The following is a 72089-nucleotide window of genomic DNA, read 5'->3' as shown; positions in this document are numbered from 1 at the left end:
AATCCTTTCTGTCTTTTCCCCTCAAAAAAAAAAAAAACCCACACAAACAAACAAAAAACAACTGATTGGCCAGCCACCAATGTGTCTCTAAGAAATGGAAACGGGTTGGAGGACGAAAATCTTGATGTCTCAAGGGGCTAGCTTTTTAGATGAAAGGTATGCCAGAAGAGTCCTCTCAGCCCCAGGGCATTCAGCAAGGTGCTCCCCAGAGGCTCCAGCTCCATACCTCAGGCTGTCCTCTCAAAAGAGATGACCCAGAGCTAGCATTCACTAGACACTCCAGGAGGCATGGCCGCTGTGGGCATCCTGGGTCATCCTCAGATAGCTGTGAAACCCATGACCGCGAAAAGATAGGAGAGTGGCTGAGGACACATCACCCTGTAAAGTCTCCAAAGAAGAAACTCAACCTAAACACATTCTGGTAAGATGTCTGTGCCTAGGAAAGATAAAAGGAGGAGAGGCACAAAGATATTTTAAAGTGTGGCGTCAAGTGAATATTTGGATTTCCTCTCAAGAAATTTTCAGCAAAACAATATTTTCAAAGAAAACCACTGTTCTGTTTTAGAATAATAAACAATTAAAATACTCTGTCTCTTTGAACAATACAATAAAGAATACCCGATAATTCTGTGAATTGGTAAGGGGAAGCTGGCATTGGGGAATGTGTAGAAGAACTAGAAATTTAGGATTTTACTGCAAGCCCTAGAAGAGTTACGGTGGGAGCACAGTATTGGATCTGAGACCCTGCCTGCCATACACTTGGAAACTGTACGGGAAAAGCAGCCTCTCTGTGAAATGTTAAAATAACCAAATAGCAGGCAACTAGATTGAGGTGACTCTAGTGCCTTGGGTTCCTACCTAAGAATACAGAAATATAACCCAAATACATTTTGTGTAAATTATTAACTTAGAAGCAAAACTTAGGCCTAAAAAACAACAAAGCACCAATTAACCTCTGATCACATAACCAGAAAATAGCAACGTGACAGTCCAAAAAAAAGTGAACACTAAATTTTAGCCAATCATTATTGAATTAGGTACGCTTTGTGAACTAAAATAAGATTTTAAGGCTCACCCCCCTGCCACCACCGGCTGACTAAATGGACCCCCTCTTGGCCAAAGGAATATCCTAAAACTAAATTGCCTGCCAGGAGGAAGGAGGTCAGACATGCCTTATCATGCCCTCCTCCCTTCTTGAGGACATCCTTTGTAACCCATTAACAGGCCTAAGGGTATGCAAGACAAATCTGCAGGTCCTCAGTTTACACAACAAATATATGTCCAGATGGCTTATCTCTGATAAACAGTTCCTAATGTTGAAACATTCTGAGCCTTTAGACAAAGCTTCATGTCTTCAACCAATTATAAGCCAATGAACCTTCAAACCCACCTTTAACCTGTAAGCCCCCGCTTTGAGATGGCCCACCTTTTCAGCCAAACCAATGTGTGCCTCACACATGTTGATTTATGTCTTTGTCTGTAACCCCTGTGTCCCTGAAATGTATAAAACCAAACTGTAACCCAGCCACAGCGAGTCCACTCGCTCAAGGCTTCTTGGGCATGGCTCCGGGTCATGGTCCTCAAATTTGGCTCAGAATAAATCTCTTTAAAATTATTTTACAGAGTTTGACTTTTTTCCATTGACAGCTTCTTTATACACCTTTTAAAGTCTTTCTTTCAAGCCCGTCCGCTGGACTCCAAACGACAAACCATGGCTGGGTGCTTCCAGATCCATAAATTACTGTTTGTGCTAATAAACTCTTTAATGTTTTAACAGGAGAGAGGACTGGGGACCCCTCGGACCACCGCGCTCCTCCCACGCAGAGTCCCACACACACAGCGAGATTCCTCCCCCGATGACCTACCTGTCCTCACAGCACCGTCTGGGGAAGACGCGGGGCTGCGGGCTCAGAGCTGCCCGGACAGGGCTCTGGCTGTGCCAAACATGCCTCTGAGGATACGCCAGGACGCCCGCGCTCCTGGCTGCCAGAACAGCCCAGCCCTACACTGCGGCTGAAGGGGACTGAAGGCCAAGCTGTACCACTGGGGACTCGGATCCACAGACAACGCGGCCGAGCGCCGGGGAGGCGCGGATCCACCACAGCCAGTATCTGCGGGTTCCCACGACGCTCCACCCCCCTCAAAACACGCGGCCCACGCACTCACCAGTTCCTGGCCTCGGGCCTGCCCTGCCATCCCACACGCAGATCTCCCAGGACCTGCAGGTCGCAGCAGGACAAAGCCTGTGGCAGAGCCACCCAGACCCCCCAGACTCAGCAATGGCGACTGACAAGTGAACACAAAGGGAGCTTTGAGGTTGGCGCCAAAGGCCCCGGAGATAGTCGGAGACCCCGCCTCTTCCGCTGGCACCTGATTGGACTGTTGCCACAGTGGTGCCCCCGATTGGATAGGGCCTCAAGCCCCACCCCTTTGGGCCCCGAGGGGTAGGTGACGGGATCCCACACATTCATGGCTGCCACCAGCGCTTCCTCTTTGCTCTGGGACCTGGCACTTCCTGGAAGACATTCGCATTTAAGGTTTTATAGAAGGTTAGATCCACATATGGCTAATATATATAATATTTGAAATTGAAAACAATAGAAAATTACTTTTAAATTTCAGGTTTTCTAACCTCATGGCCTCTGGACTTTTGAAGAGGCGGTCTGAGTTTTAAAAAGGGAGGTGATCCCTCAGGCGGCAATGCCTATTATAAAGTATGAGCCACGTGTGTCATTTTAAAGTTTCCATAGCAACATAAAAGAAAAAACAAATACATGGAATTGATTGTAATAATTTATTTAACCTAATATATCCAAAATATTATTGTTTGTATAGGTGATCAAAATAGTATTAATGGGCCGGGCGCGGTGGCTCACGCCTGTAATCCTAGCACTCTGGGAGGCCGACGCGGGTGGATCGCTGGAGGTCAGGAGTTTGAGACCAGCCTGAGCAAGGGCGAGACCCCGCCTCTACTAAAAATAGAAAGAAATGATATGGACGACTAAAAATATATATAGAAAAAATTAGCTGGGCATGGTGGCACATGTCTGTAGTCCCAGCTACTTGGGAGGCTGAGGCAGTAGGATCGCTTAAGCCTAGGAGTCTGAGGTTGCTGTGAGCTAGGCTGACGCCATGGCACTCACTCTAGCCTGGGCAACAGAGCTGGACTCTGTCTCAAAAAAAAATAATAATAATAATATTAACGAAGTATTTTTTTATTTTGGTACTAAGTCTTTCAAACTTACCCTTTATTTTAGGCTTCCAGCATATCTGGATTCAGAAAGCACATCTGGATGCATACCTACTTTTTGACTTTTATTTTTATTAAGGTTGATCAATGGGTCCAAGAAATGTCTGCCTGTCTGTTTCATATAATTGTTTAGCATTTATTGATTAGTATTTTTCTAATGTCACTTATTTTGCCAAGGGTTGCCAAAAAGCAGCTTTCTAATTCTATTATATCCTCTGCATGTATGAGTTCTTATCGTTCTATTAAGAACTGCATTTTCTCATGAGATCTTCATTACATTAAAAACTAGATTGTCAGGGCCAGGCACAGTGGCTCGCATCTGTAATGCTAACCCTTCTGGAAGCTGAGGCAGGAGGATCACTTGAGGCCAAGGAGTTCAAGACCAACCTGAGCAACATTGCAAGATTCTGTCTCTACAAAGTTTTTTTTGAAAATAGCCAGGCATGGCCGTGTGTGCCTATAGTCCCTGCTGTATGAGAGGCTGAGGAAGTAGGATCTGCCACTGCACCCTAGCCTGGCAACAGAGCAAGACACTGTCTCAAAAAAAGAGAAAAAAAAAAAACTAGCCTATCAGGAAAGTAAGGGTAAAAGCTTGATACTTTTATCAATTGTCATAATAATGATGGTGTGGCCCCAGCAAAGAAAACGTATGAGTTACATTTTTCTAACTTTTTTGTTTTTCCTGGAATTTCATATACTACCATATAAATCTGTTTTTGAGCTCAAATTCTCTCATCTTAGGTCAGTGAGGAGCACTTCACATTGCCTCCTTTGCCCTTATGCCATGAAACCGTATGTTTGGAGACCTTTCTTATTTTCTAGAATGAACAGAGATGTGGGCTTCTCTTTGTTATATATATATTTTTTGAGACACAGTCTTACTCTGCCACCCTGGCTAGAGTGCCCTGGGGTCAGTCTATCTCATAGCAACCTCAGACTCCTGGGCTCAAGCAATCATCCTGCCTCAGCCTCCCAAGTAACTGGGACTACATGCATGGGTCACCATGCCCGGCTAATTTTTCGTATATATTTTTAGTTGTCCAGCTAATTTCTTTCAATTTTTTTTAGTAGAGTCTCACTCTTGCTGAGGCTGGTATCGAACTCCTGAGCTCAAACAATCTGCCAGCCTCGGCCTCCCAGAGTGCTAGACAGGCATGAGCCCCCGCGCCCAGCCCTCTTTGTTATATTAATATTATATAAGTCGCAAATAGCAGTCCCATTTGGCATTTTCCTTTTTACTTATGGGGTTTCCTAACATTCACCATATTCTGGTTTTATATTGTGTACTTTATCAACCTTTTCTTTTATTAACATCTCTTGGTTTGAGTAATACGCCAGATTTTTAATCACAGCTTGTAAAAATATTTACCAATGTTTTCTTCTACTATTTTTATGCTTTCAATTTTTTTACCATTTACCTTTCTCCTTTGTCATTTATCTTACTATGGTCTGTAAACAATGAATCCATTTTCATCATTTTAGGAATATGCACTTACCAAACACCAAATATTAATTACGTTTCCTCGTCTGAAGTTTTTATTGTATATCTTATCTTCTGTTATGCACTTTGACAGATTTCTGAAATTTCTACTATCCTGATCTGTCTGCCTATTTTTTCATCAACACCACACTACTTTAATTGTAGAATATATTACTGTGTTTTAATTTATCATAGCATCAGACATCCTCATCGTGCTTATTTCTCAGGGATTTTGGTAATTCTTATACGTTTGTTCTTCCATGTACACTTTGCAAAATCATTGCTAGCTTTAAAAATACCTGACAGAATCTATTACGAGCTCAAATACAATGTTGAAGTTAGCTTATGGATAAATGACTTGTTTATATTATTGAGTTTTTCTTTCCAAGAAAAACATGTAGTTTTCCATTTGTTTAAGTCTTTATTCATATATTTCAGGAATTCTTTATTTGTAGCTCATATAGACTCTGCATATTTTTAATTAGATTTGTTCCTAGGCAATCTTGTTTTGCTTTTTAAAAATCATACTATATTTTTTATTGTATTCTTTTCATACTGTATGCATGAATGATTGTGAATTCTACTTAGAAATCCTACTGTTTTGTGCATCAATCTTATATTGTAATAGTTTGTTGAACTATTTTTTGTAATTGGTTTTTTGTACCAATTTCTTTGGGCTTCTAGATATATAATCATATCATGTGCAAATAGGGTAGTACATATTTATTTCCATTTCTTCTTCAGCCTTCAATTGCCTTGGATAAGGCTCACTGCAAATTGAAGGAATGCTATAGGCAATGTTGTGCTTTTTAGTATTGTTTCTGAAGAGTAGAAAACTCTCTCATGTTTTCCATAAGTGAGGATTTACAGTAGTTAACATAGATAGTACATATTATATTACAACATTATAGTATTATAGTACATTATTATACTCTTAATTGTTGGTGGTATAACACCTTTTCAGTTCCCTGCCACTCCAGATAATTTTTCAGACAAACCAATAGCATTCTTCTGTGGGAATCGAGGAGCATCTCACCTTCTTGATACTACACAGCCTTCCCACAACACCTCCTGTTTGTTCTCTCTAGTCCCAAGTTCACTGTGCGTGGGCTTGCAAAAATTACAGCATTTTGCTCCTTTAGAATGTGTGTATATGTAATTACTGCTGTCAATATTATTTGTTGTCACTTCTTTTCACACTAAAACACTCTCATCCCGTACACATGAATAGTCAATTGACTATGCCGTAGCATGGTATGTTATCAAATTTGGGCTGTGTTTGGCGTGCAGTTTGAAAAGCACCGACTTATCAAGGCAGTGAAAACAGCATGTTCACCAGTTAGCACTTCAGTCCTGATTATTAAGAGTCAAGCATAGGGCCTTGTGGTCACTGCATATATTCTGGTCACCATCAACTGAATGCTTGGGGTAGCCATGTGAAAGTTTAGTATTATTTACCCTTGTTAATGAGAAAAAAAGGCAAACTTTGCAAAAATAATTTTGAAGAGATTTACTTTGAGCCAAATTTGAGGATCATGACCTGGAGCCACACCCAAGACGCCTTGAGCAAGTGGACTTGGTGTGGCTAGCTTACAGTTTGCTTTCATACATTACAGGGAGACAGGGGTTAGAGGTAAAGTCATAAATCAATACGTGGGAGGCATACATTGGTTTGGCCCAAATGGGGGGGCAGGGGGTTACAGATTATAGGTTGGTTTAAAAATTATTTGACTTGTAATTGGTTAAAGACATGAAGCTTTGTCTAGAGGCTTGAATGTATAAGAAGCTCTTAATCAGAGATAAACCAGAGGGACACACATTTGTTGTGTAAATTGAGGACCTGCAGGTTTGTTTTGCATACCCTTAGGCCTGTTAATGGGTTACAAAGGATGTCCCCAAGAAGGGAGGGGGGCATGATAAGGCATGTCTGACCTCCTTCCTCCTGGCAGGCAATTTAGTTTTAGGATATTCCTTTGGCCATGAAGGGGTCCATTTAGTCAGCCAGTGGGTGAGGGGTGAGCCTTAAAATTTTATGTTGGTTAACACCCTCCTGGAACAAACCTAAAAATGGTCCTTTGCGAAACTGCAGAAGGGAAGGGGACTCTCAACTTGGGAAAAATTAAGCAAGCTTGAGTGGCACTCACTGGAGTCTTACTTAGGTAGTACTCTCCGTTGTGGCTTTCTGGGCTCTTGAATTTTTCCCAGTAACAGCCCAAATGGTCCACACTGCCAGTCCATCAAATGGAGACAGTACCTGAAAGTTGCAACTTTACATAAGTAAAAATCCAAAATATGCTAAGGTAATTTTTACAGAGAGAAAGGAGAAAAGCAGTCATGTTATATGCTTAGGTCCAGAAACCTAATAGCAGAGAACTCATCCTTAAGTATCTCTACTGCCACTGCCCATGCCTCTATCTCAACAAATATTCTGATCCCTTAGTGTTAACAGTTCAGGACAGTTTTCTTGGTGTTCTTCCCATTTCCTCACTTGTAATCCTCTAGAATAACGTGTAATCCTAGCACTCTGGGAGGCTGAGGTGGGAGGATTGCTTGAGCTCAGGGGTTCAAGACCAGCCTGAGTAAGAGGGAGACCCTGTCTCTACTAAAAATAGAAAAATTAGTCGGGTGTTACAGTGCGCTCCTCTAGTCCCAGCTATGCAGGAGACTGAGGCAGGAGGATTGCTTGAGCCCAGGAGTTTGAGGTTGCTGTGAGCTAGACTGATGCCAGGGCACACTAGCCCAGGCAATAGAGTGAGACTGTCTCAAAAAAAAAAAAAAAAAAACACAAAGGAAAAAAATACAGAAGCAAAATAATTATTTGATTGGTTGAAGTTACAAAATTCTTTCTTTTTTGGTTGTCATTGTTGGAAAATCTCTAGTTACATAATTATAGGTTTGATGGATATTACTGATACTTGCGCTTAAGTTCTATTTTTCTTTAATATAGGTTTTTGTAAAAAATTGAGATATCTCAAGTTAAGTTTTGCTTACACTTGCAAAGCAAGAAACATTGAGGTCACTCATAAGACCTAACTGTTTTAGTCTGCTTAGGGAGTCAGTGGTTATGTATCTCCATTTTAATTTACTTTAATAATTCTTTTGCAGTTTCATCTCCCACCCCAACTGCAACTTGTAAACTATTGCTGTATATATTTAGGCACTTGTTATGTATGCTTTGAAGGTGTGTCCTGGTTTTAAACTTATATTTACTATATTATCACTGAACTGGGCCCACTTGGTGAAATGATAGTCTGCTGTCTCCCAACTACAGTAAGAGCTGTGGGGTCTGTGGGGGTCAGGGTGGAGATGAAGCAAAAGTGAAGAGGAAACAGCTCTCTAACACACACATGTGGTAAAAACAAATTCCATATAGATAAAATGCATAATTATCTGAAATTTAAAATACTCAAAATACATTAACATTTATCTCATTACTATGTAATATGTAAATTATGAGTCAAGAGACAAAACAAACACCCAAATACTTTTATTTCCCCTATATAAAAATTAAGTACATTTTATGATAAAATATTGTATGATCCCAGAGCAAAATAACCAATAAAAATATATAAAGTAAAACAACAATATGTTAAAAAATAATACCTGTATTAGATTTCATATTCTACCACAAAATAGAATCAATTTAAACCTATAGAATGGAATAAAGATTAAAATTAGGTAAATAACATGTCAGGTGAAAAGTAAATGTGATCAATCAGCACTTAATAGACCTTGTCTTAGATTTTATATAAAAATAGTTTAAAAAATAATGGCTTGGTGATTTCAGCATGATTTTATCAAATTGAAAAATGAACATTGCTCCATAGAAAATACTATTAAAGGTTGGTGGATATCAGTCCTCCATCAATTTGAGCTGGAAAAATGAAAATCTATATTCCTTTTTGAATGAATAGAGGTTATCAATATATATTTATTTTGCTACACTTTACACTATAAAACCACATATGAATGATTACATACCATTTTTTCTTATTATAATGAATTGCATGACTATCAGAAGACATCCAAAAGACATCATGTATCTCACATGAAATATAAAATTTACCAGTAACCTTAACCCTCAAGGAAACCCAGCATTCACCATTCTGAGTATATTGTTCAAGTTCCTTTCCTAGGATCACCCCAGGTTCTGTCATTTATTAACACAATGTATCTACAATTGTCATTCCTGGTCATCTGGAAGCATCTGAGATGTAGAAGTTCCTTGTTATTGATCCCAGAGCCACATCCTCTGCTGAATAGGGTCAGAGAGCTCCCAACTCAACATCCTCTGATCCACTGACAGGTTGTTATCTCCTGCCCAGGGAAGGGGTGGGCATGTCTCCCTCCTAGGAAGAGATCGGAGCTTCTCCATCCAGGGCTGAATCCCTGGAACTAGACAGTATGACTGAGATGAGCCAGCCCTCAGCAGGTAAAACATAGGCCTTCCGGGTCACCATAGTGTAGAAAGTCTGCTCCATGGTACACAGAAGCCCCAGAGCTGGGCAAGCTCAGAGAGCTGTTCTCGCGTCATCTGAGAATGCACCTGCTATGCCTGCACCTGGGCTAAGTCTTGACAAATGACCTCAGACATAACACACATGGAGGTCCCCAGGCTCTTCCAAAATGGTCGTGGGTGGTCTCCTGGAAACCACAATCTGGGCCACTTCCTGCATCCATTCCCTAGGGTCCCCTAGAGTGGGAATCACAGGTCTCTTTAATTTCATTGTTGTGTACAACATTGGATGCCTTTGTTTCTTGTCAAAAGTCAAGCTCTGCACATCTCCTAGACCAGTGGTCCCCAAACTTTTTGGCTCCAGGGACCAGTTTCATGGAAGATAATTTTTCCATGAATGTGGGGGGGTGGGCAGTGGAGCTCTACCACCCAGTCCCTAACAGGCTGTGGACCAGGGGTTGGGTACCACAGTCCTGGATGGTTCCCTATGGAGGAAGCATGCGAGTGAGAGACTTGCCAGAACAGTCTCCGTGAATACTCATTTCTGAAACCTCCCCAAGCACCTTCAGGTGAAACCCACTTGTCTCTCCTCCTACTTGTGTACCTTGTCAGCCTCCCTAATTAAGTGAGGCTGAACTTCTCCTGAATGCTCTCCGGATGCCAGGATCTCTAACATCCTTTTAGCCAGTGAGAAACCCCCATCCTGCCTAAGTCCTGTATAAGTTAACTGCTTGTCTGCCCTTTAGGGCAAAAAAGAAAATCCTACCTGCTCTATGTAGGCAGCTGTCCTTGGAACTGATTTTCCTCTCCCTGAAGTTTCCCTCTTCTGAGCTGGACTCTGATTCTGTGGATAAAATGAGAGTTTGAGTTGCCAAATAGCTTCCAGGTGCCTTTCTGGGGGAAACTGTGATGATTCCTTCTCTGTCCCTTCTAACCTTGGAAAACTCAAATCTTACCTCATCTAGCAGTGCTGTTTCTGGCTTTGAGCTTAGTTTCCTTAGAATTCTCCTAATTTAGATTGGGCTTTGACACTGAGCAAAAGGCAGTTTGGGTGAATTACCTCTCTCTAGGCACAGAGCCCTGTAATCTATCCGTGACCCATATTTGTGGGTCATTCTGTCAACCCGGTCTGTTCATCCAGTGTCAAGAGTGAATGTGCAGAACCTGGTTCCATGTAATTATTGCCACATTTCTCAAAGCTCCCTGAGTGCTATAAGCCATATTCCATCCCCATGTCAGAATAAAACACTATCAAAGACACACTGTATCCCTGACCCCACCCCTCCTTCCAGCCTCCATATAAACAGCCCAAGGCCTTGCCTTGCCATTAGGTGTTGTCACTGGGATGAGAAGAGAGTGTCTTGCAGTTTTCTTCATTTGATTTCTTCTCCTCATCTAAGTCTCTTTCTGTAAAAGAGATCTCTTGGAAAAGGAGTTGATCAGTAGGGGCCTGGGACTTCAGTTGCCATTTCCATGTTGAAGCTAAAGGTCTTCTCTCTACATGTTCAGATTCAGAGTGTGGGTTGTTCTGCTGGACCTGCCTGTTACAAGCACTCAGCTGGGCATGGCTCTGTCCTATTGGCTGCAGTGACTCCTCCCTCCTGCCACTCATTTTATTCATCAAATTTTATTTTATTTTATTTTATTATTTTTTTTTTTTGAGACACAGTCTCGCTTTGTTGCCCGGGCTAGAGTGAGTGCCATGGCGTCAGCCTAGCTCGCAGCAACCTCAAACTCCTGGGCTTCAGCGATCCTACTGCCTCAGCCTCCCGAGTAGCTGGGACTACAGGCATGCGCCACTATGCCCGGCTAATTTTTTCTATATATATTTTTAGTTGGCCATATAATTTCTTTCTATTTTTAGTAGAGACGGGGTCTCGCTCAGGCTGGTCTCGAACTCCTGACCTCGAGAGATCCACCCGCCTCGGCCTCCCAGAGTGCTAGGATTATAGGCGTGAGCCACCGCGCCCGGCCTATTTTTTTTCTAATTGATGATGTATTGGTTTAAAAGTCATTTTATTAATACAAGATAAAAATCAAAAGAAATTAGTTTACAAAGCCTTCTAAAAATAGTTTGAGAGGTGGGCCTACTACATGAAACTTTTAATTTCTTTACTTTTCATTGGTTTATCACTTTTTTCCCAGAAGAACTGTATCATTCAAACATATGCAAGAACTAAATTACGTGTTTCTTCCACCTGCATTTGAGCTGTCACTGATGTGCCCATGGTCTGTCCTGGCCGTGAAACATAGCTGTTTCTGTCATACTGTATTAAACACTCCCTAGAAACAGAGTGTAGATGACAGTATCAAGAACAGTAGCATGCGGGGAGTTAGCTATGCTCCCAGCAAAGAATCGGGTCACTCAGGCAGGGGTCATTGCAAAGGAGGAAAAAATAATAGAAAATAGAAATAAAACAATACACAGAGGCAAAAATACAGTTTATAAAGAACAGATTTATGAAAATAGAAAAAGCAAGGGTGATTGGGTGTCCCCAAAATATTCCTGTGAATTTTGAAGCCAAGACTGAAGTTTCACATCAGTATTTATGGGTACAGTCTTCTATAGGTCCCTTAATTAACTCTATCTATGTGAGCAAATGGTTACAAAATCTTTCTAGGACAAACTTCTAAGTTCTAAGATAAAACTATCACTTTAGCAGAAAAGTTAAACAGAGACATAGTAGCTCCATATTTTATCTAGTTATTGTGTATTGAGACAGGTATTCAGAAGTCAAGCAAAAGCTGTCCCTTGGGCTAATTGCTCTTAGTCACAGGTGTCTGTCTCTCAGTGGGCACTTCTCTGATCAGCTCCCCTCCCGTGGCTCCATGCAAACCTGCTTTGTCCTTCGAAGCAGGCGAAAACCACAGGCTTGAGACTGCAGCATCACCTTGGAAAGCAGCTACTACTGACCCTCGAGACGCCCTCTTGAGGCGAGGCAGCTTTTGAAATGCGGACTAACATGCTCACATACGCCTTCAGGGCAAAGCCTTGCAAAACTCCTGAAATCATTTCTGTCTCTAATATAGTAATAATCATCTAGCTGCCGACAGTAGCACTACAGGTAAATGATAAAAAACAAAACAGAAACAAAGCCACTCCAAGAATCTCCAACCTCATCTGGACTGTAACTTGTGACTCTTTCAAAGGAAAGGACAATAGCAACAACAAACAGAGCTCTAGGGTTTTTAAAAAGATGAAGCAGAACTGTAGAGATGGCACTGCCGTCTTGTCCACACAACCATTTGTCATCACCTTCTATCACTGATGTTGTGTCTTATGTAACCAACTAGCATTGCAATATCACAACTGACACATGGACAGGGAACAGTGGTCAAATTTGTCTCAAAAAATACTCCCCAAAAGACCACACAATCTTGAAAATCTTCCAGCAGTACCTCTTAGGCAATCATCAATATCATAAGAACTGAGCTTTAAGAACAAAATAGATTCAAAGTCTATTTTTCCTATTCCTTGAAGAGGACAATGTTTCTGGATAAACCTGGTGGTATTTCCCAGGGGTGTACCCACTTAGCAACAGTGCCGCTTTCACTCAGTTCCTTTCCTTCTACACCAGTTGCCCTCTGGCCTGAGAGAGTGGTCAGCAATAAAGAATACTGGACAGTAAAGCAATCTTACAATGTCAGAAAATGTATTTGGCTTTTCTTATTTGTAAAATAAGTACATAAAAATACAGCAAGATGCATTTCTGATGTGCCAGGTGCTCTAATGAAGCATCTCAAGTTACAGCTACATAGGACAGAAACTGCCACCAGGATAAAAAAAGCATGAAGATGTGCTTTATAAGTACGTGCCTTTTGTTGTTAAAAAATGTAGAAATATAATGTACTAAAAAAAACCCCACAAAATTATACAGCCATGTTTATGGAGTCTACATTCCCTTTGTCTTGGATATATGCATATATATGGAGACCCCTGTACAATTCAATCAATTTTAATTAAGGGCAATCACTGTTTTGTTTTTATTTTCTAAAACCAGCAAGTCAGAAGTCTCTTTCACTTTCACATCTCCGAAAACAATGGATGCAAATTTCCCCCTGCATGTCCCCCCTGCGTTTCCCCTTACATGTCCCCTTGGAGAACATTGGAGCCCACAAGAGGGCATTTTACCCCCAATGGGACAATAGACCTCTCCACTAGCTCCCTGCTATTTGATGCATTCTCCTGAGAAAGGGAATTAGAACTTGTGTAAAGGGACCAAGGGGCACTGCACTAAATGGGTGTTCCACAGCCACTTGTGGCACAAGGTGCAGCACAGGGGGGTGCTGGCTGCTGGAGAGGGGTTGGGGAGGCTGACAGGGTGCACTGACTCCAGTCCTCCTGTGCTGTTTGTCCCCTGCTCCCCCACCTCTCTGAGTCCCAGTCTGCTTTGGTTTACAGATGACAGAGAGGGCAAACTGTTGCTATTCCTCCTGGTATTGGAGTAAACCTGGTTGGTATCTTTCAAGGTATGACTGCTCCTGCATTGTCTGCCACTAAGATGAGAGCTGCCTAAGGGACTGGCCATTCTGGGTTGCATCAGGTGGTGTGGTCCCCTTGAAATGAGGTGAGGCAGTGGGTGGCAGTGAAGACACAAAACAGGATATAGGAGACAGGGGATCTTGAGCCCTTCTATGGATGTGGACAGCCATGGCTGGGCTCCTCCATTGATCTTAGGGGGCCCGACTTCACCTTCTGTTTCTGGAGAAGGCTTCCTTTTCCTTGCTGTTTTTGCAACCACTTTAGACCCATTGGCCCGGAATCCCAAAAACCTGCTGGCAGTTTAAGGCTCCTCCTTAAGCGTGCTCTCACGCCCCGAGTGGCCAAGTCCGTGCAGTTCCAGCAGCTTGTGGTTGTCAACGGAAAAAAAGCCAAACTCTATAATTTTAAAGAGATTTATATTCTGAGCCAAATTTGAGGACCATGGCCTGGAGCCAACCCCAAGAGGCCTTGAGCAAGTGGACTCGCTGTGGCTGGGTTACAGTTTGGTTTTATACATTTCAGGGAGACAGGGGTTACAGGTAAAGTCATAAATCAATACGTGGGAGGCATACATTGGTTGGGCCTGAAAGGGGGGGCCATCTGGAAGGGGGTGGGGGGCTTACAGGTTATAGGTGGGTTTAAAGAATCTTTGGCTTGTAATTGGTTAAAGACATGAAACTTTGTCTAAAGGCTTGGAATGTTTTAACATAGTTGCTGTTTATCAGAGATAAGCCACTGGACACATATTTGTTGTGTAAACTGAGGACCTGCAGGTGTGTCTTGCACACCCTTAGGCCTGTTAATGGGTTACAAAGGATGTCCCCAAGAAGGGAGGGGGGGCATGATAAGGCATGTCTGACCTCATTCCTCCTGGCAGGCAATTTGGTTTTAGGATATTCGTTTGGCCAAGAGGGGGTCCACTGAATCAGCCAGTGGGGGCAAGGGGGTGAGCCTTAAAATTTTATTTTAGTTCACATGGTGCAGGGTCTTGGGCTGGCTGTCCCCATGCCACTCTCTAGGCTGCAGTGTTTGCTTGCCCCTTCTGCGCCCAGCTCTGCCCACAGCAGGGGACAGGTTGTCATCCCCCGGTGTGCAGGAGGCAGCGGCTGGTTCTCCCTGGCCCCGGCCTCGCTCTGCTCCCGTTCCCTGGTGGCACTGTTCCTCACGGTGCCGGCCCTTGTGGGCACCAGGTCCGCCGGCTGCGGGGATCTCGGGACCCGCGTCGGCTGGGAACAGGGCGGCTCCGGAGACGGCCACGCAGCGGCTGAGGCCAAGCGCCCGGGGCCGCGCCGCGGCCGGGCCCGTCGGAGGCACCGGAGAGGGCAGCACGGCGTGGCCGTGGGTCCGGCTCTGGCGGTTCAGCTTGGGCGGCGCCGGCAGCTCAGAGCAGCTGTGGGGACTAACAGGCCGGACCCCGTGCGGGCCCTCGGTCTGTCCGCTGGCGCCAAAGGAGGAGCCCGGGCGCGGGCCAGTGGCCGGCGCTCCCAGGCCTACGGCGCGAGGGGCCGCTTTGGGGCTGCAGTGGCCGAGCCGCCACCGCCGCTGAGGGTGTCCTGGGTCGGAGCGGGGCGCCCAGTGCGCAGCGCCAAGCCCCCAAACGGTCGCCGGAGTCGCTGCGCCTGCTCCCAGACGCACCGCCTGCAAGCGGCGTCCTCAGGGGCATCCTCGGGTCGACGCGGCCACAGCCCAGGGGATCCAGGAGTCCCACACCAAGGCCGAGCGAGGGCGGGGCAGGTAACAGAGGGAGCACAGCTACCACCACCACCATGGTCATGTCTGCCATGGTGAGATTACATTTTATTTATTTAATTTTATTTCAGCTATGCAAGATGAATAAATTCTGTGCTCTAATATGCACAATGGGGATGATAATACTGTAGTGAGTACTGGTAATTTGCTAAAAGTGTAGGTCTCAAATTTCCTTAACTCAAACAAATAGATAACTATGCAAAGGTGATGTTTAACATATATGTTAATTATGAATGGTGGTGATCATTTTACAATGTATATTTAATACATGAAATTGTACACCTGAAATATATAGTTTTTTAATATGTCAGTGATCTCTCAGTAAAGCTGTTGCAGAAACATAATATCACTAGAGGACAGTCAATATTTGGTCCAAACTAACAGCTACCTGAAAAATCTCCTTTCCCGAGGTATCGTAGATGTTTTATTTAATTCAGAGCTCAGATGAACAATAAAATTTATGTGCAGAAAAAATTTGTACATGAAAGTTCATAGAAGCATTATTCCCAATAGACAAAAAGAAGAAACTACCCAATGTCCATAAACGGATTTTGAAAATGTACATCCGTGCAATGAAATATTATTATTCCACATGGAAAAAGAATGAAGTATGTATATATGCCAAAATATAGATAAATCTTGAAAAATTATGCTAAGTGAAAGAAGTCAGTCACACAAGATCACATACTATTGGTATGGAATATCCAGAATAAACTAATCTATAGAGACAGAAGGTAGATCAGTGGTTGCCTAATGCTGGGGAGGGGGAAGGTTGTGGAGTGACTGCCACTGGGGGTGAGGTTTATTTTTTTGGTGATAAAAACACTCTGAAACTAGATGGTGGGGATATTTTCACAACTCTGTAAATACACTAAAAAATATTTAGCATACTTAAAAAGGTAAAATTTTATAAAATATGAATTATATCTCAAAAAGCTACTAGAATCAAATAAATAAAAAAGTAACTGTACATTTTGAAAACAAAAGTAACTTCTGCTCTATTACCAGATTAGGACATTGGGCCTTCAGGCTGCAGCCCGCAGAGCAGAGTCTGGGTATGTGGTTGCCTTGGTCCATGAGAACAAAGGGGCTGACAGTTGGGAAACATGAATTAATTAGCACAGTCATGTTCACCAGCCACTACCTGGGATCATTAAAAAGCACTGTAAACTGTACAGTGTGAACTGTAAGGAGGAGAGGGTGAGAAAAGCTACAAAAGGATGCAGCAGGATAAAGATTCTTTGTGTGGCTCTGGCTCAAGAGAGCATCTGGGGAACAGGTTGGTCCTATAAATGTGTTGAGCCCTTGCTTGTGTCTGTACAGGAACAGACACAGAACAACCGGCCCATATCTTAAGTCCAAAACTCAAAAGACTAGGAAAGGCTAAAAAAAAAACTTATAATAAATGAGGCTGTCACTATATTATGAAGGGTACAAGAACAATATCCAAATCCTTTTGCTTTGTGGTATCATTACTGTTCAATTTTGCAAAAACATATATAGGGAAATATATCTTTAAAAGCACGTACAAAGTTCAGCACAAGAAGTTAAGTTGGCCAGTATACTTGTGAGCTTTCACTTTAAGCTCTGCCCACCTGGAGTTCCAAGGGAAGATCATGATGGCCTGGAAAATACTCAGAAGACAGGAGATGACCAAAGACACGTCTCTGGTTACTCTGTGAAGATAAGATATACGTTTACATCCAAAATTACTGCAGAAATGTTTCATTTCTAATGCTGCTATTGTCTGAGGGCTCCCTCAGAGAGAATGACCAAAGCATTGGCTAATCTTAGGTGCTTGATGATCATATCTGACAATCTTAACCTGTATCTAGTGAAGTAAAAGTAGATATAATGATAAATAAGAAAACAATCCCCCAGGATTTCAAGTACAGCCTGCTATAAGGAGGTATTTCCTATTGTCAAATCTCTGGAGGCCACTCTGCCTTATTCTTGGACTAATATTCATATGCAGAACCAGATGATACTGCAGAGAAACATGACAGTGGTGTTACTTAAAGGCTACTGAAGTTCAATATTCTCAACACAAAATTTGTTCACACTCAGAAACATTTATTATTTACTTTAAGAAGTGATTGATTGTGCTTACATATTTATTATCCTTTATACAGCCCTTAGACTAATAGTCTTTATTATTAGAGCCTTACATGCAATTGCTAACTGAATATTCAACTCTGCAAAACTATTGATATTATTCTTATGGCTAATGAGGAACCTTAAGCAAAGACAAGGCAAAATACTCATTTAACTTCCACCCTAGTAAGTTGTATGAATCAGGATTTAAACCCAGATTGTTTGGCTGTTAAGAAATCATTCTGACTCAGACTACTTACTACACTAACAAGGTTATATATGTTCCCTTGATCCAGAAATGAGATTATAATGGTGCCAACCACCAATATTACTGCAGAATACTGCTGTGAGCTAACCTATGGGATTGGACCACATAAATAAGATAAAACACCATAGGGTTAAGACTAAATTATTATGATTGTGATCATATTATAATTTTTAATAACAAGTAGAATAATAGTTAATGACAATGTAATCATTATTAAATCATACTCCAATATAAGATAAATACATTAAGGTGCATCCAAAAGGCATGGGAATAAGTACATTGAATAATTACTAGAGAGATTCATGGTGAGGCTAGAGGTGACATTGCAACATTTTCAAAACAGAAACTGCTGAAGGCCTTGATTTTTTCTCTGCTATCTGAAACCCAAATCATGACACAACTTTTTCCTTAAATGTGCTTCCATTATTTCAACAGGAAAAATAATCTCAGTATAATCAACAGACAACAGAGGGGTTTAAAAAAAAACAGGTACTGTCACTATTAAGCACATAATATATCCAGCATTGAAGAAAAGATACATTCTAGTCACTGCTACTCACACACATGGTTTCTGTACAGCAGTTGATTATTGTATTCTAGTTCCATTTAATTATCATCACTAGCATGGAGATTTTATACTAACATTTTTATTTTCCTGAAAATGGTGTCCATGATTTAAGTTGAGAAGATTAATTTCACAATAACGATCATAAAGAATTTAAGTATCAGCTTAAATTTACTAAGATAACACATTAACTGCCATCACTATGGATTAAATTACCTTAGAAGAAGATGGGTTTCACTGTATGGTCTAGGCCTCCAGCCAACTTCTAAGAGGTCATTACTTGCCTCAGAAATTATTTTTTATCCTCAGCGTATTTAACAGTGGACCAGTTTCAAACCCAGATTAATCTCCTTTCTGGATAGGAACACTTACCCAGACTCCTGAAAAGCCTCCTTCATTGCAGACTCTGTCTCTCTGGCTGAAGCTGAAAATACTCGCATGACTCCTTAATAATTTCAGGATTGTTGTCTGAGTGTGACAGTTTTCACAGTCAGTATATATGTGGAAGGGAGGCGGGGAAAACCCTCAGATAGGCACTTGCCATTTTGTGACCTCACCTACCCACAGAACTGCAATTATCATTTTATCTGTACTGGCAATGACAATGCACACTAGTGGAGCTGAGACTATTTCTGAAAAACTCTTTTCTTTGTCATGAATCCTCCAAATAACTGCAGTTTTTAATCAGTGTGTCCAAGGATACCATTGGAGAGTTTGGTTTCCGTGATCCTTGGAGGCAGACAGGGTGTCATATGGAAGAGAGCAGGAAATACTAAGGTCCAACACAAAAGGGCCTGGCAGTGAAGCACGTGTTCTGCACTGGACTATGTGCTTCCCTGAGAAGGCCTTTTACTCAAAATTTAGAATATAGTTAACTCTTGGGTTTCTGAGATGTCCCTTTATTTAAGCAATAGGAAAAATAATTAGGTGACATAAAGAAACTGACAAGGATGCATCAATGTGTTAGATTTAGAAGATTGAACATATTATTATAAGTTTATAATAAAATCACTAAAGAATAGCACAACTCAATGCACACTGATTCGGAAAACAGAAGAATATGTAAATTTTCTAGAAAAATATTCTTTACCAATATAGACCCTAGTTTAGAAAGGAAGTCTAAATATAATATTCATAGGAGCAGAAAAGCTTATAAAAGAGGCTCCCACAAGTGAAGATCCAGGATAAAGTAGATTAACAGGGCAATTCTGCAGTCATTTTAAATATCACATAAGTCAATGCTTTTAAACTCAACAAATTACAAGGCTGGCCACGGTGGCTCACTCTTGTAATCCTAGCACTTTGGGAGGCCAAGGTGGGTGGACCGCTAGAGGTCAGGAGTTTGAAACCAGCCTGAGCAAGAGCGAGAGTGAGACCCTGTCTCTACTAAAAAACTTAGAAAGAAATTAGCTGGACAACTAAAAATATATAGAAAAAATTAACCCAGCATGGTGGCGCATGCCTGTAGTCTCAGCTACTCGGGAGGCTGAGGCAGCCCAGGAGTTTGAGGTTGCTGTGAGCTAGGCTGACGCCACGGCACTCTAGCCTAGGCAACAGAGTGAGACTGTCTCAAAAAAACAAAAGACCAACATTGCAATGGAAGTACTACTTCCAAATAAATTTCAGAAATCAAAGGAAACATTGGTACCAAAAACCTCCAAATGTTGTACAAAATGTTACAGAAAAATCTCATCTCTGCCTACACATAGAAACACGTAATATATAATACTAGAAAATAATCCTAATTGATTATTAAAACAATGTATACTGCCAAAATTCAGTTATTCCTGGAATTTTAGAGTAATTCATTTAAGATTTAAAAAATCACTAATAAGGTTGATCATTTTCATGAAGAGAAATAGGACAATTATGTGATTATGTTCATAGATGCAAAAATGTCTACTTAGAATTTAACTTGCATTACTGATAATTTAAAATCATCAAAATTAGGTATTAATGGATCTTTTCAAACTTGATAATATGTTCTTTTTCATACTCATGAAAAACATGAGACACATACCTACTATTTTCATAAACAACATTAAAAAGCACAATATTGGCTGGGCACGGTGGCTCACACCTATACTCCTAGCACTCTGGGAGGCCGAGGCAGGAGGATTGCTTGAGGTCAGGAGTTCGAGACCAGCCTGAGCAAGAGTGAGACCCTGTCTCTACTAAAAATAGAAAGAAATTAGCTGAACAATTAAAAACATATAGAAAAAATTAGCCAGGCATGGCAACGCATGCCTGTAGTCCCAGCTACCTGGGAGGCTGAGGCAGGAGGATCACTTGAGCCCAGGAGTTTGAGGTTGCTATGAGCTAGGCTGACTCCACGGCACTCTAGCCCAGGCAAGAGAGTGAGACTCTGTCTCAAAAAAAAAAAAAACACTATTGCTTACAGTATTCATTATATTTTCATTGAGGTTTACCCAAGGCATTTGAAGATGGCAGAACTTGTATTATATAAAACTGTATTATATAAAACTTAATTTACAGATGATATATATATGGAAACACAAAGTAATTAGTAAAAAAAAAATACCTAATACAAAAAAATAGTTCAGTAAACAAATACAATATATACACATTGATACACATAGACAGTAGCCTTTCTATGTATAATTCACAATCATTTATGAATAAAGAATGAGAAGTATACAGTGAAAACATTATAAAGTAATTGTTAAAAGTAAAATAAAATGGCCTATAACAAATCTAATGAGGAATTTGTAAAGTCTATATGAGCAAAATAATAAAGCATTCCTGAAATATATGACTGAAGACTTAAACAAATGGAAAGTTACATCTTGTTCTTAGGTAGAAAAACTCAATAATAAAAGAACTCATTTATCCTTAAGCTAACTTGACATTGTATTTGATCTCACAATAGATTCTGTCAGTTTCTTTTAAGCTACCAATGATTTTGTGAAGTGCACATGGAAAAACAAACATAGGAATAACCAAAATTTTCTAAGAAATTTCTAAGAAAGAAATACAATGAAGTTTTTTGGTTTTGCATGACATTAAAACACGTTAAAACATACTATAATTAAAGCAGTGTGGTGCTGATGCCAAAATAGGCAAACAGACTGAGGCAGTAGAAAGTTCAGAAATCCAACAAAGTGCATAAAAGAAGTTACACGATAAAAACTACAGAGGAGGAGCCTTTAGCAATGTCTAGTGTTTGTGAACTGGATATTCTTATAAAAAAGATGAAACTAGATTCATTCTTCATGTGCTAAAGTAAGATAAAGGACAAATAAGGGAGAAATATAAATATTATATTTGTACTGTAAATACAAATAATAGGAGAAAACATTGGTAAGTATTTCTACAAGCTGTGAGAATAAATCTGGACTGTGACTCATATCCATAAATTTTAATAAAAGAAGAGACTGATAAAGTACACAATATAAAATCAGGATATGGTGCATGATACAAACCACCATAAGCCACGTTAGAAGGAATATGCCAAACTGGACATTTATTTGCAAATTATATAACAGACAAAGGGAAGCACACATGTATGTTTGTTCCAGAAAATAAGAAACCTCTGAAAACATATGGTCTCATGGCACAAGGACACAGGAGGCAATGTGAAGCATCCCTCACTGACCTAAGATGGAACAATTTGAACTCAAAAATAGACATAGACTGCAGTGTATGGAATCCTATCAAATATGCAAAAAATAACGTTAGGAAGAATATAATTTATATGCTTTCTTTGTTTGCTGGGGCCACATCATCATTGTTATGACAATGGATAAAAGCAAATCAAACTTTTATTCTTTCTTTCCTGATAGGTTAGTTTTGAATGTAATGAAGAGATATGAGAAAATGTAATTCTTAATGGAAGAATAAGAACTATTCTATGCAGAGGATATAATAGGATTAGAGAATTGCTATTTTGCACCCTCAGTGAAATAAGTGAAATTTAAAAAATACCAATCCATAAATGATAAGCAGTTACGTGAAAGAAATAGGAAGACATTCTCTGGACCCTCTGTCAACCTTAATATAAATATAAGTAGCAAAATCAGACATATGTATCCAAATGTGTTGTTTTAATTGGAATGTTCTGGAAGCTTAAAATACAAAGAGGTTTTGAAAGATTTAGTACCAAAAACTACTTCATTAATAATATGGTATTGCTCACATTGAAATGATAACATTTCGAACATATTGAGTTAAATAAATTATTACAATCAATTTCACATATTTCTTTTTCTTTTCTCTTATGTTGGTACTAGAAAATTTAAAATGACACACCTGGTTCCTACTTTATTTCTATTAGGCATTGCTTCCTGAGAAGATTGCCTCCCTTTTCAAAACTTAGGCTGCCTCTTCAAAAATCCAGAGATCATGAAGGTTATAAAATCTGATTAATTAATTAATTTCAGAGACAGGGTCATGCTCTGTTGTCCAGACTTGATTGCAGTGGCCTGATCATAGCTAACTGCAGCCTCCAACCCCTAGGCTCAAGCAATCCTTCGTCCTGAACCTCCGAAGTAGCTGAGGCTACAGGCATGCACCACTCTGCCTCACTATTTTTTTTTTTCAATTTTTTGTAGAAATGAAGAATCACTATGTCGCCCAGGCTGGTCTCAAAGTCCTGACCTCAAGTGATCCTCTTGTCTTGGCTTCCAAAAGTGCTAGGGTTACCTGCAGGGGCCACCATTCGCAGCCTCAAATCTGAAATTTTAAAATATTTATCATTGTTGTTTCCAATTTTGAATGTATATGTATACATATTACTCATAATGGATGTAACATTATATACAAGGTTAAATGCGAATGTCCTCCAGGCAATGTCAGGTCCCTGTAGGGAAAGGAAAGCCTGGTTGCAGCTATGAATAGGTGGGAACCCATCATCTGTCACTCAGGGGATTAAAGGGAGGAGCCTCAGGCCTTATCCAATCAGAAGGGTTGGGGCGAGAACTGTCCAATCAGGCTTGCAGCGGGAGAGGAAGGGGCGGCTTCTGCAAGCCGGTCTGGCCTCTGTCTCTTGCGTGGGCCCGCCAAGCATAATCTCTGTTCCTGCTCCTCCTCCTTTGCCCTGGAAGGTTCAAGTGTCTCCGCTGCAGCCTCTGTCACCCTGTGACCTGCAGGTGCTGCAAGATCTGTAAGGAGGATGCCGGGACAACACGGAAGCTGGGAGATGGTGAGTGAGTGGGGCTGGTTGTCCTGGGGGTTTGACACTGTCCAGAACTGGCTCTGGTGTGGGTCCCAGGCCTCCCCACATCGGCTCCAGAGTCTGTGGACCCGAGTCCCAGCTGCTGCAGCTCGGCCGTCCGACCCCTCTGGACACAGGATGGGAGCCAGAACTGCAGCCAGGACCCGGGGTGCCTGTCCCATCCCCACGTGACTTCGCACTGCAGGAAACCCTCTCTGAGCAGCTCTGCGCCCGCAGCACCGTGTCTCCCCTACGCTGTGCTGTAATGACGGGAGGATCTGCAGGGGAGAATCCCAACTCATTGGCGGGACCCGCGGGGGCCCCAGTCTGACCTTTCTCCTGTTAGACATTAAACTACGGCACCGTTAAAACATTAAAGAGTTTATCACAGCAAACCGATGTATGAGTCAGGAAGTCCCCAGCCATGGTTTGTGTTTGGGTGTCTACAGGAGGTGCTTGAAGGAAAGGCTTTTTTTAAATCTGTGCATCAGGAAGTAAACCAAATTTAGTAATTGATTGGTTATAGTTTTGTAGTTGCCTTTTTTGGACTATGACTGTGGCTGGCTTCTGGTTATGTAATTGGAGGTTAACTGGTAATTTGTAGTTGGTTAAGCATTTTTTTTTAATCTGTAAGTAATTTACAGAAAATGTATCTGAGTTAGATTCCAGTATCCTCAGGTAGGAAATCAGGATACAAGAGTCAGTTCAGTCTAATTGCCAACTGTTTAGTTATTTTAAAACTCCCCAGAAGGATTTGTTTCTCCCTGCATTTCCAAAAGTATGGCAAGCAGAATCTCAAATTCACCACTCTGTTTCCCCAGCATAACTCTCCTAGGGCTTGCAGTAAAATCCTGAATTTCTGGTTTTCCCCACATTCCCAAATGTCAGCTTCCACTAACCAGTTCACATTATCCACTATTTGTCCTTTATTGTACTTTTCAAAGAGACAGAGTATTTTAATTGTTTATCATTTTTCACAGAGTAGTGGGTAGCTCTTTTTAAAATATTTGTGTTTCTGAACATTTCTGAAGATGAGGAAATTAGAGAACATTGCCTTAACACTCTGCTTAAAGATTCTTTGTGTCTCTCCTTTTATCTTCCCTAGTCACAGACATCTTACCAGAATGTCTTTTGGTTGAGGTTTCTCTTTAGAAATTTTATAGGGTGATGTGGCCTCAGCCACCCTCCTGTCTTTTCCTGGGTGGGTTTCACAACAGTCTGGGGATGACCCAGAATGCCCATAGTGGCCACATCCCTTGGAGTGTAGTGAATATCAGTCCCTGGTCTTCTCCAAGAGCACAGCCTGAGATATGGGCCTGGAGCCTGCCAGGAGAGTTATCAGGATGCCTTGAGGCCGAGAGGAATTTCCTGGTACATCCTTCATTTAAAAAGCTCAGTTCTTTAGACATTAAGATTATCTTCCCCCAACCTCAGTTTTCATTTATTGGAGACATGCCAATTGGATGCTGTTATTGAGGAGAAAAGACCCAAATGATTCCTGCTTTCTGAATTTTCCCACCCTTTAGAAGGGAGGAAAAACTATCCCAAAGGATAAGGAAAACAGACTCCAGTGAGGTGGTGCAAGAACCTGCAAAGCAAAATGCACTTCAGGCACACAGAAGGGCACAGTGCAGTGTCTGCCGGGACAGAGGTCATCTGGTACTTCAGTGAGAAAGATGGGAGTGGGAGGATGTGCCAAGTGATAAGAAGGCCCGACTTCACATTTGAGTCACACATGTCCCTGTTTCTGTCATCACTTCACCTCCCTGGGTTTGTCACCTAGAAAAAATTTGTTATCTTATTTCAGCTTCAGTTTTTCTTTAACTGTGAAATGAATTTTAGCAGTAGAACTTGAAAGGTAAGAAAATATTTTGAAAGAGACATTAAAAGCATAACTATCAGAAAAAATTTTTGTCATATATTCCACTTGTTAAAGATTGTTATTTACCATTTTTCTTTCCAGAGTGAGTATAGTATCTTTCTCAGGTATGTTCTTTATTTGGAGGTAATTTTGAAATCCCAAGGCTTACCTTTGGGAATGCTACCTGGGGAAGGAAATAGGAAAAGTTTCTCTTCCATTTGGGTTGCAGAAAAATGAATAAATTTCCACCAGAAAATGGGGTAGAAAAATTGGTGAATGGGAAAGATTCACCAGAACATCCATTCATTCCTCTCTTTTGCAGGTTGGAGGATTTGTGATAGTGGGTAACTCTGTTTTGTTTCCTGTTATCTGGATGTTGAAGTTTAATGATTAATTTTATGAGACAGTATTTGGCAACTCCTAAATGTGTTTACTAAATGATTTGTTATAATGGAAATAATAATTAAATGGCCTGTTTATTGTCTAAAAGGGATAGATACTTTTCCTTTTCTTGTTGAGGTATGACATTTTAGTGCCTTACAATTTCTGTGATATTTTGATAGATATATTTTAGTTTTTCCCCATGATTCCTGGCTCTCAGCTCCTGTAAGCTTTGTTATTGCCTTAGAAACCAGATTATCTTTTGTTCGATTACTTGGCCTTTTGTCCTTGGTTTCTGAGTTAGCTTTTGACCAGTAAAGGTGAAAGATAGTCCTTTTTTTTTTTTTTTTTTTGAGACAGAGTCTCACTCTGTTGCCCAGGCTAGAATGCCATGGCATCATCCTAGCTCACAGCAACCTCAAACTCCTGGGCTCAAGCGATCCTTCTGCCTCAGCCTCCCGAGTAGCTGGGACTACAGGCATGCGCCACCATGCCCGGCTAATTTTTCCTGTATATATATTTTAGTTGTCCAGCTAATTTCTTTCTATTTTTTTTTTTTTAGTAGAGACAGGGTCTCACTCTTGCTCAGGCTGGTTGCAAACTCCTGAGCTTGAGCAATCCTGCTGCCTCGGCCTCCCAGAGTGCTAGGATTGCAGGCATGAGTCACCGCGCCCGGCCTGAAATAGTTTTAAATATAATATTTTTAGGTCCATGTTAAGTGTGAGACAGGACCGGTAGCGTGTTTTTCACAGTTGTATCAACAGTGCATGGCACATAATTAATGCAATACTATTATCAAATGCAATGAAACCCTATCCATATTTTGATTAAATTAACAAGACAGTGTCAAGAAGATTTGGTTAGCTCTATGGCATTCCCTTCATGGGGGTGGGGGGAACTAAACTTATTCCAGTCAGCAATGACTTTCTGGCTCTAGCCAAGTGTTGCTCATTAGTTTTTATCTTACTGCATAACTTTCAGTAGCTACAGAAACTCCTCCATGGTTTAAGTCAACACTGATGTCCTGGTTTCTCTGTATCCCCCTTTGCCCTTTCTTTTAGTCCCTTTTGCGGGTTGAAATCCAAAATCTTAAATGAACCCCTGTTTAGACTTGGTGTCTGTTCCTGACCTTACTCAATCCCAGAGTTTCAGGTTTCTCCTTGGTTTTGTCCTATTTTCATCCACAACTCCTCCTACATCTCATAAGATTCTCTTCTCAGCTCGTTGTATTAAACTTGTCTGCTGAAAAATGTAATGCTGCCTTCCTCAACAAAAATAAGACCAAACAAAAATTCCAACAACAAAAACCGACAAGAAAAAAATGTCCCCTCATGTTCTGTATCAGTAAACTATTCTACTAACTGCTCATGCACAAACTGACATGTGATTCTTCTGTTTTTTCACTTTCATGAGTCTCTCAATTCCATTACCTTTTCTTACTGTGACTTTTAACAACCATGGGCACTATACAAACACAGTGAAATGCTGGTAGGAAGTTAAACTGTACATGCTTTTTCTAAAATATTTTAGTATTTTGTACCAAGCACCTTTTCCACCCAGGCCTCTACCTTTGGGGATCAGTCCCATGGGAAAACTTAGAGGTAGATGGAGAGTTACACATAGACAGGTTCATTTTGTCAATAATAGTGACTTAGTAAACAGTATAAATCTCAAAATGTAAAAGTGGGCAAGTAAACTATGAACTGCAGTTCAAAGTGGCAAATATTAATATTTGGAACTTAGTATTATACTGTTCTAGTGAGAGAACAGACATGTTGTCAAGTAAATCCCCACATAAAATAGTGCTATTTTTAAAACATTTAAATTATGTGAAAAAATGTTCCTATGTATGGTGTTAAAGTATGTGTATTAAATGATGTGTGTTTATATATATGTATACATATATATAGACACACACATGCAGTGTTATCTTAACTTTGTACAAGCTATATTGACTAATTCAACGAATGCTTACTGAGTTCTTAACATTTGGGTGACACTTCTCACCCCCATCAAGAACATTGCTTTATTTTGTCTCATGGTGACTCTGTAGTAGCTGACATATTAGTGTCATAGAGAGACAGAGTTTGTTTAATGAGACCTGTCTTCAGAGAAATGTAGCCTTCTGCTTTGTAGGTGCCAAATCTAGGTGATTATTAGGGAACCTAAGGTTATTGAGATTCTTAGAGATAACTTAAAAGTGCTAAAAAGATGACAAATGCTAATGGCTGCTACATTTTTCCAGTGAAATACTTCATGGGTTCTATTGTGGTCCCAGTGTTTATGGTTTAGGGCAACAGATCACCCTGATTGGGAGACAGACAACTGTATGTTTATCGTGGAGTTGGAGCCAAGGCATGAGAGAGTCTCAGGAGAACAGCCCCTGTTACCGAGCAGAAGCTACACCACTCGTGATAAGACTGCTCCTGCTGAACTCCACTGTCCTTTCTGTCACAGATAAGGCCTCACAGATTCCGGTTTTGGGGTGATGGCTTAGTTTGTTTTTTGACATCTTGGTTTCCTGTGTTTTGCTTTGTTTTCTGATTTGGGTACATGCTGTCTCTAGCTGGTTAATATATTTTTTCTCTAATTTTTACAATTGATTTTTTTCATATCCACAGGACTATCAGCATAATTTATGAGGCCCAGTACAAAATGAAAATACAGAACATATTTACAAATTATAAAGCATTTAATTATGGAAATACGGGGAATCTAGATTGGGCTTAGGTGAGAAACCCCCATGGTCCATGATGCCACTGTGAATGCACATAGATATAACCCCCAAACACAATCCCCACACCCAACCTTCCCCAGAGATGAGGGCAGCAGTGGTCACGGGACAAGAGAGGGAAACATAAGGCCTTTTAGGGCCAGGTCACAGAGAAGCCAGTGGCCAAGACCCATCCCAGTGAGGCAATGAGAGATCAAATTGCATGAGCCCTGGTTCCAAGTCCTAGAACCTGCTAAGTTGTCCCTTCGGACTTCATTTACCAGATACAAACCCAAGTTAAATTTAATAAGAATTTTAAGAAAGCAGCCACAGAACATTAAGCCCCAAGTATGAGGACCCTCTTCTTAGCATGGGGCCCAGTAAAATTATGCTGACCACACACCCATGAAGCTGGCCCTACATCTTCATCTCAATAGATTGGTCAGGTTAATTGACAACCACCTTTAATATATGAGTTTCTACATCAACCCACCATGGATATTCAAAAAATAAAAACTAGTTCAACGCCCTGTTGGGAAAAATGGTATTTTATTTCAATTTAAGTGTTCATTTTTCTTGTTCTTGTTACCTGCACATCCTTTTATAAATTAATGGGATACTTCCATTATTTTTTGGATTTTCATTTTGGGGGACTAATTTGCTGCATGGATATTATCTTCTTAGCTCTTGCATATTCACTCCATGGGCTGCCATCTATCTTTTAACTTTTTGAAATACAAAATATTTTGTATTTAAACTAGTCAAATGTATGAATGTTTTAAAAATTATTTTTGTTCCATGAAAGCTTCCCAATCCTCAGGCTATAAATCTAGTTTCATAGATTTATTTTTAACATAACCTATTTTTTGCTTGTTTTATTTTTCATGCTTTTCACAGTATAACTGACGAAATTGTACATATTCGCGGTGTACAACTTAATGTTTTAATACACTTACATACTATGAAACAATAAGTATAATCAAGCTAATTAACATGTCCATCGCCTCACGTAATTAGCTTTTGTGTGTGTGAGTGGTGAGAATACTTAAGATCTACTCTCTTAACAAATTGCAAATATATAATACGGTATTGGTAACTATAGTCACCCTGCTGTATATCCATTTTCAGAACTTAATTTATATGAGAACTGCAAGTTTGTACTGTTTGACCAACATCTCCTCATTTTCATTACCCCCAGCCTCTCACAAGCACCATTCTACGTTCTACTTATATGAGTTGGACTTTTAAAAAAATTCTACATATAATTAAGAGCATATGGTATTTATCTTTCTGTGTTGGGTTTATTTGACTTAGCATAATGTTTTCCAGGTCTATCCTTTTAGATCCACGTTATCACAAATGGCAGGATATCCTTTTTAAAGGCCGAGTTGTGAGTTGTATTAACATTGTGCGTGTGTATCGCATTTTCTTTATCCATCAGGGAATGTACACTTGTTTCCAAACATTCTATTTTTTGAAATGAACATGGGAATGCAGATCTCTTCCAGACAGTAATTTTATTTGTTTTGGATATATATCCACAAGGGGGATTTCTGTATCATATGGTCCTTCTATTTTTAATTTTATTTGAGGAACATCCATAGTGTTTTCATTAATGCCTCTGCCAATGTAAATGTCTCACCAACAGTGTACAAGTGCTACATCCTAGCCAACACTTATCTTTTCATTTTGTTTTTTGAGAATAGCCACCTTAACTGTTGAGAAATGATATCTCATTGTGATTTTGATTTACATTTCTTTGATGATTAATTAGTGAAGTTGAGCACATTTTCATATACCTGTTGGCAACTAGTATTTTGTGTTTTTTTTGGGAAAACTGTTCAAGTATCTTGTTCTTTTTAAAATGGTATTATTTGCTTTTTTCCAGTTGAATTGTATGAGTTCCCTATATATTTTGGGTATGACTCCCATATGGGATATATGGCTTGCAAATATTGTCTCCCATCCCTTTAGTTTCCTTTTCATTCTGTTAATTGTTTCCTGTGCTGTGCAGAAACTTTCTCAGTTGATGTAGTTCTGCTTGTTTATTTTTGCTTTCATTGTCTTTTTTGGTGTGATAGTGTAAAAATTATTGTTAAGACCCATATCATGGAACGTTTCCCCTATGCTTTCTTTTGGAAGTTTATGTCTTCACATCATATGTGTAAAACATTAGTTCATTTTGGGTTGATTGGTATTTATTCATTTATTTAGAGATAGGGTCTTGCTCTGTTGCCCAGGTTGATTGGTATTTATTTATTTATTTTAGAGGCAGGGTTATTTTTTACTATTTATTTATTTATTTATATAGAGACAGGGTCTTGCTCTGTTGCCAGACTTGAATGCAGTGGCTTACTGCAGGATTATAGCCCACTGCAGTGCAGACTACTCCTGGGCTTAAGCAACTTGTCTGCCTCAGGCTCCAGAGTAGCTAGGACTATGAGGTGTGTGTTACCATGCCTGGCTAATTTTTAAAAAATATATATTTAAAAAATATATATCCCTTTGTAGGGATGTGTATCACTATGTTGCCCAGGCTACTTTTGAACTCTGGCTTCAAGTGATCCTCCCGCCTCTGCCTCCCTAATTGCTGGAATCACAGCTCTGAGCCACCTTGCCCAGCCATTGAGTTGATTTTTATATATGGTGTAAGCTGAGGGTCCAACTTTAATTTTTTGCATATGGATGTTCACTTTCCTACCGCAGCCAAGGGAGGGGGCACTGACTGAGAGCGAGCGAGCCAGCGAGGTTGGCAGCCACACAAGCATCAGGCCGCACCCTGTCATCTGCTGGACCCGGGGCCCCGGTGCTGCAGTCCTGTTCTGGCGCCAGGCAGAGGCAGGCAGAGGCCCGCCAGGCTCTCCCCTGCAGCCTCTTATCAGCTCCATGGCCCTGGTGGCCCAGCCAGGCCCGCCCCTCTCCGCTGCTCCGCCCAGGCCTCTGGGGAAGAGGAACTGGCGCCGCGCCCTCCCACACCCTCGGAGCCTCAGGCCTGCTGGCAGGCAGAAGGACAAGAGATGCGAGTGGTGTTGGACAGTGTGATGGCCGCCTGAGATATATTCATGAAACTTCAAGTACCTCCCAGAAGCCAAGATTTGTGGGAAGTGCTGGGAGTCCAGGCTAGAGGTCCATGCAGGCAGCAGCTGATGCTCTCTGGTCGCCTGGGATGTATTTCTCAAACTTCAGGCCCCTCTCAGAAGCCTGGATGATGTGGAGCCCCAGCCTGCTGAGCCACAGGAATGTAATCACTTGTCAGTGTGAATTCCATGCTTGGCAGAGGTGTGGAGCCATCATCCCATTCTAATTTAAGCACATTTCCATTAACCCCACCCCACAATTTCATACTGTTTGCAGTTACTCCCCATTCCCCTCCAGCGCTGGACTACTGTTAGTTTCCATTCTGTCCCCAGAGATTCATTTTTTTCTGGACTTGTCTTATAATCAAAACCATACAGAATGTGGTCTCTTGTGTGTGATTTCTTTCTGTCAGCTTAATGTTTTTGAGCCCCATTCCTGTTGTAGCATGTATCATTTTATTCATTTTGATTGCTGAAAGGTGTTCTATTATAAAGGCATACCACACGTTGCTTTTCGTTTTACTCATTGAAAGGTATTTGGGTTGTTGTGCCTTTGTGTGGACGTAGGTTTTCATAACTTTTAAGCACATAACTGGCAGTGGAGCTGCTGGGTCAATGTGGTAATTCCATATAAAACATTTTGAGAAACTCAAATTGTTTTTCGAAGTGACTGCGCCATTTTATACTCCCGGTATCCATGTGTAGGAGTTCTGTATTCTCCACATCATTGCCCTTTTTCGTCTGTTGTTATATTAGAGTTATTCTCCTGTGTATGAAGTGGTATCTCTTTGTAGTTTTGATTTTCATTTGCCTGATGACTAATATTAAGTTTAGATTTACGTATTTATTGTCAATCTGTATGTCTTTTTGGCAAAGTGTCTATCAAAATCATGACTTTGTTTTTAAATTTGCTTTTTAAATCGTATTTTGTAGTTTTTACTATAAAATCAGTGAACTGTCTTCCTAGATTTATTTTTGTATTTTCATTCTTTTTCATGTAATTTTGATTGCTATTGTTTTCTTAATTACATTCTCAGAATGTTCCTTGCTAGTGTATAGAAACAATTGATTTTTACTTCTCAATGTCATATTCTGCAACATTTCTGAACTTGTTTATTGCTTTGCATTTTTAATAGATTCCTTAAGATTTGTTTTACATACAGTAGTATGTTATGGGCATTAAAAGGAAATACTCTTTCCTTTGCAAGTATATTTATACTTAAATATATGTCAGGCCAAAGGAAAATTGTACTAAATGATATTTATAAAATAATAAAACTCTAAATATTGAATATTATTATAAAGATGAGGAAATAGACTTCAAGCTTCACCTTCTCCCAAATAACATATTATCTAAAGCAAAATAGCATTGGGTTTTACAAATAGCTTTTCTTCCTTTCATTACCATTCTCTTCTGACCTAAGGCGATAAACTTTATGATCAGTTTTGGTTCCTGGTCTATTTAATTGTGTTATTCTCCCTAATGTTCCCAAGAGTGTGTATATGCTTTGGGGCTTATAAAATTAAGAATATTCTAAGATGAAAGTGAGAATAATAAAGATGAACTTGATCTACATTATCTATCTCTGAGAGTCCTTAAGGGTCTCTCCCTCAACGCAACCCAAAAACAACCTGGTTTCCACATGTCATCGTGAGTGCTGAGATTTGCACTCAAATTTATAAGTTTTTATTGTATCAGATAAGACCCACTCCCCCTTTACACCAAGACCTATCTATATGATCTCTATACATTTTTCTTCTATTTCATTTCTCTCAGGTCTGCATTATGTTTTAAGATCCCATGATTATTTTATACTGTGGTAGCCAAATTCATTCAATGAAAATACAGGAAACACAGTTAAGTTTAAAATTCAGAAAAAAACAACAAATAACTTTATATTATAACTATAAAATATTGGAATATTTTCATGCAACTATATCTACATATGTCCATCCTCCTAGATATTGTGTAGAATTAATATATATATACACACACACAGATTATTAGAAATTTATATTTAAGAGACTTTCTTGTACTTTATCTGTCGACCCCATGCAAACAGATTCATATGCCTTCCCAGTTCAGGCTCAGCACCAATGTCCTCTACAGTCTTCCTGCAGAAGGAGGCCATATGACCAAGCAGATACACTCACTCTTTCTTGTGGAATGTGAGAGCCATTTACAGAGTGAGGGCATGAATTAGATGTTGTGGTGAGCTGAATAGTACTTGGAATGAGAAAAGAAACTAATAAAATTCTTATCTCTGTTACTTTTCCGAGTATTTTTATTAACTCTTTTTGGTATATGGCTTGCAATATTGCAGGACAATAATACAATTATTCAAGTAGATAGTTATAAATAATTCCACATACATTACTAATTCATGCCCAATTATTGTTTAACTTGTACTGGATTGTGAGCCTTAAGATGTGGAGACCATTGAGCCTTGAAGTCAAAATCCTCCTGGTGCTTCTCCTGAGGGCAACATGGGAACAGACTCCAGCCAAGCTGAAGCTGCAGATGTATGTTATTGGGAACTATTCGGCTTCTTAATTCTAACAGTTGAGATAAATATGTCCATTTACTAGTTTAAGAATTTGGAGAAAGAGTAAGAAAAACATATGTAATGAACTGTGTCATTTTTCGTATAAAGTCATACATGTCAGGTGATTTTGGAGCAATGTTCTACCTCAGCCATGCTTTTCTGAATATGAACCAACAACACTAACTGAAATGTTATCTGCATTGTTTTACAGATTTATACTTTTCTTGCTGATTTTCCTGAGTTCTAAATAGATTCTAGTTATCAGTCCTTTATTGCATGTGTAGCATTCAAAAACTTTTTCCCATTCTGTAGGATGTCTATTTACTCTCATGACAGTTTCAAGTAGACCTACCATTTGATCCAGCAATCCCATTATTGGGCATCTATCAAAAAGAAAAAAGACATTCTATAAAAAAGACATGTGCACCCAAATATTTATAGCAGCTCAATTCACAATTGCAAAGATGTGGAAGCAACCAAAGTGCCCATATATTGATTATAGAGTTGGAATGTATTCTACTAAGTGAGGTATCCCAAGAATGGAAAAATAAGCACCACATGTACTCACCATCAAATTGGTTTCACTGATCATCACTTAAGAGCACATTCGGGAATAACACTAATGGGGTGTCAGGCAGATGTGGGTGGGGGGAGGGGATGAGTGTATACATACACAATGAGTGCCATGTGCACTAAGGGATGGACACGTTTGAAGCTCTGACTCAGGGAGCGGGAGGGCGATATACATAACCTAAACTTTTGTACCCCCACAATATGCTGAAATAATAATAAAAAAATAAAAAATAAATAAAAAAGATGCCTGTATTTGGAACAAATGACATGAGAATATAGTTTCTAAATTATTCAGTGAAATTTCACAAGAGATTCAGATACAGATACAGAGATGTCTTGATTTAGACACTCGGGGAGTCATCTATACTATTGGAGACCTAACTGTTTTTAAAGGCAAAAGGGTCATTAATGAGTTCATTGAAGTATCAAGAAAAGGTTTACATGTGAGCATTTTGATGCAACCTCATGGATATCATAATATTGGGAAACATGTCATTTGGTTATTTTGGTTTTTATTTTTATTTTTTTTTGAAAATTGAAGGCAGAATTTTACCAATTCTCTCCTGAGATAGAGAGAATTTACATACAGGGTTTAATCACATGGAAACTAATCTGGGAGAGAGACAGGACCATTTTGAGGAGACACAGTTAATGTTAAAAATGTGTACATTTTAATTCCCTGACCCTGGGACTATATTAGATAATCCAATCTAAGATAATTAAGGTGCAGATGCCATCAACATTAATAAGTAGCTGACTTTATGGCAGAAAGATCATCCTGCACTGTCAGGGTAAGCCCCATGCAATTACAAGGGTATATAAATGTAGAATAGGGAGGAAGGAGAAAAAATGTCAGTGGTGAGCTGTGAGGTCAAATCAATGGAACGTTATTTTTCAAGATGTTTTTGGTAGTTCTTTTCCATCTGCATAAAATTTTTTTTAGTTCAATTGTACAAACACCTGTGATTTATTTTTATATCACATTACTGTCCTGGGTGCTGAAAATTAAATACAGAAATGTAGAAAGTAAAGAAATGCTTTATAATGGCCCCAGGTACTGTAGGAGTATAGCTAATGTGCACCGTATGCAGGTGTGACAGTGAATGTCTGGGTGTTTGATAAATCAATAATTTTGTGTATAAAATAAAATTTAGCCTGTATTTTTAAGAATTCATATGACATAGGGTTAATGAAGACAAATGAGTGGAATTAAAATGACTTTTGTGATATTAATAATTTTGACTATGAAACAACATGGATGATGGAAAATTTATTCCTTTTTTTTCCCAGATACATAATATACATCTCCTTTTTGCCATTAAGATGAACACACTTTCCAATTATGATATTATTAAGGAGCACATTTCTTTTCCAAGCTGGTATTGGAATCTCAGTGAACACCTTCCTCCTTTTCTTCTGCATCTTCACAGTCCTTCTGGATCACAGGCCTAAGCACACTGACATGACCACCAGTCACTTGGCTCTTGTCCACATCATGTTGCTTCTTACTGTAGTGTTCTTGGTGTCACCAAACCTCTTTGAATCACTCAATTTTCAAGATGGCTTCAAGGGTAAGGTGCTTTTCTACATGAACAGGGTGATGAGGGGCCTCTCCATGTGCACCACCTGCCTCCTGAGTGTGCTCCAAGCCATCACCATCAGACCCAGTACCTCCTGGTTGGCAAGATTTAAACATAAATTTAAAAATTATACTTTCCACACTGTTGCCTTGTTATGGTCCCTCAGTTAGTCCTGCAATAGTTATGTAATCTTCCTCCTATGGCTTCCTCCAATGTGACGCAGACTGATATGCTGCTGTTCAATAAATGCTGCTTAATTTCCCCCATGAAGTCCATCATCAGGGGCCTTATATTCACTCTGATGTTATCCAGGCATGTCTTCTCTGTGGGAATCATGCTGCTCCCAAGTGAATACATGGTGGTTCTCTTATTCAGGCATAAAAGAAGGTCCCAGCATCTTCACAGCACCAGCCTCTCTCCAAGAGCCTCCCCAGAGCAAAGGGCCACTGAGACCATCCTGCTGCTGGTGAGTTGCTTTGTGGTCACGTACTGGGTGGACTTCAGCGTCTCATCCTCCTTAGTCCTATCCTGGGTGCCTGACTCAGTAATCGTGGTGTCCAGGGTCTTTGGGGCAATGTCTATGCCATTGTCAGTCCTTTGGTACTAGTCAGTTCTGATAAAAGGATTATCAATATTCTGCAAAATATGCCACAGAAGTGTCATAGATTTTTAACAAGTGAACCATGAAAATAATTACCTGAAAATAGATTATTCTGACATCAGTTCAATTATTTAAATAGCAGATAATATGATATTTGTTTAATTAAATTATGTAGAATTACATTGTTATTGTATCTAAATTCCTTGGAAACTGATGCTGCTAAAGTCCAGTGCCCACTATGTCTTGATGCCCATGTGTTGACAAGTTTCTTACCTTTTATTTGATTCCCTGAACTTAAGAAACCTTTCCTATCTTTTTGAAGTGTACTCTTAAAAAGCTCCTACTGATGATTAAATTGCTGATGAACAGACATTAAAGAAGAAAAACAAACATTCAACTCACAGAGTTAGGAAAAAAACAATTCTGGTGAAAAGAGGAGAGAAAGAACACTAACCATATAACAAAATGTAAACACCATACATTTTTAGAAAAGTATTAATAAAATTACCGATCTAAGAACTGGTTCTTGTTTAAACAAATGCAAAGGACAAAATTAGGGCACAAGGGCTATGTGTTTACTTTTTAAGCTATCAGAAAACATCCTACAGCGGAAATTTGAAAATTTCAGATAAATGAAGGTTGTTGAAAACCATACAAAAAGGCCAAGATTGACTTGAAGTAGAAAACCTACACTGACCAATAATCAGAGAGGAAAACTGAAAAAGTTGTCAGAAAGGTGGCTCCAAAAAGCTCTGAGCGCAGACTGTTTCCGATGAGCCCTCCACGGGCCCCTGTCGCGGGTGCGGGGCCGCCCGGGCCGACCTCAGGCCGCGGCAGCGGGGACAGGGCGAGCTGCACAGGGGACCCGCGCAGTCGGGGCTGTTTCTGGCGAGGCTGCGGCACCGGGCGCCGGGCGCGGCCGACCCGCCTCGGGGCCCTCATGGCGGGCGGCAGGGGCGCCGGCACCGAGCGCCCCTTCGCCTCCGAAAGGCCCGCGGCGGCGCCGCCTCTCGGACGGGGAGAACGTCCCGAGCCCGCCCGCCGGAGCCCCCGGGGAGGGCGGGCCCGGCGGTGTCGCCGTCCGCGGGAGGGGTCGGCCGCGCAGCCCTCCTCCCGCCCCGCGCCCTGGAGCCCCGGCCGCTGCGACCCCTGCCCTGAGCAGACCGCTGAGCGACACTGGCTCTTCTTTCCATGGTCATAGACTAGACCTTGACGTAGATAAAGGATTTAAAAACGGACAAACAACAACAAAAGTGCTTGCAACGAACATGACAAAGTGTAATTCCCTTATAACCGCAGGTAAATACCTGTAAATAAGGAACCACGGACACGCCGAAGGCTTACCAGGCAGCGGACGTGGGTAGACAACTCAACAGAAGTTAAATGTGAGTCACTGATAAACGTATTGTATTTGTGTATTAACATAGTTCAAGGTGTATTTGTTTTAACAATTATAAGAGTACAATAAAAAGTGTGGTTCGTATACTGCACTTGGAAACGTGTCATGAAAAGGGTTCATTTTTAAATGTTCAAAACCACCTAGTCATTTCATTTCTAGGAAAACTCACAGACATTTTGGCCCAGTAGTATCTGTAGTCTTATTTATAGCAGAGGAAAATCGAGAATAGCCAAAATATCTAACAGTTGAAAACTAGTTAAATTATGGTGTGACTTCAAAGCCAGAAATCGTAGTGAAGAACATGGATATATTTGATTACACACAAAATTTAAACCACTGCACCATGAAATATTTGAATAATGACAAAGCAGGAAAAGTTTTTATATACTGCACAGGTATGTTATATATATATGATGTATTTTTAAAACCCATACACATCAACTAGTGAAAGAAAAGCATCCCAATTTAAAAATGAGCAAAGAACATGAATTAATAGGTAACAAAAGAAGAAACCAATTAACCAATAAATAACCAAATAACGTATAACCAATAACCAATAAACGTAAGAACAAATAACCAATAAACGTAAGAACACATATTTAACCTCACCAGTAATCAAACATTTCAAATAAAAGTGCAATGTCACATTTTACGTCTCCAGATGCTTGTGTTTTATTTACAGGTTTTAACTAGGTTTGTAAATGTTGACAGCAATAATATCAAAAAAGATGGCTTATATACAGTGGGCTTATTTTATTTCTTTCTTTTTCTTTTTTATTTCAGCATATTATGGGGGTACAAAAGTTTAGGTTATGAACATTGTTCCTGTCCCCCTCCCCCCACCAATCAGAGCCTCAAGCGTGTCCATCCCCTAGATGGTGCCTGTGGCACTAACTGTGTATGTATACACCCATCCCCTCCCCCCGCCACATCTACCCAACAACCGATTTGTGTTATTTCTAAATGTGCTCTAGGTGATGATCACTGAAACCAATACAGTGTTGATGGAGACATAAGAAAATAAACACTTGTATAAAGCTGGTGGACACTGGTCAATGTTGATAAAGGCAAAATTGGCAGTGTATGTAAAAGCCTTTATGAAATTTTACTTGAATGAATCAAGGAAGATAGAAAGTGTGCAGTAATGTGTGTGTGTGTGTGTGTGTGTGTGTATGTGTATGATCTTATTTACATGACATTCAAAAAGAGGCAAAAATTATATTGAATATATAGATAAATACAGTACCAAGCAAATCTAGGAAAAGGTTAACCTCTGTGGGGCAGAGAGGGAGACCTAGTTGGGAAACTTCCAGAATGCTACTAGTACTAGTAGCAGCATTCTGTTTTCTAAGCTGGATAGTGGATATGTAGGTGTTTACTTAGTTTTTTTAAAACTTTACACATTATATATACATTCTTTTGTATATGTGCCATATTACACACACTTTTTAAAATGTTTATACATGGTGTTAAGGACAGCATGTTTTTGTTATGTTCTAATTTAAAACTAGAACTTAAAAGTGAAAGTCAACCCTGAGCCATCTTGTAGTATTCAGTGATACTTGTCTTTGTAACTATATTCCAGTCATCTGTGTAACTGGCTAGGGTAACCTTAATATTAGGTTATTAAGCATGAAATGTCCAATTTCCTCAAGTACTATGTTTGACGGTTGATATCTGTGACATTGCATTTTGACACTTCTTGTTTTATGTTTATTGTGAAGGCACATCCTCATTCTTTCAGTCACATGTTTTGGCTTGTCATTATCCTTCAATTTTTTTTAGAGCAATTTTTGTGAAACCATGGATAAGTCCAAAATTTATGTTGTTTTTGAATATGAGTTCCGTGGTGCAAGGAATGCAGCATGGTCAGCTTGAAATGTCAATGAAGTATTTGGGATGTGGCTAATGAATGCACAGTATGGCCATGGTTTGAGAGCTTCTGTCCTGGTGATTTTAATCTTGAAAATGCGCCCCATAGGTGACCTGAGACCAAGGTGGATAATGATGAGCAGAAAGCTATAGTGGAAGTGAATCCATCTCAACCTGTGTGTGAAAAAGCAGCAAGGTTTGATGCTACTATTCCAACAATATTGGACCATTTGAAACAAATGGGCAAGATAAAGAAGGTGGATAGATGGGTTCTGCATGAATTAAACAAGCGTCAGAAGAGAAATCATCTCGAAGCTTGCCTTTCTTTGCTGTCATGACATAAATGGTGAATCATTTCTACATATTGTTACATGTAATGAAAACTGGACAATTTTTGACAATTGGAAGCGTTCGGCAGAATCATTGGATAAATATGTGTTTAAACACAGTCCAAAACCGAATATTCATTAAAAAAAAAAAGCTAGTTGTGTCTGTTTGGTGGTCCAGTGCTGGTATTATCCGCTATAGCTTTATGAAACATGGTCAACCAATCATAGCGGATGTCTACTGCAACCAACTGGATGAAATGATGAGGACGCTTGTAATGAAGCAGTTGAGATTGGTCAGTAGAGACAGGCCAATCCTCTAGAAAGACAACACTGGACCCCATGTCACACAAACAACACTTGTAGGGACCGTCCCTGGGCAAGAATTGTCGTGAGCCCAGAGTCAGCGAAGCTGGACCTGATTCTTGGGTCCAAAGGTCGCCTTCCTTGAGCAATTTCCATAAGAAATGGAACATGTCACCTCAGGGCTCTAAAGATAGGTACCAGGAAGTAGCTGCTGGACAAAAGGAGTATAAAAATAAAGCGACTGTTGCTTTCAGCATTGCAGTCTTGTACCTTCTTTGTGTGTCTATGTGTTTCTTTATGTGTCTGTATGTTTCTTTCTGTGTTCATCCCCCGTTCTGTAATCGGGCCGCTACAACACTGCTCAAACTACAGAGGCTGGACTTGGAAACTCTCTGTCATCCACCATATTCACCAGACCTTGTGCAAGCTGACTGCCACTTCTTTCAGGTTTGGGCCACTTCTTGCAAGGAAAAATATTTAATTCTCAAAAAGCCATGGAGAACACCTTTTTTAATTCATTGCCGCTCACTCTCCTGGCTTCTTTGTTGCTGGCATAAACAAGCTACCATTAAGATGGCAAAACTATGTTGATAGTTACTTTTGTTAATTGTACTGCTTCTTGTTTGAGATATAATAAGCTAAACTTTTGATTTGAAATCAGACATTTCATATTTAATATAATGATAAGATGACAGAATCAGGCTTTTTAGTCTTAAGAAATGAGAAATTCATATCTGTATATTGGTTGTAAAATTTCACTTTAGGATTTGAGCTATAGTTAAAAAATGTGAACTAATGAGTTGAACTTAGGGCTTTCCTTTATTCAGAGTCAAGCCTATCAATACAAAATGGTTCTTAACCTCTTCTGAGGTTTTTAAAATTATATATATATAAAGGTTTGTTCCATGGGACTTCTATTCCATCAAAGAGAATTGACAGCTATCCCAGACTTGATGATATACGGCAAGATTAAACTATTTCTCCGAAGATTTAATATTAACTTTGTATAACCTTATAATTTCTCTATGAATCACACCAGTGAGGAAGCTGTAGAAACAGCACCCAGGACTAATGACAATTTTTTACCACTCCTGGCCCCATAATCTAGCATTTGGAAAAATGCAGTGAGTGGAAAAATCAAGTCACTTCTCAGCTATTCCTTTTCCAGACTATCTTTGTACAGAAATGGTTTCATCACGTTAGACATTACAATAGTTTTCTGCATTTTTACTTTGTAACATTGAATTATATCAAGTACAATTTCATTCAGAGTTAGCATGATTTCATCTATGAGAAAGATAATATTTTCTGTAATATATCTCTTAATACTCTTCCTGATTCTGTATTTGTCATATTGTTTCTAATATTTTAACTTAAAAAATTAATGCATTTATCAATCTTTTGATGCAGAGCCATAGTGGTAGAGCTGTACATTATCTTTCCTACATAAACCACACCTAGAATACATCAGCTGTCATCTCAAATTTTGTTTTTTAAGTAGTTTAATAGCTTAAAGAAAATTTTCATATGTTGTTTTCATATTTGTCCCAGCAAACATGGCAACATTCATTTTCATTCAAATATAAAATAACAAATCCTAGAGTGTTATGATTTCTTTGAATTTTTAAGTAATTCTCTGATCAATGCCAAGTTTATTGGCAATTCTTTTTAAAAAATGATTTGTCTTTATCAAGTTTCTCTAAAGTTTTGAACATATTTTCAGAAAAAATTATCGTGTACTAATTTTACTGACTTGTAATTAAATAATGTTATTAAATTAACAAGTACTACTGGCATAAACAGGTTTAAAAAGATAACTGCTTCATCATAAGCTTACAGCTCAGCTTATAAGAAAGAGAATACTTGTATTAAAGAGTAGCTGACTTTTTAGAAAAGAAATCGAACCATGACCTCACACTATATCCAGAAATCAATTTCCAATAGATTATAAACTATTATATTTGTAGAAAAGAATAGAATAGCTGTATAACTTCTGAAGTGGAATGAATTTTTTAAATAATAGCTTACTAACATCCTTCAGTATACATGGGTAATATATTTTGTGGAGGGAATGGAAAGCTTAGGTTTATCCATTAGTAATTTTCTTAAGTAGAGGTTTGTTAAGAGAGTGTCTACTGTATTTTAGCTTGACTATATTTTATCCCACAAAAGTATTCTTATTACCATTTTCTTAGCTCATGCTTATTAAAATTTAGTAATTTATTTAATATTTTCTTTTCTACATTGATTCTTATATCCTGACTCATTCCTTCAGCATGTAGTTTCATTCTTGGTAAAGTGCATCTTTTAGTAGTTCTCTCAGAGATGTTATTTCTACCCTCTGTGAAGTAATCTCTAGTTTTGCATGTCTAAAAACATCATTTTTTCCACACATTCTTGGATGGTAATTTAGCTGCGTATAGACCACAAGATTGAAAGCCGTTTTTTTTTATATTTTATTTTATTTTATTTTATTTTTTTTTTTTTTGAGACAGAGTCTCACTTTGTTGCCCGGGCTAGAGTGAGTGCCGTGGCATCAGCCTAGCTCACAGCAACCTCAGACTCCTGGGCTTAAGCGATCCTCCTGCCTCAGCCTCCCGAGTAGGTGGGACTACAGGCATGAACCACCATGCCCGGCTAATTTTTTTTTTTTTTGTATATATATTTTTAGTTGGCCAGATAATTTCTTTCTATTTTTAGTAGAGATGGGGTCTCACTCTTGCTCAGGCTGGTCTCGAACTCCTGACCTCGAGCGATCCACCCGCCTCGGCCTCCCAGAGCTAGGATTACAGGCGTGAGCCACCGCGCCCGGCCTTTTTTGATATTTTAAAGAAATTATTTGATTGTGTTCTGCTATCTGTTGCAGCTGATGAGCACAATGCTCTTACTCTTATTAGCTTTCCTTTGTAGGTAATCTCTTTTCTTTCTGGTAGCCTACGTGATTTTGTCTTCATCTTTGATTTTCTCTATAATTTATCTACATGTATATTTGTTTTTATATATTATGCTTAGAATTTGGTATGCTTTTTAAACCAAAGACTCATGTCATCAACTCTGGAAAATACTGGCATTTGTTTAATAATATTACCTTTCCCTATTTCTCAGTTTTTTTCTCCTGAAATTCCTGTAAAATATATTTTTGGGTTTTTTTCCATCTGTATTTAATATATTCTATCTCCTCAGTTTCTTAACTTCCTTTCCGTATTTTTCTTCCCTCTCTTTATACTGCTTCATGCTTTAATTAGGTCTTTCTTCCAGTTCTGGCACTTTTAACATTTATTTTTCTGTGTTACAGCTTCTATCAAGACTGTGGAGATTTTTCTGTTCCCTTTGTGGTTTATCTCTATCTCTTATTTTAAATTTTTCCCTCTTTTTTGTATTATACAATATGATTATTTTCATGATGTATTTTTTCTTTATTTTCTCTTTTGACATAATGCTTTTCTTAATTTAAGGATTTGTGTATGGTTTTTAAGTGTACAAAATTTTAATTATTTTTGATTATTGTGTTTCATTCATTTTTATGGATTTTGGTGAAGCAATTATACCTTAGTTTTCTAATTCTAGGCTGTATACATCTACACATATATTTATATTTTCTATCATTTTGACTTTTCTTCTGTACTTAGATAGATTCATTCTGCTTACTCTCCCAGTGCACTATTTCTCTCAACAACTTAGTCTCATTTAATATTTTAGCCTATATATTTTATGTTTATAAAATGTATTTATTTTATTTTTCAATTATTCAGTTTCTGCATGGCTCTTTCCAAATATACTTGTTAACTTTAGTTTTGTTCTTTCCACATTATTTTTAATTTTTACTGACTTAACAGTTTTTTTTTTTTATTCTTTTTTTGGATGCTTCTTTGCTTTCTGCCTTTATTGTCTTAGAAATCAACCTTTTAACATTTGCAGTGACAGAATTCCTGAGCCTTGGAGTCCCTTTAACTGAATCATAGCCCTGGGAAATTCCTCATTAATGGTATCATTGAATGATTTTCTGTTGTTGCTAAATTAACATAGAAAAAAATGGAAAAAAAAATCCACCAGTTGGCATCACAACTGTTTGAAAATTCTATGAAAATGTAACATTCTTCAGGTTTGTGATCTTAGTTAATAGCATGTCAGGATCTAAAGGCAGCTGCAGGGTATCCCGAATACCATGGTATTAGAGGAAAACAAGGAATCAATGTGGAACACCACATTCATACTCTGATCTAAATTCTGGCAATACAAGATCTGATAGACGAATAAACTAGTCTCGATGGGTCTCAGACTGCAGGGCAGCTAACAACTCAGGTAGAAAGACCAGAGAGCCATGCCTCTAGCCCTGCATTCTTTATCTGAGACTTTAAAGTTTATGACGCAAAGCCTTTACCATAGAGCAGGTCAAACAGGGGCTAGGACAAAATGACAACATTCTAAGGCCTGGTGGCCCTGATTATTACCTCTGTTGGAGGATGTAATGGAATATACAGCCTGTAAGGCAGTGACTTGGAAGAGCAGTAAGTCAGCAGTATAAAACCTACTGGCTGGATGATACTGTTATCAGTTAACAGACTATTAGAATCCAAAAAGCTCTCTGTCTACTGATATATCAGAAATAGCTTGGTGATTAAATGTGCCAAGGATCAAGTTTTATCTCTAATAAAATTACAGTTTCCTTACTTGTAAACTCTTTTTTTTAAGATTAATTTTTTTTTATTTCAGCTTATTATGGGGGTACAAAAGTTCAGGTTATATATATTGCCCCTGTCCCGCCCATCCCCCCAAGCCAGAACTTCAAGCGTGTCCATTCTGCAGACAGTGCACATTGGATTCATCATGTAGTTATAGCCCCATCCCCTCCCCCCACCTCCCATCCCCCCCGAGTCAGAACATTCAAGCATGACCATTCCCCAGACAGTGCACAACACACTCATCATGTAGGTATACACCCATCCCCTCTCCCCACCCACCACCTCAGGCTGATACCTAAGTGGTGTTAATCCCAAATGTGCACTTAGGTGATGATCAGGGAAACCAATTTGCTGGTGAGTACATGTGGTGCTTGTTTTCCCATTCTTGGGATACTTCACTTAATAGAATGTGTTCCAACTGTATCCAGGAGAACAAAAGGGATTCTATAAAACTGATATTTCTTATAGCTGAGTAATACTCCATGGTATACATATACCACCATTTACTAATCCACTCATGAATTGATGGACATTTGGGTTGTTTCCACATCTTTGCCATTGTGAATTGCACTGCTATAAACATTCAGGTACAGGTATCTTTTTTATAGAATGACTTTTGTTCCTTTGGGTAAATGCCCAATAAAGGGATTGCTGGATCGAATGGTAGGTCTACTTGAATCTGTTTAAGGTATCTCCATAATGCTTTCCACAGGAGTTGCACTAGTTTGCAGTCCCACCAGCAGTGTATGAGTGGTCATGTATCTCCGCATCCATGCCAATGTGTGTTGTTTTGGGACATTTTGATAAAGGCCATTCTCACTGGAGTTAAGTCATATCTTATTGTGGTTTTGATTTGCATTTCCCTGATAATTAGGGATGTTGAGCATTTTTTCATATGTTTGTTAGCCATTTTTATATCTTCTTTTGAAAAATTTTTATTCAGTTCATTTGCCCAATTTTTCATAGAGTTGTTTGATTTTTTCTTAATGATTTTCCTGAGTTCTAAATAGATTCTTGTTATCAGTCCTTTATCTGGTGTGTAGTATGCAAAAATTTTTTCCCATTCTGTAGTTTGTCTGTTTATTGTTGTGAAGGTTTCTTTGGCTGTGCAGAAGCTTTTTAATTTAATCAGGTCCCATTTATTTATTTTTGTTGTTGCTGTGATTGCCTTAGGAGTCTTCTGCATAAATTCTTTGCCTAGGCCAATGTCTGTAAGAGTCTTTCCTACATTCTCTTCTAGAATTCTAATCATTTCACACCTAAGGTTTAAGTCTGTTATCCACCGTGATTTGATTTTTGTGAGAGTTGAAGGCTGTGGGTCCTGTTTCAGTCTTCTACATGTGGCTATCCAGTTTTCCCAGCACCATTTATTGAATAATGATTCTTGTCCCCAGAGTATGTTTTTGTCTGCTTTGTCAAAGATTAGATGGCAATATGAGGATGGTTTTATATTTGAATTTTCTGTTCTGTTCCACTGGTCTGTGTCCCTGCACTTGTGCCAATACCAAGCAGTTTTAATAACCAGAGCCTTCTAATATACTTTGAGGTCTGGCAAATTAATATGCCCCATTTTGTTTTTATTGCTGAAAATTGCTTTTGCTACATGGGGCTTTCTCTCATTCCATACAAAGTGTATAATTATTTTTTCTATATCTGTGAAAAATGATGCTGGTAATTTAAAGGGATTGCATTGAATCTGTAGATCACTTTGGGTAGTACAGACATTTTAACAATGTTGATTCTTCCGATCCACGAGGATGGTATGGTTTTCCACCTATTTACATGCTCTGCAATTTCCTTCCTCAGTGTTTCATAGTTCTCCCTATAGAGGTCCTTTACCTCTTTAGTTAAATATATTCCTAGGTACTTTATTTTCTTTATTGCTATTTTGAAGGGTATTGAGTCCTTAATTTGGTTCTCCATTTGAATGTTATTGGCATATATGAATGCCTCTTATTTGTGTATTCATTTTGTATCCCGACACTTTACTGAATTCATTGATCAATTCCAGGAGTCTCTTGGTGAAGCCTTGGGGTTTTCCAGATATAACATCATATCATCAGCAAAGGGTGAGAGTTTGATCTCTCCTTCCCTACTTGGACACCCTTTATTCTGCTCTCTTGGCTGGTAGCTCTCACAAGGACTTCCAATACTATGTTGAAAAGTAATGGGGACAGTGGGCAGCCTTGTCTGGTTCCAGTTCTGAGTGGGAATGCTTTCAATTTTTCCCCATTCAGTATGATGGTGCCTGTGGGTTTGTCATATATGGGTTGTATCATTTTTAGATAGGCCCCGTCTATGCCTACTTTGTTAAGTGTTCTTATCATAAAAGGGTGTTGAATTTTGTCAAATGCTTTTTCTGCATCTATTGAGAGGATCATATGGTCTTTATTTTTCCTTCTATTTATGTGGTGAATTACATTTATAGATTTGTGTATTTTAAACCATCCTTCCATCTCTGGGATGAAGCCCACTTTGTTGTGATGAATTATTTTTTTCATAAGCACTAGATTCGATTGGCTAGGATTTTATTGATAATTTTTGCATCTATATTCATAAGAGATATTGGTCTGTAGTTTTCATTTTTGTTGCATCCTTTCCTGGTTTTGGTATCAATGTTATGTTGGCTTGGTAAAATGTGTTGGGGAGAATTCCACCCTTCTCAATATGGAATAGTAATTTATGTAGGATGGGCACCAGTTTTTCTTTGCAGGCATGGTAAAATTCAGGTGTGAACCCATCTGGACTAGGGCTTTTCTTTTTGGGAAGGGTTTTTTATTGCTGTTTCGATTTCTGTTCTCGATATTGGTCTATTCAGGAATTCTATTTCTTCCTGGTTGAGCCTGGGAAGGCTATGTGTTTTATAAAAATTTGTGCATTTCCCCCACATTTTCGTTTGTGTGCATAAAGATTTTTGTAGAATTCATTCATGATACATGTATCATGTATCTCTGTGGCATCAGTTGTGATTTCTCCTTTCATGTTCCTGATGGAGGTTATTAGAGATTTTTCTTTTCTGCTCTTGATTAGTCTAGCCAGAGGTGTGTCTATTTTGTTTATGTTTTCAAAGAACCAACTTTTTGTTTTATTAATCTCCCTCATGTTTTTTTTGTTGTCCTTTTCATCTAGTTCTGATTTGATCTTAATAATTTCTTGCGTTCTGCTGAGTTTCGGGTCGGTCTGTTCATCTTTCTCCAGCTCTTTGAGTCTATTCATTAGGTTGTCTATTTATAAGTTTTCTGTCTTTTTGATATAGGCATTTATGGAAATGAATTTTCCTCTCAGGACTGCTTTAGCTGTGTCCCATAGATTTTGATAAGTTGTGTCTCCTTTGTCATTTAATTCAAAGAATCTTTTGATTTCTGTCTTGATTTCTTCATTTATAGAGTAATCATTCAGGAGAAGTTTGTTTAACTTCCATGACTTTGAGTAGGAATGAGAATTTCTGTTAGGGTTCATTTCTGCCTTTATTCCACTGTGATGTGAGAAGATGCATGGTATAATTTCTATTTTTTTAAATTTTTAAAAACATGCTTTATGTCCTAGGATATGGTCAATCTTAGAGAATGTCCCTTGAGCTGATGAGAAGAATGTATATTCAGTGGATTTGGGGTAGAATTTCCTGTAGATGTCAGCCAGGCTCATTTGTTCTAGCATGCTATTTCAGTCCATTATTTCTTTGTTTATTTTCTGTTTGGAGGATCTGTCCTGTACTGTCAGTGGGGTGTCGAAGTCTCCATCTACTACAGTATTGTTATCTATCATTTGGTTCAGATCAAGTAGGGTTTGCTTTATTAATCTGGGTGTACCTAAGTTGGGTGTATATATATTAAGTATAGTTACATCTTCTTGTTGAATTGTGCCTTTCACCAGCATACAGTAACCATTTTTGTCTTTTATTACTTTTGTTGGCTTAAAAACTAAGTTATTGGAAATTAAAACTGCCACACCAGCTTTCTTTTGACTACCGTTTGCTTGAAATACATTTTTACCCTTTTATTTTCAGTCTAAGTGCATCTTTGCAGGTTAGATGAGTTTCCTGAAGACAGCAGATACTTGGTTTCTATTTTTTTGTCCATTGGGCCAGTCTATGTCTCTTGAGTGGGGAATTCAATCCATTCACATTTATTGAGAGAACTGATAAGTGGGACAGAATTCTGTTCATCTTGTTGGGTAGAACTTCATTGCTATGTTTTCTCTCTTGAGCGATTGTGGTAACTGGGATTTGATCTTTAGCTCTGGAGTAGTTTTACATTTGTGGATCTTTCTTGTGCTGCTCCATGTGTAACTCTGTTTTAAGTACTTCTTGGAGGGCTGGTCTTATTTTGGTGAATTCCCTCAGTCTTTGTTTAACTGAGAATGTGTTAATTTCTTCTTTGTAGGCAAGACTTAGCTTAGCTGGGTGCAAGATTCTAGGCTGGGCATTATTCTGTTTCAAAAGAGTGAGAATGGGTCCCCGGCCTCTTCTTGCTTGTAAGGTTTCAGTTGAGAAATCTGGCATAATTCCAATGGGGTTTCCTTTGTATGTTACTTGTTTCTTTCACCTTACAGCTCCAAGAAGGGTCTCTTTAGTGGATATTTTGGTCAGTCTGATGACTACGTGGCTTGGTGTTTTCCTATTTGCTATGAATCTCCCAGGGGTTCTTTGAGCTCCTTGAACCTGTATATCTAGAGTTTTAGCAAGGTCTGGGAAATTTTCCTCAATTATGTCTTCAAACAGCTTATCCAATCGTTGCTTATTTCCTTTTTTGCCCTCAGGAATGCCCAAAATTCTGACGTTAGGCTTCTTCACATAATCACGCATTTCTTGTAGACTCTGGTCTTTTCTCTTATTTCTTTGCTCTATCTCTGTGACTGACTTATTTAATTAGAAAGTGTTATATTTGATCTCTGAGATTCTTTCTTCTGTTTGATCTACCCTGCTCTTGAGAATTTCCACTGTGTTTTGTAGCTCCTTGAATAAATTCTTCATTTCTAGGAGTTCAGTTTGCTTTTTCTTCAATATTTCAATTTCCTTAGTGAATTTTTTTTCCAAATCCTGTATTTTTTTTGTGGTTTCTTTGTGTTGGTTATCCTTTTTTTCTTGTATATTATTCAGCTTGTTTATAATCCATAAATGTAATTCTTCCTGTGACATGTTGGTATTTTGAATCTGGTTTGTGTCAATTGGTAGAGAGCTGGTATTCCTCTTTGGGGGCAAGACTTCCGTTTGATTCTTTATACTCCCCGTTTTCATTCGCTGAGCCCTCCCCATCTGGATGAATTGTTAGATCTCTTCTTACAGCTTTAGTCTGGACAGCAGCACGCCTGGTACTCTGTTCTTAGGCTGTGAAGCAATCTAAGTGTGTTGCTTCCTTTGATTAGGGGGAGCATGCTGTTTATTGTTTAGAGTTTTTGTACCTCAGTTTGGGGCTGCTCCTGATGGGTCCAGCCCCAGAAAGTTGATTTGACCTAAGACTGGTTTGACGAGTTAAGTCACTGTGTTGTGGACTTTCAGTTAGCAGCCAGGATTCACACTAGTTACAGGCAAAAAGTGTCTCTCTCTCTTTTTTTTTTCCTTGGCTCTTCCTCCGGAGGGGTGGTTTCTGACTCTTTCTGTGTGAAAGACACTGGCTAGGGGGAGGGGGAGGTGCCCTCGCTCACCCAGCGCCCCAGCTGCTGCAGCTCTTGTGGGCAAAGTTCTGCCCCTCCCCAATGTCTGCAAGGTCCATGCTCCACCTCTCGGGAGGAGGGAGGCACTCAGTATTCACACAAGGACGGGGCTCCTAGAGAGGGTCCACGGACTAGGGGAGGGAGCCACCCAGGGAGCCGCCCAGCACCCTATGGCTCCGCAGTGGCTACGCTGTGGATCCCAAGATGGTGACGGCCTGCCCGCAGATCACCGGCACTAGGCTGAATGTTCAGGGTCTGGCAGGCACCAGAGCCAGGGGCCTGGCGAGCTCAGGCACCCACAGTAGCTCCCCGGCTAGAGGGCTGCCGAATAAAAGCTGTAATTCAGCGTCTCCTCACTGCGCTTTGCCTTAGCGCAGATCCGTCCCTCCCCCGCCAAGCGCCATCCGGGTGCAGAACTCCTGGAGTCCAAGCTGTCTCCCGCGAATGTCTCCTCTCCGCAGAGCCCCCGCATCTCCCGCGGTCATTCCGCACCGGCTTCAAACAGATCCCTGATTGAGTGGGTGTGGGGGTCAGTGGGGAAACAGGCCGCTTTCCTGTGGGGCTGAACCCCCCCCACACTCGCTGGTGAGGCGGGTACAGCCGTCCCACGCACCCCTCTCTATTGTCCGTCCCGCACTCTCCAGATTTTTGCCATCTTATTTCCCGTTCACCTGTCTTTTCTTGCTGTCTGTGTCCCACGCTGACTCTCCATGGATTCACACCACTGTTCTTGCAGGGGAGCAATCCTCTAGCATTATGGCAGGCCAAGATCCATGCTTTCCTCTCCGGGAGCATGAATCCAGGAGGTCACCTCCACTCCGCCATCGCAGGATCCCCGGTTTTTTGTTTTTTTTTTTCTTTGAGACTGTCTCTCTCCGTTGCCTGGGCTAAAGTATAATGGCATCATGAAAGCTCCCTGCATCCTCAAACTCCTGGGCTCAAGCGATTCTCCTGGCTCAGCCTCCTGAGTACCTGCCACCATCCCTTGCTTACTTTTCTAGTTTTTGTAAAGATGGGGTCTCCCTATGTTGCTCATGATGATCTCAAACTTCTGGCCTCAAGCAGTCCTCCTGCCTCGACCTTCCACTGTGTTAGAATGACAGGTGTGAAGCACAGCACCCAGCCGACTTAACCATTTCAAACACAATTTCAATAGCTGAGGTTTATGTGGCACTTGATTTCTTCTGACCTGCCATTCTAGTAGTTCATCTCCTCATGTGATTTATAATTTATAATTTTGTTCTCATATTGGGAAGATCTTACCTTTTGGAAGTCCCAAATCAGTATATTTATTTATTTATTCCAGTTGCCCTGGGTGCAAGATGTGCAGTCTTGCCTTGAGATGTGCCACTAACCTCAGGGAGCACTTGCTTCTCACTTTCATCACTCTGAAATCTCTGATAAGATTTTCAACAATTATTTCCATTACTCTGAATCTTTCTCTTTACTCATTTTTCATCCTGGGATGTTCTGACTTTTTCCTTTCAGCTTTGTTGGACGTTTGAAAGATTCTTGTGAATTTTGAGACTTACTGGTTTGCAATAAAATAGCTAACTGTATTTGTCTCTAAAAGCACAAACCTCAATATTGTACACATGAGTTAAATATTTCCCTCAGTTTCTATCATTTGATACAATCACAATAGGAACCCTGGATTTTTTTATTTGGAACACCTCCTACAGTATATGATATAATTATTTATAGAATGTAATTATTTTGTTAATAATTGAAACATTCTTATGTTTTGAACACATTTTTGAAATTATAATGCTGTACTTTAGTGAATAGGAGTAAACAAGGCCAGAATTGATGTTTTTCTCTAACATTAATTTAGTAGAAACAGTTAGATGAATTCAAGTCCTTTGATTTCAGTTGCAAGACTTCTCTTAAGTACTTCCCTAATTTTTGTAAAATATTCTTAGTTTGAATTTTCTTATTAATCCAAGTTATTTAAATCAGTCAAATAAAATTTGTATGTGGCTAGGTATTACTTGTTGATTTCAGTTGCATTGCCATTTTTGACTGTCAATTCACAGTGCTTAAAAAATTATTACCTGTTGGATTTCTACTTTCACAAAGTTAATGGCATTTGTAGGTCTAAAACTTTTCTTTTATGATATACTTTTCTATGATATTTGCAAATGATGTGTATGCCTTGTTTACTTGTCATTAATGCTACCTACTTGTTTTTGTATTAATAGTTAACTAGGCCGGGCGTGGTGGCTCACGCCTGTAATCCTAGCACTCTGGGAGGCCGAGGCGGGTGGATTGTTCGAGCTCAGGAGTTTGAGACCAGCCTGAGCAAGAGCGAGACTCCGTCTCTACTAAAAAATAGAAAGAAATTATCTGGCCAACTACAATGCATATATATAAAAAATTAACCGGGCATGGTGGTGCATGCCTGTAGTCCCAGCTACTCGGGAGGCTGAGGCAGTAGGATCGCTGAAGCCCAGGAGTTTGAGGTTGCTGTGAGCTAGGCTGACGTCACGGCACTCTCTCTAGCCCGGGCAACAAAGCGAGACTCTGTCTCAAAAAAAAAAAAAAATAGTTAACTAGTAAAACTTTCTAATAAAGTTATTTAATACTCTTCATATCCACTATTTGTTATGCATTGAAATAGTTTATTTCTATGATGGCTTAATGATATTTTCATTATGTCACTTTATCATTTACATGAATCTTTGTGTCATAAATTTAATCTCTTAGATATTAAATTCTTATATGTAAATATCTTGAAATAGTGACTAACACATTGTATATTCTATGTATTTATCATTGTGATTGACCAAATTTTAATCTGATTATATTATTCTTTATTTCAAATGTCATTTTGTATTTGTCCTTATTCAAATTTATTTTGTCACCATCTACTTGTTGATAAAAAAGATAAGGTAGGCTCAGCCTCCCATCCTTTGTGAATACAGATTTAAATGGCATATTTTCCTAATTTACCTTAGACACCCTTTGTCTCACTAATAAATATAAGTATTAAGTACAACAAGTATAATAATTTTCCCCTTCTTGTAACAGAAATCCTGACACACTGAAGCTTTCATAGATTTCCCTAAAGTCTCATTTTCCCATGTTAATTTTTCTTGGTCTTCCATCTCAACTGCCATGAAAACCTAGAAACATGAAATTCTACAAATTATAAACTAATTTCCAAATAAGCACAAATTATCAAAACCAATTCAAGTGTAAATAGAATATTTAAATAGACCTACAACAGGAATAGACATTAAAGTAAGACAAACCTTTCCACAAAGAAAAGCCCAGTCCCAGATAGCTTCATTGATAAATTCTGTTAAACATTTAATAAAAATTGAATACTAATCTTTTATAAACACTTGCAAAAAGTAGAAGAGAAAGAAAATCTTACAATTTATTTTATAAGGCCAGAATTACTCAGATAACTAAGCTAGACAAAATCATTACAAAAAAGAGTTTCACAGACTGCTATGCTTCAAAACCACAGAAATCCTCAAAAACACTATGTTATATATGACAAATATTATTATAAATTTTCACATTTAGATTTAAAGCTCACCTGAAATCGATATGTGTTTCTTATGTGGGCTAGGAGTCATATTCCTTTTTTTTCCTATGTGGACAACTAATTGACCCTGGGATATTTACTGAGAGGACTCTCTTCTCTCAACTGCTCTGCTGGGCCCCCATCGTTATGTACAAAATGTCCTGATGTGTAGCTCTGAGTTGGATTCTCTATTCTTTCTATTTTCCCTTTTGCCTCTCCTTGCCTAGTACCACACACAGCCTTGATTACTGCAGGTTTAATTTAAGTTGTAATAGCTGGACTGTAATTCCTCCAACTTTGTTCTTCAAGATTGTCTTGACTATTCTTGAATATTTCAATTTTTCTGTAAATTTTGAATTTGTCTAGTCAGTTTCCACATGAATTCTGCTGAAAGACTATATTATAATCTCTTGAATCTGTAGATCAATTTGGGGAAAAGTGACATCTTAGTAATACGTAGCAAAGAAAAATAAACAAAAGACAAAAAATTACTCTCAAACAAAACAAAGCACAATAATTCAAAAGGGGGGAATAAGAAACCAAGAATGAGTATTTGGAACTCATAGCACAAACAGGCTCACATCGCCAATACAAAGATCCTAAAAATTGTTAAAAGAAAAATACATAAAGTAGAAAAATTGGCAAAAGATATTCTATAGTTCACAGGAAAGGAAATATCAATAGTTTTATATACATATTATATCCCATGGGACAGGCCTCAGGAGCAGAACCCTTGGTTCATGGCACAAGTGCAAGCTGGGCCCTAGGTGCATGCAGTCCTCTTCCCTGGAAAAGTGGCCTGGCTGCCCCATGCTCCATGCACACCCATATCAGGCATGTCAGGAGGCCTGTGCACCTGTACACAGCTGAGGTTGCCCCACACAACACCCCACCCAGGGTTGAAGGAGCCCCAAACCATATTCTCAGTGGGCATGTGGTTATGCAGTTCTGCCTCCAACTTCTCATTCTACAATTGGGAAACTGAGGCCCAGAAAAAGAGAGGAATTGGTCCAGACCACAGGAGGTGTTCAGAGTCCAGAGTATTAGGGAGGGCTCCAGCTTCCTGGGCCTTGGCTACACATACCCATCAGGTTTGTTTTGCAAATGAGAGCTTCTGTGATTTTCAGGGATTGCTGCTCCCTTCCTCTCCACGTGGAGCCATTTTCCTATCCACACCCCCACATGCCAGCACACACACACACACACACACACACACACACACACGACACACACACACTTCTCAGGTGGGGAGTATAGAGGTGAAAGCACAGAGGGAGCAGGTACTGAAAAGCCACAAAAAGTGAAGAAGAAAGGGGTGGGAGGGAGCGCTGCCATGGGACAGGGGCACCCTCTCTCTTAGCTACATGCACAGGGGCCCAGGGCACGTGCAGGATTCTTTAGGTCCCCACGGTTCTGCCTGGGCTTGGTCCCTCCTCAGCTCAGCCTTAGTAGGATAGGACTAGGGTCCTGCCATCACCTCTGTGGGCACCTGGGGTGAGTGTGGTCCTATGTGCCCTAGTGTAGACAGGGCACTAGGAGACTAAGCCTTAGTATCATTCTGTACATACTGAGGTGACTAGAGTGTGGAACCATGGGGTTCCACATACCAGAAAGGGTCTGCTGACCTTGGTTCTTCATTGGTGCTGAGACATGGAGAAAATACTTTCCAATCCTTGGAGATCCTTCTGTGCAGAGAAAGGCTTGAGGGTTTGGGTGAATGAAGACTTGGGGTAGAACAGAATGTGCAAGATCGCTGGAGTCAAGAGCACGGGCCTCCCTTTTAAAAATTTAAGCATACATGTTCTTTGTTAAAGAAAAAAAGAGCCAATATATACAAATATGAATATTCCCTTTATTTCTGCAAAACTATTTTATAGACACATACGTTTATTGCATTTATGTATGTATGTAGGAACATACATATTTACGTGTATACATATGAACTTAGTGTTGTTTAAATGCATATTGCATCATACTATGCAACTAGTTCTGTAACTGCAGACATATTTCAATTTTAAATGACCATGAAGAATTCGTGAAGATGGATGCTTCATAATGATTTAACCATCCTAAATTAATTACATGTTTTCATTGGTTCCAATTTCTAAATATTACAAACAGTTCTCTGTGAACTTTTCCGTGTATCTTTTACAACTAATTCTATAAGGTCTGATCAGATATATGGAATTTCACTGCAAAATGATCAGAGTTCTTAGATTCTTAGGACAGAGAGCCCTGTTCAGAATGCTATAAATGCCCGTTATGCCAACTTCCTAGATCAAGCAATCATTCCATCCAGGCTAGTTTTAGAAATTAAGAAACTGTGAGTAGAAAACTCTTTTATTCCCATTCTGGAAACATTAGAAGAAAGATTGGATTTATTTCACCTGGAAAAAGGAAATAGGTACGTAACCAAGAAAAGGATGGAATACACAGTAAATCTAAAAACTTTCTAGGAATTACTCGCAGTATCTGATGTTCCTATCCTGTCCCAGGATGCTCTGCTGGCTTAGGCCTCATACATCAGCAACAGAGTTTTCCCAGCCCAGATGGTTTCTCAATCTGGTTCTGAAAACCTCTATGAGTTTCAAATTTTTTCTTTTCTTTCTTTCTCTCTTTTCTTTTCTTTGTCTTTCTTTCTTTCTCTGTCTCTCTTTTTTTCTTTTCCTTCTCTTTCTTTCTCCTTCCCTCCATTTTCTTTCTTGTCTTCCCTTCCTTTCCTTTGCCCTTCCCTTTCCCTCTCCTGCTTCCCTTCCTTCCTTCTTCCTTCCTTTCTTTTCTTTCTCCTTTCTTCTCTCTCTCTGTTCCTCTGTCACTTCATTCTTTTCTTCTTTCCTTTACCTTTTGTAATTATATGGATATAAACAAAAAGGCATGAATATAGCGTTTAGGGTGTTTTGTTCTGATTACTTGACATACTTATTGGATAAAATTATAAAAGAGATTACAAATCAATGGAGAAAATAAATTAACCCATAATCCTTCTACTGAGAATTTATATCCCTTAACTCCCAAGAATCGGGGCCTTTGTGCTTGAGATCAAACAGAACATGGACATTTGTTGTTGGCTTTTAGATGGCATTTCTATTTCCCTCTCAACTTGATGATATCATATCTGGAAAGACTAACCAGCTAGACATCACCTGGTTAGACCCCTCCTGTGTTTAGAGATGAGCAGCAGATAGAGACAGGGAATAGGAGACCTTTCAACTTTTTCTTTCACCTCAGCATAACCTCTGATTTTTATCCCTTACTCTTCACCTTGAAAAATGACTTTGAATGGAATTTAATTCTCTCCTTCCTCTACCACAATCCATGACCTGTCTTCCCCATAGCTCATAGAATAAAGGACGATAGGGAGAACCACAAGACCTAGCATTTTTTTTTGTTTATTCATTCAACAGATATTTATTGTATTTATTTCCTAATATGTACAGTTCATTCAATCCACAGTGAATATAAAGACTAGTTTTTTTTTATTTATCAAGAAAAATTGATTATTTAATGAATTACTTAGATTGCTTATGTATCAACACTTGAATGCTCAATTTAGAAATTTGAGTCATTCTTCAAATATATACACTGGAGGCACTGTGAAGAAAACTTAGTCTTATAAAGATAATTTTTCAATTGCCATGTCTTCCAAATAAATGCTTTGATTGTATTAAAATGAATGTATATGTAGATGATTTCAGCAAAATGAATTTACCTCCAATAGCTTGAGTGGCAAAAAGTTTAATTAACTCAAAAATATGTCAAATTTGATAAAGAATAAAAGGAAGCTATTGACTTCAACTATTAGTGAATTTTGTTTATTGGTGACCTTTAGGAGACTAGTTCCAGTAAAATCTTGATTGAAAAAGATAGATTTCTGAGGATGAAGAGAAATCAGCAACCACTGTATGTAGACTCCCAACTATGAGCTCTTACTTGAGGTCCCTGGTCTAATGAAAAAAGGGATCTTAGCTTGACACATGTGCTTATTTACAGATTCTTTTATCTCTTTATTCCTCAGGCTACAAATAATGGGGTTGAAGAATGGGACAAAACTGCAAAGCCCAGAGCAACGGCTGTGTCCCAGAACAAGGAGTAGGTGGCAGAGAAGAGTAGGTACATGAGAGCCACATCACCAAACAAGAGCAAAGTAACAGTGAGGTGGAAGACGCATGTTGAGAATGCTTTGTGGTGGCCTTTGACTGAATGCACTTGCAGAATCACAGCCACGATGCCAGTGCAGGACATGCCAGTGAGCATCGCTGCTGTGATACTCTCCACTGCACAGACAACGTCAACAGTCTGAATCATGACGATGGCTTGTGTGTCTGTGCAAGCCAGGTGCAGCACTGAGAGGAAGTCACAGATGTGCTCAGGGTGGTTTGAGCCACAAAATGGCAATGTGGAGATGCAGGCAATCTCAGGGAGGGGATGTGATAAAGCCACAAACACAGTAACTTAAAGTCAGCTGGGCATATAGCTTGGGGGTCATGAGAGTTGGATACTGAAGAGGGCTGCCGATGGCCAGGTAGCGATTAAAGGCCACAGCTGTCAAGAAACACATCTCACTGATGCCTCTGGAAAGGAAGAAATATATTTGCAGGAAACAACCATGTAAGGAAATGCTCTTCCTTTCACTAAGCAGGCTTGACAGCATTTTGAGATGGTTGCTGTGGTAAACCAGATCTCCAGAAAAGAAAGCACATTAATAAAGAAGGACATAGGAGTGTGGGGGTGAGTATTCAGCTGGACCACTGTGATGATGACCAGGTTTCCAACCACAACAATGAAAGCATAGCTGAAGAGCAGCGGAACAAAGCAGATGACAGACTCTCCCCAGGAATAAGGAAAAGAAGAGAAGATAAACTCCTGTGAGGTGGTCCAGTTGGGGGTCTCCATCTCCAAGTTGGAAGTGAGAGTTTCAACTCCCAGTGCACTTAAGCCTTCTAGGAGGTTCTGCTATTGATCAGAGAAATACATTTGCCAGCAGTCAGCCTCTGGATTGATGCCTGTATTGGGGTACAGAGGAAGACAAAGGAAGACGGGACTGGTCCATATCCTATAGCTGCTTACAACTAAAGTCGCAGTATAGAAAAAGTCCAGTCCGAAAGCACAGCCAGTATTTTTGACCAGCGATTCTCAAATTTTAGTATGTGTCAGAACCACTTGTTATTAAAATGATGATTGCAGGTCCCCATACTGAGAGTTTCTAATCTAGCAGTTCTTAGGTAGGGCCCCAGAATTTGCATTTCTAACAAACTTCCAGGCAGTATTGGTCCTGCTGGTCAGGGGACTATGATTTGAACCCACTTTGTTCAGATAAACAGAATTCGACAAGGCATTGAGAAATAACAGTTAAAGTGATTTTCTTTCCTGTTTCCAGATCTTATGGATTCTCTAACAATCTCCCCAAAGCTGTTGCAAAATTCTTTTCTCAAGCTCCCAGTTCATCTGATTCTTTGCATATGATTTAACTGAATATTTTAACAATAAAGGCAAAGACATCACTGGTGAATTCTGTCCATCTTCCCTTTCTTCCTCTAAATAACTCACCCTCTCTTTACATATATATTCTTAAGAATAATTCAGAGAATATTTAGAGGAGAAAAACTATAGAAATAGTTTTAGGTTATTTTGTTTTCTTTTAAAGGATGATCCATTTTATCTCATTCTGTCCTTTCTGTTCTGCATTTTCTACATAAGGGGATCTAAAGGGTGTTTTATATCACAAGCTTTTGGTCAAATGAAATAATTTATGGAAACTGAAAATATGTATTGCAAGGATTTAATCCCCTCAATCATTATGAAAAGGAAATAATAATTAACTGATTATTCAGATAAAAAATATTGGTGCTCAGAGAGTTTGTAATTTGACCAAAATCTCTGAGATAGGAAGTGGTGAGATCCAGGAAATGAGTCTAGTCTCAATAATTTCATAGTCTTTTCTAGAACAAACCCCTATGCCTACTGCCCTTTGGACTAACCAGAAAAATACAATTTACAGATCCAAGACTTTGGATTTGTGTGTTGAAACAAAGCACACATGCCTGAAAGTATGGAAATGCTAAGTGCATAGCTCAATAAATTCTCCAGAGCAAGCACATCCAGTAACCACAGCCCACAAGAACTAATAAATTACCAATCCTCCAGGAGCCTCCTTTAGGTTTCCACCCCAAGTCATGGCTCTTTCTTCCCCAAAGGTAAAAAAGTATGGTAACTTCTGAATCTTTTTATTTAAGTTGACTCATATAGAATGTACCTTTTATGTCAGGATAACTTTTTATCTTTGTAAGTCTCATGCTTATTTTTGGATGTGGCTGTAGTTTAATTTTTATACTATTCATTATATATGTTATATACAGGGAGAATCAAGATGGTGGATGAGAAAAACCGCCAGCCAGACTGTCTCTGCAAGAAAGACAGATTTTAGAAGAAAGTGGAAAAAAAAATAATCAGGCAGACGAACATAGATCAGACAATGGTCAGAAGGAAGAGTGCCTGAAACTATAGGACACTCCACATGAAGAAGCTGTGGAGGAGAACTGGAAGGAGAAAGGCCCCCGAGAGGCTTGGAGAGCAGCAACAAGGGTAGGTGGAGCAGCTACATTTCCCCTCCCTTGCATTTTGGACAGTAGGTGGGCTTCTGAGCAGAGAGACCTGCCCACACGAGCCCAGAGACAGCCACCACCAGTGAGCCGTGAGCCTCTTGCAGACAGGGCACCAGGCTCCCATCTCCCTCGGGGCACCTCCCGGTCTGCAGACCTGAGCCGATAGGCAGGTGCCATATTGCTTCATTCTCCCCTCCCCCTTTGCCTACCAGTCACTGCCAAGAGAAACAATTTAGCCACCACCCAGAGGCATTTGCAGGGAATGGGACCTCTCCTTTGGGGGACCTACAGCAGACTGAGGGGTACTCAGATTGTGAGCTCCCTACCCACCTGCCCTCCCAGGTGCTGCTTGCCTGGTGACTCCAGGAGAGCAGGGCCAATCCTGAGGTGGAGAGACACCGATCCAGCCTGGGCACCCTGTGGGTGACTCGAGACCAGCACTCCTCTTCTGGAAGGGTGAGGGATTGATCTCCAGGGCCCAGGGGACAGGCCTGCAGACCAGATCCTGTACACCCAGGCCTCAATCACATTGCCCTGGGGCACAGAAGGGTTATTTGTGAACGACCCTACTGAGTGTGTGTACCTTCAGGGGCAGACCAACATGCCTGAGGGGCAACCCTCCTCTCAGAGAAAGGCCATGAGCCCAGCCCAGGCTGCGATCCTTGGCAAGGAACCTCCTGGCCTGCATGACAGCCAGGGTAGATCCACTGGCTTGAGGTCCTGCCTGCGGACAGAGGCCCCGGAGAAACTGTGGAATAGGGGAGGGTGGAAAGGACCAAGGCCTGCTCTAGACTGTAGGTCTCAGACAGCCCCACCCTCCACATGCAGATTTTTCTGCTGAGAGGGGCCATTCCAGCCCCTACCTAGTAGCTTTGTCCAGAGGCAAAGAATAGTCCTTTGACCCCTGCTAACAGCCTTTATGGAGATTGAGGGCAGGCTCACAAAACCCAGCTCTTCCCAGACTAACTCTCTGACCTGCCCCCCTGAAGTGCAGAATAAGGACACACCTGGAAGTCCCAGGACCCCATGCATCATGTGAGGCACCAGAGTACCTCTATAGAGGAATGAGAGCTGGTTACAGGACCCAAAAACAACACTGCAGCCTTTCCCTTCCAGCAAGCACCACCTACTGACAGGGAGGTCTTTTGGCACACCCTTTTATGCGTCTACTGACTCATCATATAGGGTGTGGTCAAATCTCACCCACAAACACCATCTAGTGGCTCAGAGACCAAAAAGGGTGTGCCATCATCCAAACCAAGATCTAAAGGCAAGAAGCAGCAGCTGATCCAGATTAGAAGGAATCAGTGAAAGAACTCTGGGGGTATCAAGAATCAAATGGAAAGCACACCCCTGAAGAGAAACATCAGCTCTCTAGCAATGGACATTAACCAAACTCAGAACACCAAAATGACAGAAGAAGAATTTCAAACATGGACATCAGGAAACTGAATGATATGCAAGAAAAAATGGATGATCAACCCAAAAAACCACAAAAAATAATCCAGGACTTGGAAGAAAAATTCACTAAAGAAATTGAAACACTAAAGAAAAATCAAACCAAACTCCTGGAAATGAAGAATTTATTCATGGAACTACAAAGCCCAGTGGAAAGCCTCAAGAGCAGGGTAGATCAAACAGAAGAAAGAATCTCAGAGATCAAAGATAACACCTTCAAATTAATAAGTCATTCATAGAGATGGAGCAAAGAAATAAGAGAAAAGACCAGAGTCTGCAAGAAATATGGGATTATGTGAAGAAGCCTAACGTGAGAGTCATGGGCATTCCTGAGGGTGAAGAAGAAAATATGCAAGGGTTGGATAAGCTATTTGAAGATATAATTGAGGAAAATTTCCCAGGCCTTGCTAAAAATCTATATATATAAGTACAAGAAGTCCAAACGACCCCTGGGAGATTCATTGCAAACAGGAAGACATCGCGTAACGCAGTCATCAGACTGACCAAAATATCCACTAAAGAGGCCCTTCTTCGACCTGTAAGGTGAAAGAACCGAGTAACATACAAAGGAAAACCCATCCTAATAACTCCAGATTTCTCAACTGAAACCTTACAAGCAAGAAGAGACTGGGGCCCCATCCTCACTCTTCTGAAACAGAATAATGCCCAGCCTAGAATCCTGTCCCCAGCAAAGCTCAGTTTTGTATATGAAGGAGAACCAAGACATTCTCAGATAAACAAAGACCGAGGGAATTCACCAAGACCAGCCCAGCCCTCCAAGAAGTACTCAAAACAGAGTTGCACATGGACCAGCACAAGAAACACTCACGAATGTAAAACTACAAAAAAGCTACAGATCAAAGGCCAGATACCACAGTGGCTCAAGAGAGAAAACATAGAAATGAAGTTCTACCCAATAGAATGAACAAAAATTTGCCACACCTATCAGTTCTCTCAATAAATGTGAATGGCTTGAACTCCCCACTCAAGAGACATAGGCTGGCCCAATGGACAAAAAAACACAAGCGAAGTATCTGCTGTCTCCAGGAAACTCATCTAACCTGCAAAGATGTATCTAGACTGAAAATAAACGGATGGAAATCGATATTTCAAGCAAACAAGAACCAAAACAAGGCTGCTGTGGCAGTTTTAATTTCAGATAACTTAGTTTTTAAAACAACAAAAGTAATGAAAGACAAAGATGGTCACTATATACTGGTGAAGGTTACAGTTCAACAAGAAGACATAGCTATACTTAATATGTATGCACCCAACTTAGGTGCACCCACATTCATAAAGCAAACCCTAATTGAACCAATCCAAATGATAAACAGCAACACCATAATAGCTGGAGACTTCAACACCCCACTGACAGCACAGGACAGATCCTCCAAACAGAAAATAAACAAAAAATTAATGGACTTAAACAGAATGCTAGAATAAATGGGCCTGACTGGCATTTACAGGACATTCTATCCAAACTCCACTGAATAAATGTTCTTCTCATCAGCTCATGAGACATTGTCTAAGATTGACCATATCCTAGGACACAAAGCATGTCTTAAAAAATTTAAAAAAATAGAAATGATAACATGCACCTTCTCAGATCACAGTGGAATAAAAGTAGAAATCAACCCTAACAGAAGTTCTCATTTCTACTCAAAGTTGTGGCAGGTAAGCAGCCTTCTCCTGAATGATCATTTCATAAATGAGGAAATCAAGATGGAAATCAAAAGATTCTTTGAACTAAATGACAAAGGAGACACAAGTTATCAAGATCTGTGGGACACAGCTAAAGCAGTAGTGAGAGGAAAGTTTATTTCCATAAATGCTTATATCAAAAAGACAGAAAATTTACACATAGAAAACCTAATGAATAGACTCAAAGAGCTGGAGAAAGAAGAACAGACCTACCGCAAACCCCGCAGAAGGACTGAAATTAGTAACATCAACCAGAACTAAATTAAATGGACAACAGGAAAACTATACGGGTGATTAATAAAACAAAAAGTTGGTTCTTTGAAAGGATAAACAAAATTGACTCACCTTTGGCTTGACTAACTAAGACCAGAAAAGAAAAATCTCTAATAACCTACATCAGGAACATGAAAGGAGAAATTACAACTGATGCCACAGGGGTAGAAGATATCATCTATGAATCTATAAAAACCTTTATGCATACAAACTGGAAAATGTGGAGGAAATGAGCAAATTTTTAGAAACACACAACCTCCCTAGGCTCCACCAGGAAGAAATAGAATTCCTGAACTGACTGATATCAAGAACTGAAATCAAAATAGCAACAAAAACCTCCCCAAAAGAAAAGCCCCGGACCAGATAGTTTCACACCCAAATTCTGTCACCCCTCAAAGAAGAACAGGTGCCTATCCTACCAAACTTATTCCACAACATATAGAAAGATGGAATCCTCCTCAACAAATTTTATGAAGCCAACATAGCTCTAATACCAAAACCAGGAAAGGATGCAACAAAAATAGAAAACTACAGACCAATATCCCTTATGAATATGATGTAAAAATTATCTGTAAAATCCTAGCAAATCGAATCCAGGTGCTTATCAAGAAAATAATCCATCATGACCAAGTGGACTTCATCCCAGAGATGCAAGGATGGTTCAACATACACAAATCTATAAATGTAATACACCACATATATAGAAGCAAATCCAAAGACCATATGATCCTCTCAATAAACACAGAGAAAGCATTTGACAAAATTCAACACATTTTTACAAGAATGCTTAACAGAATAGGCATAGATAGGGCCTACCTAAAAATGATACAAGCCATATATGACAAATTCATAGCCAACATCATACTGAATGGGGAAAAATTGAAAGCATTCCCACTTAGAAGTAGAACCAGACAAGGTTGCCCACTGTCCCCAGTGCTATTCAACATAGTGCTGGAAGTCCTTGTGAGAGCAATCAGGCAAGAGAGCAGAATCAAGGGAGTCCAAATGGGGACAGAAGAGATCAAAGTCTAACTCTTTGCTGATGATATGACATTATATCTAGAAAACCCAAGGATTCAACCAAGAGACTCCTGGAACTGATAAATGAATTCAGTAAAGTCTCAGGATACACATTCAAAGCACACAAATCAGAGGCATTCATATATGCCAATAACAGTCAGAGAACCAAATCAAAGTCTCAATACCCTTCACAATAGCAACAAAGAAAATAAAGTATCTAGGAATACACTTAAGGAGGTAAAAGACCTCTACAGGGGGAACTGTGAAACACTGAGGAAGGAAATCATAGAGCATGTAAACAGGTAGAAAACGATACCATCCTCGTGGATCACAAGAATCAACATTGTTAAAATTACTATACTACCCAAAGTGATCTACAGATTCAATGCAATCCCTATTAAATTGAAAACATCATTTTTCACAGATATAGAAAAAATAATTTTACACTTTGTATGGAACCACAAAAGATCCCATTTAGCAAAAGCAATTTTAGGCAATAAGAACAAAATGGGGGGTATTAATTTACCATACTTCAAACTATACTACAAGGCTGTGGTTATTAAAACTGCATGGTATTGGCACAAATACAGGGACACAGATCAGTGAAACAGAATACAAAATACAGATATGAAACCATCCTCATATGGCCATCTAATCTTTGACAAAGCAGAAAAAACCATACTGTGGGGAAAAGAATCATTATTCAATAAATGGTGCTGGGAAAACTGAATAGCCACATGAAGAAGACTGAAACAGGACCCACACCTTTCACCTCTCACAAAAATCAAATCACGGTGGATAATAGACTTAAATCTTATTGTGAAACTACTAGAATTGTAGAAGAAAATGGGGGAAAGACTCGTATAAATGTTGGCCTAGGCAAAGAATTTATGAAGAAGACCCCAAAGGCAATCACAGGAAAAACAAAAATAAAAAAATGGGACCTGATTAAATTACAAACCTTGTGCACAGATAAAGAAACAAACATTCACGAAAGCAAACAGACAACCTACACAATGGGAAAAAATTTTCGCATGCTACACATCCGATAAAGGACTGATAACTAGAATCTATTTAGAACTCAGGAAAATCAGCAAGAAAAAAATCAAACAATCATATCAAAAAGTGGGCAATGACATGAATAGAAAGTTTTCAAAAGAAAACAGAGGAATGATCAATAAACATATGAAAAAATGCTCAGCATCTCTAATCATCAGGGAAATGCAAATCAAAACCACAATGAGATATCACTTAACTCCAGTGAGAATGACCTTTATCAAAAAGTCCCAAAACAATAAATCTGAGGTAGATGTGGAGAGACAGGAACACTCATACACTGCTGGTGGGACTGCAAACTAGTGCAACCTCTGTGGAAAGCAATATGGAGATACCTTAAACAGATTCAAGTAGACCTACCATTCGATCCAGCAATCCCATTATTGGGCATCTACCCAGAAGAAGACAAAAGTCATTCTATAAGAAAGACATCAGCATGCGAATGTTTATAGCAGCACAATTCATAATCGCAAACATGCGGAAACAACTCAGGTGCCCATCAATACATGAGTGGATTAATAAAATGTGGTGTATATATACCATGGAGTATTACTCAGCTGTAAGACATAATGCTGATATAGAATCTCTTATGTTCTCCTGGATATTTTTGGAATTCATTCTACTAAGTGAAGTATCCCAAGAATGGAAAAATAACCACCACATGTACTCACCAGCAAATTGGTTTCACTGATCAGCACCTAAGAGCACATTTGAAAATAACACTAATCGGGTGTCGGGCAGATGTAGGGGGGAGGGGATCGGTGTGTACATACATAATGAGTGTGAAGCGCACTGTCTGGGGAATGGACACACTTGAAGCTCTGACTCGGGGGGTTGGCGGAGCAAGGGCAATATATGTAACCTAAACTTTTGGACCCCCATAATATGATGAAATAAAAAAAACAAAAAAAACCCATAAAAGCAGAAACCAAAAAAAAAAAAGAACCTAAAAAATATAAAAAATAATATATGAAAAATGCCCACCAGGTTATTTATACTTATTTTGTCACTGTATTTCTGAGTCATATTGATAATACACACTGCATAATAGAAGCCACATAACAGAAAGATAAAATTATTTGATAACTGTACAAAGGTAAATATTTTATTATTTTTTATATCTTTACAACAGATATTTAACTCACTCTCTTAAGTCATGTCCCCTTTCTGAAAATGGCTATGGCATAATCCAATCGACAAAGCAGGTGACAATCCTGGGACTCGATTATATTTAGGGAACCAGATACTCGCAACAGACATGATAAACAGGTCATGTCAGATACAATACCCTCAGGGCATCCTGTAATTATGGATGCATCTTCCCATATTCTGACCAAAATGACAGAGCCCAGGACCATATTCTACATTCCTTCATGATACACATTCTCAACATGTTATGTATAGAACAACTGTACCCCAACCCAATAAAGGTCCTATATGATAAATGCATAACTAACATCATAACAAATAGAAAAAAAGGTTGTAAGCTTTTTCTCTGGAATGTAACTAGGATTCCCACTTTCTGCACTCTTATTCTACATTGTCCAAGATTTCCAAGCCATAGAAATTAGAGAAAAAAATCAAAGATGGGAAAAGGAGAAATTAAATTGTCCTTGTTTACAATTGATATGATCTTATTTGTAGAAATCCCTAAAGATTCTACCAAAAAACTGTTAGAAATAATAAATTTAGTAAACATGCTGGATATAAATCAAAATAAAATGTAGGTAGCATTTCCATATGCTAAGAATAAATTACCTGAAAAGGAAACCAAGAAAACATTCCCATATACAGCAGGTACAAAAAAAAACATTGGAAATAAATTTTAACCAAAATGTGAACAATCTGTACGTTGATGTAAGAACTTTAAGAAGTCAAAATAAATGAAAAGCTGTCCCTTGTTCATTTATTTGCATAATTAATATTGTTAAAATGTGTATACCACACAAAATGTTCTACAGCTTCGATGCAATCTTCATCAAAATACCCATGACATTTTTCACAAAAATTTCAAGAAACATCCAAAATTCATATGGTAGCACAAAAGACCCTGAATGACTAAAGCAACTAAGCAAAAAAAAAAAAAAAAAAAAAAAACAAAGTTGACTTCATCACACTGTCTGAATTTATACAACAAACTATAGGAACTGAAACAGTATAATACAACCAGAAAAACAGACATGTAGGACAATGGAGCACAGTGGAGACACACGAAATAAATGTATACATTAACAGCTAACTGATTTTAGTCAAAGGTGACAAGAACTAATAATGAATCAAGGACAATCTCTTCCGTAAGTGATGTTTCGACAATTGGATATCCACATGTAGAAGAAGGAAATGAGATCATCACCTAACACCATCTATAAAAAAAACAACTAAAAGGGATTAAAGACTTAAATGTAAGACATGAAACTTTGAAACTATTCCAAAATCATAGAAGAGTTCTATGACATCATTTAACAATGTGGTTTGGACTTAAATTCAAAATCGCAGGCAATGCAAAAAAATAAATAAATGAAAATAAAAGATGATCACTTCAAATTAAAAGCTTTTGCACATCACAAGATAGAATGGAATGATAAAACAACATACAGATTGGAGAAAATATTTCTAAGTTATACATCTAATGGTTTCATATCAAAATATATAAGGAATGCAAAAAACTATACAACATAAAACTAATAACTATTAAAAGCGGAAAATCTCCACAACAAACTTTTACAACAAAAAAACAAATTCAATAAAGTTCTAGGATACAAAATAAACATTTAAAATATCAGTAGCATGTCTATATGACACCAGTAAATACTCTAAAAATGAAACCAAGAAAGTAATCTCAGTTACCATAGCTACAAATATTAAAATAAAATAATAAAATAAAATAAAATACCTAAGGATAATCTTAACCAAAGAAATGACAGATCAGTACAATGAAAACTATAAAAAATTAATAAAAGAAATTGAAAATGACATAAAAATGGAAATATATTCCATGCTCAAGGACTGATAAAAATCAATATTGTTAAAATGTCCATACCACCAAAAGAAATCTACAGAATTAAGGCAATCTCCATCAAAATACCAATAACATTCTTCACAGAGATAGAAAAAAATAATGCTAAAGTTCATAGGAATCCAAAAAGACCTAGAATATTCAAAGCCATTCTCAGCAAAAAAGACAAAATTGAATGGGTTATAATTCATTATCTGGCTTCAAATTACACTTCAGAGCTGTACTCAACAAAACAACATGGCACTGGCCTAAAAACAGACACATAGACCAATGTAACATAATGGAGATCCTAGAAATATATCCACACATCTATAGTGGAATTACCTTCAACAAGGTTGCCAAGAACATAGAGTGGGGAAAGAACAGTCTCTTCAATAAACAATGCGGGAAAAACTGGATGCCCATATGCAAAAGAATGAAAGTAGACCCTCATCTCTCACCATATACAAAAATCAAATCAAAATGGATTAAAGACTCAAATCTAAGACCTGAAACTATGGAAATACTCAAAGAAAACATTTAGGAAATGCTTCAGGACATTGGTGTTTTCAAGGGGTTTTTTAATCTTTATTTCAGCATATTATGGAGATAAATATCTTTTCGTTACATGTATTGCCTGTGAACCACCTGAGTCAGAGCTACAAGTGTGTCCATCCCCCAGATGGTGCATTACATTTGAATGTACCCATCTTTTCCTTCTCCTTCCCTCCTGCCCAACACGCAAAGAATCTTACTACTGTAAGTGCACACTCAACATCTCTTACCCTCAGGGAAATGCAAATAAAAACCAAAAGGACATATCACTTTTCTCCAGTGAGAATGTCTTTTATCAAATAGTCCCAGAATCACAAAAGTTGGAGTGGATGTGGAGAGATAGGAATATTCATACACTGCTGGTGGGACTGCAAACTATTACAAACTCTAGGGAAAGTAATATGGAGATAAATCAAGGACCTAAAGTAGAAAAACTATGTGATTCTTCTTGAGTAATACCCCCAAAGCACAGGCAACCAAGGCAACATTGGACATATGGGATCATGTCAAGCTAAAAAGCTTCTGCATAGCAAAAGAAACAATGAAAAAAATGATGAGAGAACCCATAGAATGAGAGAAAATATTTCCAAAATGTGGATCTGATAAGGGACTGAAACTAGAATATGGAAGGAGCTCCAACAACTCAGGAGGAAATATGTCAAACAATTCAATTAAAAATGAACAAAATATCTGCATAGACATTTCTCAAAAGAAGACATACAAATGGCCTCCAGGTGTATGAAAAAAATGCTCAACATCATTAGTCATCAGTTAAATGCAAATCAAAACTGCAATGAGATACCATCTCTCCCACTTAAATGAGCTTTTATCAAAAAGACAGGCAATAATGAATGCTGGAGAGGATCTGAAGAAAAAGGAACCCTCATATGCTCTTGTTGGGAATGTAAACTAGTGCAACCACTATGCAGAAGAGTATAAAGATTCCTCAAAAAGTAAAAATAGCAATCCCCTTTCTAGTTATATATCTAAAGGTGGGGAATTCAGCGTATCAAAAAGTTACGTGCACTCCCATGTTTACTGTGGCACTTTTCACAATAGCCAAGATATGGAATCACCTTATTGTATTTATCCTTTATTGTATCACTTGATAAAGAGACTGTGGTCAATATATACAATGGAATATTATATAGTTAGAAAAAAGAACTAAATTCTGCCATTTGCAATAACATGTATGGAACTGAAGAACATTAGTGAAGTGAAATAAGCCAAACACTGAAAAAGAAATCTCTCATCTTCTCACTCATATGTAGGAGCTAAATTAAAACCAATTGATTTCATGAAAACATAGAGTAGAATTATGGTGAATAGAGGCTGGAAAGCATAGCAGGAAGGGGGATAAATTGAGGATGGTTAATGGGTGAAAAGGTATCATTGCTTAGAATGAACCATGTTTGATAGCACAACAAAGTCACTATAATCAACAGTTATGGTATACTTTAAAATAACTAAAAGAATGAAATAGAATGTTCCTAACACAAACAAATTATAAATGTCTGAGGTTATGGCTACCCCAATTATCCTGATTAAATCACACTGTATTCCTGTATCAAATTATCACATGAACCCTACAAACATATACAACAAATATTTACCCACAATAATTAAAAAAAAAAAACGAAATAGACTTAAGTAGATTTTTATCAAAAGCAGACCCACAAATGGCCAGCATATAATTGAAAAATTCTCAAGGTCAGTAATCATCAGAGATTGGGAAATCTAAAATGCTATGAGACGTCAACTCACTCCTGTTAGAATGACTACTATTAAAAAGATACGATGTAACAAA

The 72089-nt window shown here is 39.1% G+C and overlaps 1 protein-coding gene and 1 pseudogene across 1 annotated transcript; both read right to left on the bottom strand.

The window, feature by feature from the left end:
- Nucleotides 1-13385: 13385 nt before the first annotated feature.
- On the bottom strand, nt 13386-14269 carry LOC123649013 (annotated as a pseudogene).
- A 23268-nt stretch (nt 14270-37537) lies between these two features.
- LOC123649012 (olfactory receptor 6K2-like) lies at nt 37538-59515 on the bottom strand. Its single transcript, XM_045566966.1, is given in 5 exon segments — nt 37538-38058; nt 58553-58666; nt 58669-59047; nt 59049-59278; nt 59281-59515. Coding segments are annotated over 5 exon segments (1479 nt in total).
- Nucleotides 59516-72089: the final 12574 nt, after the last annotated feature.

Source organism: Lemur catta, chromosome 13 (assembly GCF_020740605.2).
Source record: "Lemur catta isolate mLemCat1 chromosome 13, mLemCat1.pri, whole genome shotgun sequence".
NCBI lineage: Eukaryota > Metazoa > Chordata > Mammalia > Primates > Lemuridae > Lemur > Lemur catta.
This window is presented reverse-complemented; position numbering and strand designations above follow the sequence as displayed.